The sequence below is a fragment of the Symphalangus syndactylus genome, chromosome 16 (assembly GCF_028878055.3).
Source record: "Symphalangus syndactylus isolate Jambi chromosome 16, NHGRI_mSymSyn1-v2.1_pri, whole genome shotgun sequence".
NCBI classification, from domain to species: Eukaryota; Metazoa; Chordata; class Mammalia; order Primates; family Hylobatidae; genus Symphalangus; species Symphalangus syndactylus.
Window position 1 is genome coordinate 59,483,096 of NC_072438.2, and position 72,089 is coordinate 59,555,184.

Genomic DNA, 72,089 nt, shown 5'->3' on the forward strand with positions numbered 1-72,089 from the left:
TGGACAAGGAGACTGTGTATGAATCGTGAGTGTAAAATTAGGTCTTATGTCCCAGAGACTGCTTTTTGAAGCACTTCATGTCAACTCATTTTAAATATAAAGGTCATGGCAAAACAAGGCAAAAGTATGTTGATGTCACGTTATTTAAGCTCTCTTGAATTTTAAATATATATGCACATATATACATAAATATAAACATAAATATATGCATATAATTATACATATACATATATACACATATATATATTTATATATATAACATATATATGTATATACAATTTTTGCCTCTGTGCTGGTTTTCCCCATGCTGACTAATGCTTTTTCAGGTGAACTGTCCTCTTGCCCTCTACTATTTCCCAATCTCCTCATTTTTTGATTTTCTTATAAGGAGCTATAATCTGTCACTCTTGCGATGCTTTTCTTAAATAGCTTATATATTTGTATATGTAAGGAGCTCATTATTTAACTTAAAGGAGACAGTGAAGCAAGTTAGAACGTTATTTTAATTGCAATTCATACCTTACAAAATTAATAGGATGACATAAAAATAGTAAGATGGAAAGGTATATAAATAGAAGAATAGATAGGTACATACGTGTGTGTTTGTGTGTGTGTGTATAGTTACAAGGGTGTGTGTATGTATAGGTACAGGTTTGTATGTGCATGTATGTGTGTATACATATGTGTGTGTGTGTATACACATATAATACATGATGAAACAAATATAGTAAACTATTCATTAAAGATTCTAGGTGGCTCACACCTATAATCCCAGCACTTTGGGAGGCCGAGGTGGGCAGATCACCTGAGGTCAGAAGTTCAAGAGCAGCCTGGCCAACATGATGAAATCCCGTCTCTAGGAAGAATACAAAATTTAGCTGGGTGTGGTGGCAGGCGTTTGTAATCCCAGCTACTCAGGAAGCTGAGGCAGGAGAATCACTTGAACCCGGGCAGGGGAGGTTGCAGTGAGCTGAGATTGCACCACTGCACTCCAACCTGCGCAGCAGAGAGAGACAGAGACACTCCAGCTCAAAAAAAAAAAAAAAAAAAGAATTCTATGTGGTAGTTATATCATGGTTCACCAAGCAATTCTTTCAACATGAGAATGTTGGAGCTAGAAAAAGCTTTGGAGTTCATACAACACAAATCCATCATTATATGGTAGATTATTGTACTCAGTACATTTTTAGAGGATGAGTGAATAGATGAATTTGACAACTAAAATCAAGACATAAGGAGGGTATAGGGACTGCTAAATCACATAGCTAGTCAGTGGCAAATCACAGGTTAATTAAGCTTTTGTGACTCTCAATCAGGTGATCTTTCTTTTATATAGTATATAGTCCAGTATATGTTTGGATAACTAGTCCTAGTCTCAAACACTGTGAAGGAATTCCAGCTGGAGACACACATCTGCAACTGCTTGGGATATGGCATAGTACCTAGCATATAGTAAGCAATTTTTTTTCCATTCTTATTAAGAAACATTAGGAAAGTTCTAGTGGATTTCAAAGGTTGAGCTCATCATCCTCAAACCGGTGACCAGTTCTCACTCTAAATCTTACATTTACCATTTATTTATCAAGATTCCCTTTGGTGTGTATGGATGTGTGTTTGTAGTGGTGTGTGTTGGGTAAAGTGGGGGAGAGTGGTCAGTGTGGAGGAAGGGAGGGCACCGTGCTGCCTCCTGCCCTACACAGCTCAAAAGTGTAAAGTAATTTCTATTTTGGCTCCCTTTCCTGCATCAACAAGTCACATCTCAATGTTCAAAAAGTTTGGAACTGGATTTTGTTTTAGAATTCAGAATATTTCAGACTTTTTAAAAAGAGGTATACTGTGTATTTGCCTTAACTAATGTGTCATAGGTAGTACCCTACAATCAAATATATATATGAAGTGGAATATATGCACCTTTACAACAGATGGGATAAACAAAGTCTATGAATAGCCTCACATCAATTCAGGTCAGCTTAAGTTTTTTACTCTTCACTGAGTAAGCAAAAGCATTTCTTTCAGTGCTTTTTGAATTTCAGACTGCAAGTGAGAGAATATCAGCCTAATATCTAATTCTAGGTATCTTAAAAGTTTGATGCTTAAGAAAATGAGGAGTGCTTAACAGCACTCCTGTCATCTCTTCAGGACTCAGAAGAAGTTTTGCATTTGTACTGAGGAGAGAACAAGAGGAGATTGACTTAGATGTAGAAGAATTGAGATTAATAGAATGTGTTTTTTATCTCTGGTTACTAGCAGTGGACTACGGACTCTGTAGTGTCAAGCAATATACTTGGTTCATAATACATACAAAAATAAATTGGCATAAAAATGGCATGAATGATTTACCTAAGGAAACTGGAATATAAAAATAGCATTGTAAACTACAGGGTGATATATAAATATTTACCATTGCTGTTTTGAAATAAAGAAAATCATTGGCAAATAATTTTTCTCAGAGTAGTTTCTGGGTGGAGGACTCTAGCATATGATTAATAGAGGATATTTTGTATTCACATATGCAGGGTCAGCAAACTTATTCAAAAAAAAAAGGTAAATATTTTCAACTTTGTGGGTCAAACATTCTCTGCCCCAACTTACTCAACTCACACCATTGTACTACAAAAGCAGCCACAAGTAACAAATGAATGGGTGTGACTATGTTAAAATAAAGCTTTATTTACAAAAATAGAATGGGTCAGATTTGCCCCTCCTGTTATAATGTGCCCACTGGCTTCTATGTTTCTATCTTGTCATCTATATATTATATAGTCATTCCCTCAGGTCTCTGTGCAGAGAATAATTTGAAAGGTCTTCAGGTTAAATGTCATGCCTTATGCCTTTTGGTAGAATTCATGATTGTGCTTTAATTTAATAAAGTGTACACTCAATCATGGCTTCAAAGTTGACAACAGGTAGGAGAATGAACTGGTGCACCCATTCTGGAGAGAAAAGCATCAGTAATCAGTTCACACCCCGTATGCATATACTTTTTGTCTCAACAATACCACATCCAGGAGAAAACCTATCACCCAGATCTACAGGTAACCTCACTGTAGCAAGAAGTAGTGACAACTTTGATATTTATCTTTAGGATAAAAGTTAAGTAATCTGGGATTTGTACATAATGGGAGCCCTCCATTATTATAACAAATACCTATCATCATATATTATATGAATATTATATGAAATATGTATTAAAGGAGGCAGTGAAGTAGTATGATACATGATAAAATTATAGTGGCAATCAAAAGTTAAGAATGAGAATGAATATGGAAGTGGGAGAAATGGGCATAGGGCTAAAGGAGAAACATATCAAAATAAACAAAGAGTGGAGGACCCTTGCACCAGTTGATGATAATAATGTGCCAAGGATTGAGGGGAAGATAACCTAATTCTGCACACTTGAGATACAAAGATATCAAAACAGTAAGATAAAAAATTAAGCAGAAGTTTTGTTTTCTTTTCTTTTCTTTTTTTTTTTTTTTTTTTTTGAGACAGTCTCACTCTTGTTGCCCAGGCTGGAGTGCAATGGCACAATCTCGGCTCACTGCAACCTCCACCTCTAGGGTTCAAGTGATTCTCCTGTCTCAGCCTCCCAAGTAGCTGGGATTAAAGGCATCTGCCTCCACACCCAGCTAATTGTTTGTATTTTTAGTAGAGATGGAGTCTCACCATGTTAGCCAGGCTGGTCTTGAACTCCTGATCTCAGGAGATCCACCTGCCTTGGCCTCCCAAAGTGCTAGGATTACAAGCATGAGCCACTGCGCCCAGCTGCAGGGGTTCTTAAGATTTGAGAACCCCTACTGAGTCATGGATGAGGTCAATGTTTTCACACAAATTAAATGCAAAAGGGCAAATCTAAGATTTCCTAGTAATCAGTGTCGCTGAAGAATCAAATGGGCTGCCTCTTGTGTAAGTGGATTCTAGAACATTTGAAGGGCTGTGAAAGATGAGGAGAAGATGGAATGTTGAATCCAGTCTGGTTCTTAGTTTTGCTGAGGGCAGTGAACACCAATGATATAATGAGCCCCCATAATGCACATCTTTGCCTACAAACTGTGCACACGTTGATGGATGGGTTCCCTGAAGCCAAATATAGGCCTTCTCTGGAATGATGGACCACTGTGAAACATTGCAGATCTAGATGCTTTGAATGATTGAAAAATGCTCTAATCTTAAGTATTTATAAATTTTGCATTCTTTAAAACATATTTTTTAACTAACAACTTATAAACATTTCCATTAGATTAAGTCAAATGTCTAATATTTTTCGCAAGATGGTGTAATCTTTCACAATATCTGCAAAACTTTGGCTTTAACTTGTTGCTAGTTAAGTTAGTAATGGCTTTTTCTTAATGCACAATGTAAAAAAGTGTTCCTATATACGAACCAATCCTTCTTGTGCTTCTTTCTGGTTTCTCATGAGGATGACATACGTGATTGTCATCCATGGCTCTTCACTGCCTATCAAGCCTTATTTCTTGCCATTCAAACTTTCTTGCATCTTTTTTTTTCCCAGCGGTAAAATTCCTTGCCATTTCTTAATCATGCCATGCTGTCATCTCTGTTATGTTCTACAGCAGTCTCTCTCCTTGAAATCATTTACTCTCCTTTTTCAACGGAGTGACCACTGTATGTCATTTAAAGGTAAGTTCAGTGTCCTCTGGTTCAGAAATGCTTCCATCACTCCTCAGAAGGGCTTGTGTCCCATTGCATGTATTCTCATAACAGTCTATGTCAACTTTCAACATACTACACTTTCCCATGGTATGTATCTATTTCCTTGTCTATGTTCTATACCTTAAGTACAAAAACTGAAACCTTTAACCTATATCTGCTTATGCCATTCAGTAGGCTTTTCATTATTGAGTGATTCAGTGGTTATAATTGAATGAGTGAGCAAATAGCTGTTCATTAAATAAGTATACAGAGTGATAGAATGGTACTTTATCACAGATCCAGTGCAGAAGTTTAACACTGTTAGATTAAATTAAATTTGGTTTTTATCATCAATTCTTTTTATTTATTTATCATTATTATTATTTATTATTATTTTTTGAGATGGAGTCTCGCCCCGTTGCCAGGCTGGAGAGCAGTGGCGCGATCTTGGCTCACTGCAATCTCTGTCTCCCAGTTTCAAGCAGTTCCCCTGTCTCAGCCTCCCAAGTAGCTGGGACTACAGGCACGTGCCACCATGCCTGGCTAATTTTTGTATTTTAGTAGAGACAGGGTTTCACCATGTTGGTCAAGATGATCTCCATCTTACCTCATGATCCGCCCACCTCTGCCTCTCAAAGTGCTGGGATTACAGGCGTGAGCCACCACACCCGGCCTTATCATTAATTCCTTAAGGTGACAGAGAAGAGAGGATCAGAGCACATGAAGTTAATGGATAAGAATATTTATGGAAGCAAAAGTATCACAGCAGTGGCTTCACTCCCACACTTCCCAGGTATGAAAGGCCATGTATCAGTACAGAATGTGCCTCAGCAGGTCTTTGCACTAACGCTCTGCTTTCATGGAGACACAATGACTCTTGTCTCTATGGTTTATACTCTTCCAGCCACTTCTAAATAACTTGTCTTACTTTCGCTCAGCTTAATATTTTTACTCATTCATGATTTCCAAAGCTTCATGATTTTTTGTATCTCTTTGCTAGGACACTCTTCTGCCTTGGTCTCACTGCTGTTTTTAATCACAAAAGGTGCAAAAGATAAATGACTTATTTGCTTCGTAGTTACCAATCGGTAGTGAAAACTTCCACTAAAAAAGTTTACTGTAAGAAGCCACGAGTCAGCCTGTATTTGGAGAAGGGAGTAGTGCTCAATCACACCAGTTATGGCTAGGATGGTAGGGATGTGTGGTACAAAGCAAAGCATAAAAAGCTGTTTCTGGAAGCTTTGATCAGACCCTCAAAGGATAATTGCTTCTTTAGAGTATATGTTCGTACTATGTGATTCATTTTTTCTACCTCAGTTGCACTAGTGCATTCCATTATCGTCTCCACCAGTTTATGCCCAGCTACTGATTAATACCTCTCATCAATCTGTCATCCCATTAGCACACATCAGCCATGCCAGAGTGCAAAATCTGGTCATGAACTCTTTGGGTAACTCTTTAAAAAATTACCATATTGCCATTTCAAGAACTTTAATCAGGGTAAAACAATATTCAAAAAATCAATGAAAATATCAGTCATCATGATTAATTTCAAAAGGTTAATAAAATAATAAAAGCTCTAGACATTGAGCAAGCTAAAGTGACTTCTCTGCCTCCAATATGGCTAAGTATATCAAATACCACAGTAAAAACAAGCAAACAATACTTGTTTTTTGAGATAAAGTAAACACTAACAAACTAACAACAACAAGAAACGGGACAACCTTGTCTTATAATAAACTCCCAAATTTATGAAGCCTTGAGCCTTTTTTCTGAAAGGTGTTAACTTGTTCCTTAAAAATAAATCTGTTCCTGACTTCTAAAATACGCTTTCTGAAGATATATGGTAACATTTGCAGATATATGAGCATGTGAAGAGACTAATATAGGTTTTCTTTTTTCCTTATGAACAGACTAGCTTACATCCTGGTAACCTTACGTTTTAGTTTTATTTTTTTTAATACTTGCTGTGGCTTTTTTTTTTTTTTTTTTTTTTCTGAGTGAAGGAGGAATGAGGATGTGAATAATTATTTTGAAAGCTAGACTTCTAAATTTTTTTTTGTCTCTCAGCTTCCTTTCATAAAATTTAGTCTAGAGACAAAGAACCAAGAGCTAGGTTTGTGAAACATTTGAAGAATTGTTGGGACTGAAATTAGCAATTGGAACTAGAAGCAAGCCACCTATAGAAGAAACAGCACAAACCAAATCATGGAAAGTAACATGCTCAGAACGTCTCAAGTCTCTGGTTTAGACAGACCACAGGTTTCATGTGGTAGCAGAGTTGCAATGAGGTAGGAAAGGTAATATGAGAATTGAATATAGAATAATCACCTCAAATATCATGTCACCGCTGCTGCTTTCTACCAAATTGAGCATTAATGTACAATATTGCTAATATTCAGCTGCACATGCTTATGTTGTGAAAGTAAACTTCGGTGTCCTTTATGATGAATGTCTTCAATGTTGAAAGCTTCCTTAAAAAAGTGTCTCAGACAGCTGGGCGCGGTGCCTCACGCCTGTAATCCCAGCACTTTGGGAGGCTGAGGTGGGCGGATCATGAGGTCAGGAGATCGAGACCATCCTGGCTAACACGGTGAAACTCCGTCTCTACTAAAAAATACAAAAAAAAATTAGCCGGGCGTGGTGGCGGACGCCTGTAGTCCCAGCTGCTCTGGTGGCTGAGGCAGGAGAATGGAGTGAACCCGGAGGCAGAGATTGCAGTGAGCCGAGATCGTGCCACTGCACATCAGCCTGGGTGACAGAGCAAGACTCTGTCTCAAAAAAAAAAAAAAAAAAAAAAAAAAGTGTCTCAGACTTCCAAAAAGCTACATTATATAAAACACAATCTGTACATTTTTATCCTTTGCTATCTTCCTCAGCGAAATAAGCAAAGAAATGCTTTTCCCAGAAACCAAGTAAACTTCAACAGAAATATGGTGATTAAAGATTATTTTTATTCACAATCTTTTAGTTTGTCTTGTTGTTTCCACAACATTTTATGGCTCCCTTTGAGATGAATATTCTGTATTCGTTTCAAAGTAAAAATGTAAAGTACATTTCTCTGTGTCTGTAGAGCGACTAAATATAAAAAAATCAATTACCACAGACATGCCAGGTAATAAATGCTTTTCAGTAATCACATACCAAAGTTACTTACCCACCTCCCAATTCTCCTGGGGAAATGGGTTTCCCTGGTATTCACTCCCTATATAGTTAAATTAAACTCAGTTGTGTTTCCTGATGTAGATAAGTATCCATCTGTGGCCCTAATGATCACTATCATTATGTGTTATTAACCAATGTGAAAATTATCAACTACGTAATGATAGCAGTCAGCACCATTTGCCTTCACATCCATACTACTTGAAAGTGTTCTCTGCAAATGAAAAAAATTTAAGATTAAAAATTTCCCTGTAAGCAAACTAGATATAGTTTTTTGTGTGGGTTTAAAATATTTGTATACTATTATTATTGTTATATGTAATCTATTACATATATTATTATATTATTTGTATTATTTCTCCAAAGCCTTCATCAAGTGTGAATAACGGTCATTGACTTACTATGGAATTAAGTACAATTGTCTAAAATGATAATGGCTCTAGAAACCAGACTTGGCGAGTCTTGCGATTAATTAAAAGAATAATCTTTTAAGAATTTCAATTTCAGTCTTTCTCACTGAGTAAATTATAAAGATGCACACCAAGGAGCTTTAAGGAAGTAATGAGGCTTTCATTTCCATATGTCAGATTAGTTTTTAGCTAGCGTAGTTATCAGAAAAGGTCATGAGCTAATTTCTTGGCTCATTCAAAGCAGCAAGAAGACCCTTTTTCAATAAAAGGCATAAAGAGAAACTCATTACTGATGGGAGATTGCTGCCAAAGCATTTTTTATGTTTGCCGTGATTCTAGAGAACCATCTGAGTGTGTTTGTGCAAATGGAAAACAGGCATGTGCAGAAGAGAATCCATCTTTAAAAGTGATATGACATTGTCCATCTAAACTATATATAATTCTTAACAATATCAAGGCCATTTGATACAACAAAGATTTGGGAAACAATTTGATTTAACTTGTTTTTTGATGTCATAGCCAAACTGCTCATTTAAGTTGAAATTCATTGGATGTCTCCAGCTGGATATCTTCACAAATTGCTATTTTAGAACAAGATTCTAAAATTAGAAGATCTTATTTTGAAATACTCTGTAACTGGACTACGCATATTACAGATCCAGATGGTGCAGCTGATCCCCAGTATAGGCGTATTGTAGATTTGAATGGTCTCGAAGGCCTGAGCTACACCATGCTTACTATTTCGTCTTTCTTTTTGTTAGTATGTGATGCTAATCATATGCTTTTAGCACCTTATAGGAGCCTATTCACTCAAATACTGGAATGTTTCAGAAATTAAACCATATCTTCATTCTAGCTCTGGGCACTGTTGTTAACTTATGTGCACTGGGATTTTAGGTCTTGAGGAGACAAGTCTTGCTGGTGGACTGTCCAAACATAACAGGGAGTCTTGCTTTTTTGCTTTTGTTTGTTTTGTTTTTTTGTTTTTTTTTGTTTTGTTTTTTTAGAAAGAATAAACTCTGATTAATATATTTCTTGGTAATACAGGCCAGAAAGCTCTCAGCATCTCTAAGTATGTCTGCAAAGTCCGCAAGTTAGTAAGGGCTGATCCAACCTTAGGCTTTGTAAATAGGCTTTTGAGCACACTGTGTGTATTCAGTGAAAAATTATGTTTACAACCGTTTTATTTCAGTTGAAATATTATATAAAAAAAGATGAAATTAAATGTGTACAGAGTGTGATTTCAGTTTAGTCTGTAGGATGGGCATGACAATGAAATCTGGGTAACTAGTTTAGAGAATAAATTTTCTTTTATTTGAGAGGAAGAATACATATAGGACTCTGAAATAAAGGTGTTTGCCATTTTTATTTCCAAGTTTATTTTACTTTTTATCAAGTTCAGAATAAGTGCATTTTAAAAGATAAGTAAAGCTTCCAGTCCTGATTGCACACAGTACCCAAGAAAATTCATAATTTGTGTTAATAAGTGGATTAAATGCCAGTTGAACAAATCTTCCATAGTCTATAATATTCCAGATGATGTACATATTCCATTACTTAAATCATAAAAGTCGTAAATTTGCCAAAATAAGCAGTGCGTTAGTTGATTTGAAAAGTTGAAACGGTCAGTATAGACTTCACCTTAAAAATATTTATAAAATATACTTGATTTCATTTTTCAAATAGTTTATGACTATACAGCTTCTTAATGTTGATAAAATGCTCCTCTTTTGGCATAAACCATATTCAGCAAATCATTTAAGAAGAATATTTTATGATCTGCCTTGTTATCTTTTTCTAATTTTAAGTATTTTGATCTGCTGTGATAAGTCATTGCTTCAGTAGATCCAAAGAAGCCAGAGAGACAAAAACCAGAAAAGCTGCAGCCAAGGAAAGGTTCGACTCTCTTGGTCAGTATCCAGCATTAAAACCCAAGTATAATCAGGACTTTTATACAACTATATCTCAATCAAATTGTATGTTAAAGGACGTCTTAATGAATTATGCATGTTACTCATCATTAGCAAAGACAGGAACAAAATCTAATTTTAAGTACTATACTTCATGTCTGTTGACTCATGTAATTCTCTCAACATTATCATAAGATAGCACCTCCATCTTTCCGACAACGAAAATAAGATGGTTACAGACCATATAGCGTATGTCGCTAGGTTGGAACTAGGAAGACAAATTCAGGCCATGTTCATCTAATGTTAAAATGTAATCTAAACATAGAAACTAAAAGACAGTTATCTACAAAAAAAGCAGAAGATATGGCCCCTAATCTTAAGACAATATTCTACCAAGTCAAATAAAACTATAGAAAATATCCAGAATATAATTTGGGGAATGAGATAAAACTGTATATGAAATAAGCACAATATAAACACAATATGTACACTGTGTGATGGAGCTATCCATAATGCTTCATGTCACTAAAGAAAAATTGAACCAAAATCTATACCAGACATTAGAAGAGTTTTGACAGCATAATTACCATATGAAACTGAATCTCAAATGTCAGTAAAGATAACAAATTTGGCAAGTAGACAAGGAAGAAAAGGAATTTGGGGAGAGCATATTCACAGTTATTTTGTGCTATGTAGGCAAGCTTAACTTTTCCTGTATCCACTGAAGAATTATTGATCTATGGTAAAGGCGGTAGTGACTTAAAAACATGGTTTTTTAGAATAAGAATTTGGCAATAATGCCAAGATTGACTTTGAAGGGCTTACAATAAAGACAGAACTACTGAAAAATTATAGATCAAAAAGAAAGAATCTTTTCTATGGAAGTGGAGATGAAAGGGAGTATGACAATTGAAAAGACAAGAGACTGAAGTAGCATTCAATATTCAGTCAACAGCCTTTACTGAATTCCTAATGTCAGGCATTACTTTAGGCACTGACTTATGACTTTGAACAAAATATGCCAGATTTTTAGTTCCAGGCAATTTAATTCTAGTTGAGAGAGGAAAAATATATGTTATATATTTTCTAATATAAGCATTTGGTTCTTACTGTAAAATCTTTTAAAATCAGCTTGAGGAGATGAGACATCAAGGTTACAAATCAGTGTCTTTGCTAAGTAGAATCTTCCAATCTACTGAATTTTTTAAATGAAATTTACTGCCACATAAGCAACACACTTTTTCCTTAAGGAGAACATAGTATGATGGTATTGATGTACTCTTCTACCAAAGAAATGTGGCTGACTGACAGCTTGTGATAATTTCTCTGATTGAATTATAACAGCATTTTGTGACAGTGACTGAGAAACAACTCTACATAATGTGGCCAAGAAGGGTTTCTGAAGTTTGAGTTAAAACTTGAATGACAAGGGAAGTATCATGTAATCAGCACAAGGAAGGAAATATGGGCCAGACCGTAGAAAGTCAGTTGAAGATTAGGAGCTGACATTTTATTTGAAGGTAGATGAGTAGTTTTAGGCAAGGCAGCAAATGATTTAATTTTCATTTTTAAGTGACTTTACCACCGTTTCTTTGTGGAGAATGTAGAAAGGTAATATTGGAAGCAGTGTGAAGAATTTAATTGCAGGTATGAAATGATAGTGATTGGATCTAGGTTAGTAGAAGTTAGACTAAAAGGAAGAGGGTAGACTTGGGGTAGGTTTTAGAAACTTTTCAGAATTGACAGGACTGGCTAATGGCTTAGATGTTGAGGTAGAGTAGGTAAAGAGAGAAACGATGATTCTCAGTCCATGATATGGTGCAGTTTCTCAATAAATAACTGTTGGATGAATGCTAAAACTGGATGTTGGGAGCTATCAAGGTATTTTCCAGGTTGAAAGAGAAAAGGGGCATTTAAAAGTAGCATGCACTAATATTATCAGCCTCCTATTGATATCCATCCTGTTAATAGATTAATTCTCTAGTCAACTGCAGTTTCACTCCAGAGTTGGATTATTATAGTTTCAGGAAACAAGTGTGGCAAAGAGTGCTATCTTGCTCTTCAAGAAGCTATAAAAGAGCAAGGTGTCTCTACAAGTAGAATTTTCCTATATGCTGAATATTTCTAATGAAATTTACTTACACATAAGCAGCAAACTTCTTCCTTAAGGAGAACATGGTATGATGGTACTGATGTACTCTTCTACCAAAAGAAATGTGGCTGATTGAAACTTTGAAAACGATTTTTACAAATGCCTGTCTTACAGATGTGAAAAAGGTGGGAGATTCTGGAAATTGAAACCTGACACTTCTAACTTTAAGATTGGGCTGGTGATTTCACAAACTCTGAATTTCCTAAAATTTCAAACAGAAAACCTGAGATAGGAGTGGTTGTAAAGAACACTTCCATTTAGCCCTCTTGACTTTTCTGCCATATTTAGAAAAATATGTGACTAATACCTCTTAATTTCAAAATAGGATCATAGAGTTCTAGTACATTGGAGATAGAAAGACTTTGAGATTCTCTAAACCAGTGCTGTCCAGATAGAGATATGATACGAACCACATATGATATTAACCACATATTTAATTTTGAATTTCCTGGCAGCCATATTAATACAAGTAAAAAGGCTGAAGATAAAATTAATTTTCATAATCTATTTTATTTAATTAAAATAGACAAAATATCATTTCAACATGCAACAAATATAAAAATATTAAGGAAGTGCTTTATGGAGGGCAGTGAGTCCTCAGAATCAGGTATGCATTTCATACTTGCGGCATACCACATTCAAAACAGCCGCACTGCAAGTGTTCAGTAGTCACATTTTGCTGTGACTATCATATTGGACAACACAGCTGTAATCCACCTTTAAGGGATGAAGAAGATAAGATCTTAGATAGATTAGTATATTTTTCCTAAGTTCCAGAATAAGAACTTTACAACCTGACTCATACAACTCACCTTTAGAACATGAGGCTTACGAATAATAGTTGTTAAACCTTTCTGGACAATCATTGTGTTCCAAGCACTGTTTCATGCGCTTCACATTTATCTCATTGAATCATCATAACAATGATGAAGGTGCTATTTTCTCTACCATATTGATGAAGACACCAAAGCATGGGAAAAGTAAGGCTTGACTAAAGGTACCAGATTCTAAGGACTAAAAAAGAATTGGAATCCAAGGAGTCTGCTCCAGTTTATGTTCTTAATCATGACAACTTTCTGGCAAAGAGTAAACAAATGACTTTATATTTTAAAATTAAAAGCAAAGTACAGAACAATACCGTCAGTCAAAGGCAGTATGTGCCTAATTTTTTTATCAATAATGTTTGTTGAACTCAACTGCACTCTTAAAATAAGGTTGTTCTGTAAGTTGAAGGCATCCTTTTCATTAAGTCCGCTGTCTTTCTGGCAAATATGTTGTTACTGACCAAGTATCCTACATCACTTACAGCCAAGTTTCAGGATACTTCACTTTCCCTTTCTGATTTTCCAATTTGGTGAATTTCCTTTTAACTATTGATTTTGTCTTTTTTTGTTTTTGTTTTTCTGTGTTTTTTAATATTATTATAGAGAAACAGTGGATTTGTTATATTTCTCTGTAGTTCAGAACATGTAGTTAGCACTGCAGTTAATATAATTTCTCTACATATTTACTTTCATTTCCTTGCACCTGTTACTGAATGCTAATATGCATAGAACTGTTTTTGTTATATGAGGAAATAATCAATTGATTAACTGTATAATGAAAGTAGCACTTTCAAACTACTTGTATTACTTTAAAAATATTTGACATCTCAGATATGCCCTAATAATTGATATATGTTTGATCAATTTATTTATTAAAGAAACTGATCTGACTTAATACATTTAAGTTGCTATATCATGAGTCACCTAGCCATGTTGGAAATTCCCAAGGTCAAAATATTATTGCCAAATATAGGGGTGCACTTTCTTGTGTGCTCCATTCACTTATATCAGAAACTGATATTAAGATTCTCACTCTCATTCCTTCTCTCTCTGAGAAATGACAAGATGCATCCATGTTTAAAAGTTACATCATACAACAAGCAAAGCACTTAGCCTGCCAATTTTCCTTTCCCTATTTAGATAAAAGCTTGTGCAGTTTGAACAAGCCATGATTAACCAGTTCTTCACTTTTCTTTTTTGTGGCTTTAGCGATAGAGATGGATACCTGACCTACTTAGTGCTAACAATTGAACCAGGCACTTCCCTCACCTTGAGAGTAATGGTTCTAATGGCAACTTTCCATCCCAAGGCACCACGCTAAGGGCACTGAAGACGTTTGCCGAAGGAACAACAGCTGTTGCAGATCATGTTCATTCTCATGCCATGATTCCACGTGATTAATATCATTCCTTTATTTTAGAGAGAATCTAGAGCTGTCCTCTCTCTTGACCACATTGTTTCAAATATGGCCTCAAAATACCACAATTAAAGAAAAGCATTTCCCCCCTCTAGTTTTAATTTGAAAATAAAGTAATAATAATTTTCTGCCTCAAATTTTCTCCTCAAGCTTTCCTGTTAAAAGTTAAGCAAATACTGATTTTTTAAAAGTAGCTGTGCAGATGGAAGTAATTTCTCAGATTATTTCACAGCACACCAGTGTGCTTTGTATGCACAAACACAACCCTAGCATCAGCAGACTCCTAATGTGCACTCTGGGCTTATAGTTCTGCAGGAAGCAGAACTATGTGGCCACTTCTGAATTTCATTTCCCTGCTATGGCCTCTGCAGTGCTTATCCCTGTAAGGCTATGTTTTATGGGAGCAAAAATGGCCTACATTTGTGGGGGAAATCAGTATATGCCCATTACAACTGCTACAAAGCAGAACAAAGCATCATTACTGAATAATACAACCATTTCTTTCAGCCTCAAAGTGATTCACATTTAACTTCTTCTTTTCCCTTTAGTGTAGGACTACTACTATTCTTCCTAAATAACTCGAGGCTTCGTATAAGAAAAATAAATCCTAATCTAAAACTGTGTGAAAAGTCAGAATATAGGGGAAAAAAACAGGCTATAGCATAGTTTTGATTATCTTAGAAGTACATTTTCCAACAGGTCTCTATAGCTTAGATGTTAGAGATCTTATTTGAAAACTTCAACTCTTCGTTACTGCCAGTAAGGCTATATTTAAATGATTGTAATTGAACTTCAGAAATATTTAATTATGATGGTTTCTTAGATGTTATTTAAAGAATTGTTTATTATAATAATCTGATAAATTATAGAAAATGAGATATTTGTTAATATTATTGTCTTAATAAAAATGATACAATTAAAGCACAGCTTCCATCATATCACATCCCTCATCAGAAACATTCATTCACTCCCCACTGACCTACAGAATAAAATATGAACCCTGTCAGCTTACTTTAACACAACCTCCCAACATTATGTCAGTGGACCTATGCAGTCTGTCTAATCTTCTGTCGCACTCTGTATGTATCAGCCAATCTGAAATATCAGCCAATTCAGAAATAAAGACTCAAGAGTCTCCCTTGATAACCTGTGTCCATGTCAAGCATTCTTATCTTACTCTCATTTATTTCTGCTATCTAATGTTCTAAGAACATTAGAATAAGAACAAGAGTACAGCTCACGCTTGTAATCCCAGCACTTTGGGAGGCCGAGGCGGGCGGATCACGAGGTCAGGAGATCGAGACCACGGTGAAACCCCGTCTCTACTAAAAATACAAAAAATTAGCCGGGCGTGGTGGCGGACGCCTGTAGTCCCAGCTACTCGGAGAGGCTGAGGCAGGAGAATGGCGTGAACCCGGGAGGCGGAGCTTGCAGTGAGCCGAGATTGCGCCACTGCACTCCAGCCTGGGCGACAGAGCAAGACTCTGTCTCAAAAAAAAAAAAAAAAAAAAAAAAAAGAACAAGAGTACAAAATAAGAATAAAACATGCTAAGTAAATATTCTGCTTTTATTCAAGACTGGGCAAGCTGTCTTGAGGAAAATAGACTACATCAATATAATTAATATGATAAATTTGCAAATAAAGTAATGCATTCTCGCTGTTCCATAGAGCATCCCTCACACATACACAATACTAATATTTTCATAATGAACTCCATTTTGAAAGTATTTCGACTTCTGAGGTGACATGCTCTTTCTCTCTTCAATCCAGTCCCCAACTAGCATGACACTTGTCAGGGTACACTTGTATTATTCCTTGTATCGTATGAAGGCCATCCTGCATGGGAAGTTAGGCTGACTGAGTTTTTAGTAGTGGAATTTTAGAATGATAAATTAAGTGCTTTAAAAATAGTATTCTGAAAGTGTGTGCCATAGCACCAACTAAAAACACCAGGATTACTTCTTTCCTATGTATAAAGATACAGTTTCCCTTAACTTGTTGAAGTTCCATTAAGTTCCATTATTTCAATCTAGTCTTGGAATACATTCCTTCACCTCATAATTATTGATTGTCACATAATTCGCTGATCAATTAAATCTCTTACCTTTCTGAATTAGCAATGAATTATGTTAAGACACAACCTGAGCATTATAAATCCCTTTCAAAATGGAATGACCCTGTTTACAATTGAATTAAAACTATACTCCAAAAAATCTTTAGAGGTGATGCAATAACTTATTTATGTATAGGACTTTGGAGTATTGGGCCCCTAACTCTGACACTTCTAAACCTATAACACTAAGAATAATAATGCTTAAGTCACCTTCTAAATCCAGCAGCTTTACCCCAGCTTTACAGCAGAGGAAAATTTTTGTTTGTGGGTAAAATTACCGAGTATCTGGGGACTAGCAATATTGAAGTACAAGTGACCTTGTGCCCCTAAAAATAACATGACTCATCTCTAGCTCTGCCTCCTCTGTGAATCTGTCCTTAAGCAACGCCACCATCACCACAACATAAAGAATCACTGTCTTCTCTGAATTCCCATGAAATATTTTTGATGTCATAGCATTATTGATTTCTTTAAATGCTTATCTTACACTAGCCTAAGAATTTCTAAAGATCAGGGACTTTGTCTTATTCATCTCTGATTCCCCAGAACTAGCCTCACAAATAGTAGGTACTCAATAATAATATACTAATAAATGAGTGTAATTTTTCTGTCCTTTTAAATTTTCTTTTTATCTGAACAGATGTAGCACTTTCCCTCAGTATTTTGATAAGTAACTGAATGCTACCGTTAGATGTTGCTTAATCATTTAATGTGGGTAGCTACCCCAAGGCCAAAACACTGGTCATAACAAACTTTTTTTCTTTGTATTTCACTTGATTTTTAAATAACCGGAAAAATGGTAGGCAAAACACTTGATGAGTAGCTAAATACAGCAATTTCTCTTTCATTAATTTATTTCAAACATTCATTCAACAACCACTGTGCCAAGGACTGAGAATACTGTGACTGAAAATCTCACGATGAGCAAATCTAAGACAGTTCTGGTCTTCATAATTTTAAGCTTCATTCCAAACCCACTGAACCAGAAATTCTAGGGAAAGAACTGGACAATGGATAGTTTGAAACTTTAAAAGTGATACTGATAATCAACTAGGTTTCAAGAGTCTTGAACTGAAGTTTGCCAAGAGAGAAAAAAGTATGAGATTGAGGATAAAGAAGACACAGTTCCCCGTCTCATTCTCCTGCATGTCTTCACGACATGAATAGTGCATCTGCACACACAAAGAACCCACTACTAAGACCTAAAAGTTGAAACAAATGCAAGGAATCAGAACCGTCTTTACAAATAACACATCAATTGCTTACGATAATACCGATTATATATACACATTTGAAGGTTTTAATCTGCAGAATGGTTTCTTGTGACTGATATAAAACTGAGAAACCCTTGATATTGAATATGGTCTGCAAGTGAACTAAATATTCAAGCCAATACATATGCAAATTGGGTAAGGAAATACAGAGGAAAAGTAGGAGATTAAATGATAAAATGATAGCTATATCTCTTATTTAGAAAGTGGTGTAGCAAGTTGAGGTGCACAGTGTGGTTGTGTGTGGTCCAACATTTCATGGGGTCGTAGAAAAATCTAATCTATTTTAGGTTCTCATTCTTGGATTGCCAGAAAATTCTGCCTTTTAAAATATTAGGAAGTGTCTATTGCTAAGCTCATAAGGCAACTCCGTGAGCCCAGTGAACTAATAGAAGTGTAAAACTAGGAGAATTCTGTTCTAACCAGGAAAAATAGTTTAGATAGAAATCATGATGGCCGGGCGCGGTGGCTCACGCTTGTAATCCCAGCACTTTGGGAGGCCGAGGTGGGCGGATCACGAGGTCAGGAGATGGAGACCACGGTGAAACCCTGTCTCTACTAAAAATACAAAACACTAGCCGGGCATGGTGGCGGGCGCCTGTAGTCCCAGCTACTCGGAGAGGCTGAGGCAGGAGAATGGCGTGAACCCGGGAGGCGGAGCTTGCAGTGAGCCGAGATGGCGCCACTGCACTCCAGCCTGGGGGGCAGAGCGAGACTCCGCTTCAAAAAAAAAAAAAAAAAAGAAATCATGAATCTTCCGTCAGATGTAATGTATAATTTCACATCCAGGCAGGCAAAAAACATTCTTGGGACAAAAAACATTCCTAGAGAAAAATCAAACTGGTTTGAAATTATGCACACAGAATTGACGAAAGTCTACACTAAACTGTAAGCAACTCTTGAGTAATAAAAGGGAGATGGGAATTTTGTATTGTTACATCCTCTCACTTCAAAATAAAAATATACATTATCTGTGGACTTGATTTCTTGAATTTTTAGCTTAAATAGAAGGCCCTCTAATATTACAGGAGTTATTAATGTGTTTATATTTGAAAATAATGTTTTTAAAAATATTTATCCTTGGGTGTTCATAAAAGCACTGCCAAGTATTCGTAAGACATTCTGAGCCATTAATTTAATTGATTTACAAATGGATGGCATTTTTTTTAAAAGTCTGGTCAGAGGCCTAACAGATAGTTTGATAAAACTTCATGTACATCTTCAGATGGCCAGTAATACAATTATAGTCTTGCCATTATAAACTCAGTATTGTGCTTTTACCTTCAGTAAGCTAAAGGAAAATTTGAAATTAGCTATTCTTCATTTTATCGCTTCCTACTCTAAAAATTAAAGCAACCTTGAAACTAATATATGAAATATGTATAAGCCATAATATATAGGTAGAATCATGGGAAACATTTCACAGCACAAAGAGACATCAGGCTAACTTGATTTACTTTCCACCACAATACATTTTTCTTCCTTCCTACTGTTTCTGTTGTTTGGAATATCTAGAGCCTGCAGAGAAACCCACTGCATTGTGTTTCACTCTGACTGTGTACAGTCGGCCTTCTGTATTTGTGGGTCCCCACATTCGGGACTTCAACCAATCATAGATCAAAAATACTTGGAAAAAAGCAATAAAAATTACAATACAAAAAGTGCAAATAAAAAGCAATATAACAATTATTTACATAGCCTTGATATTGTATTACTTGCATAAGTAACCTAGATATGATTTAAATTACATAAGAAGATGGACATAAAATGCAAATACTGTGAGATTTTATATAATAGACTGGAGCATCCATGGATTTTGGTATCTGCAGGTGTCCTGGAACCAGTCCTCCACAGATTCCAAGGCACAGCTGTGCTGCTATAAGCTTCTTACTTCATGAAGACCAAGAAGTACTTATAAGGACATGAGGTAGAAAAATAAATAGAAAATATTATATCCTTCACTCTGCTAAGTCCAGTTGATCCTCCATATTTTTCACTAGTCAATTAAACTATTTTTTTTTCTTTTTGAGACAGTTTTGCTGTTGTTGCCCGGGCTGGAGTGCAATGGCACGATCTCGGCTCACTGCAGTCACCACTTCCAGCTTCCCTCTTCCCGGGTTCAAGCAGTTCTCCTGCCTCAGCCTCTTGAGTAGCTGGGATTACAAGTGCCTGTCACCCCGCCTGGCTAATTTTTTGTATTTTTAGTAGAGACAGGGTTTCACCATGTTGGCCAGGCTGGTCTCAAATTCCTGACCTCAGGTGATCCACTCACCTCGGCCTCCCAAAGTGTGGGGATTACAGGCCTGAGCCACTGCACCCGGCCCAACACATATATTTCTTAATTACCTACACCATACCAGTACTATGAACAATATACCCTCCTCCCAATAAGCTGTAACACAAACAAAGCAATGAGATGTTTAGCCACGCATTAGGTAACTCTACACTCTGTAGGTTAAGTTCTGAACTGTTTCTTACTGACCCTCAATTCACATTAAGATTTTAAGAAAGTGGAAGAGATTGGAGGTTGATAGAGTGATAAAAACCTGCAGGAATAGATAGTCAATAAAATGTCATGCTTCATAATTATTAAATTTTCTCCATTTTACTCTGAACCTAAACACAGCTTAGCCTTGTAGGTAAGTACTAGTTCCAGGAATTTTCATAGTTAGAGGGAGAGCAAGTAAGAACTGGCAATAATTGTTTAAGTATTAACAGGACCACTTTGCTTTTCTATTCTTACTTCCCCTTGTATCATTCCGGCACCCGAGTTCTGTCAGAGAAATAACTAGATCCAGAAATCAGGAGTTCATGGAAAGATTCCAGGACAGTTGTTGGCCTAGTCTGGATTCTTCATTTTGGAGAAAGCAGAGTTTTTACAGGAACCTTTTGATATCTAAACAGGCAAGGGAGGAGATATTTTGAGAAAGACTTGAAAAAAGCAAAATTATAAGGTTGCTTAGTTATTTCCAGAATAATTGGGTTATGTATTCAAAAGTTAGTTTATATGACTTTTTAATGAATTGTTGTACATTTGCATGCCGTTTTCAGAAAGTGCTTACTCTGTATCAGATCAGATCAAATAATTAGTTCAACAATGTACAATTGCTGCCTAATTTACTGTTTTTTAAAGTGAAGCTTATGCCCATAGATACTAAAGATAAGAGGTGGACAAAGTAACTTTAAGGTCTCAATGGAGTATAAATCAAAAGAATGTATTTATCTCACAAATTCTTGATCATTTCTAGGACAAGCCCTTTTTGCAAAATTCTTTACAATTAATCTTGTAAACTTACCAATTAGGCTTATTCTGGGAGGAAGTAGTAACTGTTTTTCTCATTAGTGTGTCCAACTATAAGACAGGAAGGATTTGAAAATAGCCAGGAAGATGAGTAAATTAAGGACATGCTTGCAACTTTTAAATAAGTGTTATATCTCTTCCTGAGTAGTTCTTAAAGGATTATTTATTCACTTAATCAAAAGTCACAAGCATAAATGCTTTTGTTGGGGGTGAGGGCCAATGGGATGAAGTGGAGGAAAGAAAGGAGAATCAGTCCTATGATAGGATTTCTAAACTTGGCTGGACATCCATTATCTCAGAGTTGACTGCGTCATAATGACAGATCCCGAAGGGGGAGTACAAATGACAGGGTGGGGGAAGGTTTTTAAACACAGGCACAAGGTGCTCGTTAGTTCCATTAATCTGAACCTAATGGAAGTCTTGGCTTAGGAAAGTGGTATTTACACGAATGAGACTAATGTTCTAAACACAGGATGCTGGCAGAACAGAAAGTAAGTTGCCATAAGGTCATGGGCCATAATCTCAATATTTAGTTTATGGATTCTGAGAGATGAGTGATGAAAAATAACTATGGCGCAAATAAGGTAATGATAATTGGTAATGAGAATTGTTTCCAAAAGTCAAAACACACACACACACACACACACACACCCTTCCCTCAACAGGTTCACTCTATCTCTATGATAAAAGTGAGTTAAATTTTGAGAACGTACTAAACTCACCTGGTTGATCCCCTTGAAGATGTTATTATGTTTAGTCAAACACATTCTTCAAGTCATCTATGTATAATATTTTTAAAATATGAGACCTCTGGAAAGAAGCCCAAGTTGCAAGATTAAGAGTAAAATTGTACATGCTGACAATCTGTTATCAGTTAACTATATTTGGACTCACAAGAATTTAAAAATGACTAACAGCTGAACTGCAAGAGTATCAGAGCTTATAATTTACCATTTACCTTTTTTAAATTATAAAGTAAATTATAGCTGTTGTAGTCATGTTTCCCTCTGCTTTTTTCCTGACCTCCTTCCCTCCCTCCCTCCCTCCCTCCCTCCCTCCCTCCCTCCCTCCCTCCCTCCCTTCCTTCCTTCCTTCCTTCCTACCTTCCTTCCTTCCAAAAACTAGAATTGGAAAGGATCTATGATATCAATCTCTTGCCTTGTGTCCACTAGCAGAGAATAAGTAGACCATGCTTGAGTGAGTTTTGGTAATTAAAATTATACTGAAAAACTGGCTTACCTACAGACTGTCAGTGTCTGGTTCTCTGTGATCTAAGGCATAAACTATATCACTTTTCAGAAGCAAATCGATTTCCCTGACTCCTGAAAGGTTTATTTCAGGTAACAATAATATATTTATCTGTGGCCTGAAGTCCTGGTGGGAAGGTGGGGGCTGGAGGGCAGGAGGAAAAGATAAGGAAAGTAATCTTAAAATGAACTAGGACTTGAGTCACTTAGCTTGTGCGCATGACACTACAGAGTCCTCTGCATTACAGTAGAAAGACAGGGAACTAGACAAAAATAAACCCTTTTGCCTTGGCATACACTCTTATTTCAAGCTCTATATTTAAAGGTAAGGAAAGCTGAATCCAAGGAAAGATAAACCCAAGGAAAAGCATGCCAAGAAAAAGAACTCCTGTTTTACAGAATAAGCTTCTCTATAGCTTCCAGTTTTCTTAAACAACAAGTTTCTCAGGTTGGAGACGGGACTAAGTCCATTTTCACCACATCACTATATGATAAGTGATAGTAAGAATCCAAATAAAGGAATTATAAAATAAATTTTTCCCTAAGCACTTGGGTCCTGTCAGTGCCTTAGAAACCAGACCACTGGTTAAAATTATTCAACAAAATGGTTTAGGCACTTGGAATGTAATATCAAACAAAACAAAGATACCTCCTCCCTGAATCTTACATTCTATGGGGGAATGGCAAATGATTTCTTAAAATTATTTATTTATTAACAAACAAAGAGCACTTATGACAAGATGTGTCAGGTCATGTACAAAATGTCTTATAAGTATGAATGCATTTGATCTTTGCTATAGCCCTGAAGTATGTGAAGTGGGGCAATGCTTGAAGGCAGATTGTGGTAAGGTAATGTATATTACAAACTCTAAAGCAACGACTATTAGACAAGTAACACTGAGATACCAAAATTTGACAGAAACATTAGAAAATAAAAAGAAAATTACAGGTCAATATCTGTCGTGACTGTTACAGTAGGTAGCCAGTCAGACATAAGCAGGGCAGAGAGGGCTCCCCCACCACTGACACATACCAGCAATGTCACCATGAGGTGACAAGCAGGCAGCTATCTGTCTCTCTAAAATAATAATTGGTCTCAGCCGGCACCAGGGAAAGGCGGTCCCCCAACAGAAAAACCTGAAACTGATGATCAGCTTCCCAATAAGACGATGGGAGTTGGGTGAATGGGCTCAAGCATGCACACTAAGAGGTAAAATGGCAGAATTTAATGGTTATATGACCTTCCTCTAGGAACACTGAACTGGTAAGTGAAAAACATCTGAAGCGAGCATGCCTGCAACTTCAGTAAACACACTACACATATGAACCCCCGCCCCAAGTGCTAGTGGGCAACTGTGCATGCGGACAGCCCACCCCAAGCAAAGAATCAGGGGAGAAGGGACACAACCTTCCAGAAGCATGCCAACATATAAAATCGCAAGTCAAAGGTCAAACAGCACACTTGATCTTTCAAGTCACCCGCTTGACCCTCTTCCAAGTATACTTTACTTCTCTTTGTTCCTGCTCTAAACTTTTTAATGAAGTTTCACTCCTGCTCTAAAACTTGCCTTGATCTCTCATGCTGTCTCATGCCCCTTGGTGGAATTCTATCTTCTGATGAGGAAAGAATTGAGGTTGCTTCAAACCCATATGGCTTTGCCACAACTAACAATGACTATAGATGAAAAAATTTATAAAATTTTAGCAAAGGCTATCTAATAACATGTAAAAATGATAATATATCATGTACAAATGGAGTTTATCCCAGGAATGCAAGGTTGGCTTTCTTCCTCTTTCCCCCTCTCCCACTCCAGTATTATTTGCTAATTGATATTTATTTTACAAATATTGCCTTCTCTGGGAAGTTTACTTTGATTTCCAAGACTGATTAGTTGCCCTTGTCCATACTTTCACAACCTCTTGTATTTCTCTACTTTTTAGGACAATTTTTATGTTTGTTTATAGCTACTTTGTTCATTAAGTTACATGTTGCTGGAAGCCTATATAAGCTGTGTCTTATATATCTCTGAATGATCAAATGCTGTCACACATTTGTGGCTCAATACATGTCTGTTGAATTGGACAAAACTAGAGGGAAACCTAGACAGGTCCTAACTCCAAAAGTGTCCCTATTTCCCTATTACAAAATTCCTCCATTAAAATTTTACTCTTGGGGAGAAAGCTCTGTCCTTTATTAACATGCAAGTATTTCTGACTGCCTAACACATTTCAGCCTTTGTCAGAAATTTGCACTCAAGTGTTAATTGGTTTATCAGGGCTTTTCCACTGCTGTTTTGCTAATTGTTGGTTTTAATAAAGGGAATGTGTAAGGGGTGTTTGTGTGGGATTTAATACAATGAAGAGAGGAAGGGTAGAGAGGAAAGAAAAGAGAAAGGAGAAATAGCCTAATCTTATTTTGTGCCTGAAGGGCAAGATAATTAATGAAATTGAGCACTACAGGAGTTTGCTTAGAACCAGAGTGGAACAAAAGAAGTGAAAATTCCCAGTGAGAGTCATGATGTGGTGCCTAGTACGGTTAATAATTTGCAGTCATTAGCCAATATTCTTTAAATATTTGTTCAACCTCCGTTAAGAAAGAATGACAAGATTATCCCTTGATTCAAACTGGAAAGAGATATATTCATTTCTCATCTACTTCCACTGGTAGAAATATTGAATTAATGTTATGACAAAAAAATTCTGCAAATATTTCTTACTTCCTACTCACATTTTGATGTTTTTGATAGTTGGCGTGTGTGTGTGTGTGTGTGTGCGTGTGATTTTCTTATTCAAGTAATTTTTGGAGGCACAATGAAAGGTTTATACTGTAGATGGTTACAAAAATCGCTCTTTTCTGATAAGTAGATTCATGCAATGCAGTGTTGTTAGTTTTTTGAACTCAGTTGTGATTCTACATGAGTCACAGAAGGACACAGTTGTATGGAATCTGTCATATAGAATCCTGGTTAAATCATGAAGGGTCTAGTTCTTGAGTCTTGCATTCAAATCCCAACTCTATTTGTTTTCTTATCTTCATGGCACTGAGTAATTTCCTTAACCTTTAAACCACAGTTATTTTCTATTTTTTTAAGTGAACTCTTAATTTTTACAATAGTTTTAGATTTACAGAATTATTTCTAAATAGTACAGAGAGTTTCTTCTGTATATCTCACACCTCGTTTTTCCTATTAATCAAATACATCTGATTAGTATGATACATTTGTCATAATAAACAATGAACAGATATTGATGTATTCTTATTAATTCAAGTCCATGTTTTATTTCAATCTCTTGAGTTTTTATCTACTATCACTTTTCTGGTTCAGAATCCCATCCAGGAGACCACATTATATTTGATGTATATGTTTTCTTAGATTCCCATTGACTATAACAGTTTCACGGACTTCCCTTGTTTCTGAAGGCCATGACAGTATTGAAAGATACGAGTCACATATTTTATAGAAAGTTTCTCAATTTGAACTTACTGGGTATGTTTCTATGATCAGAACGGGGTAATGTGTTTTTGCTTGGAAGACCACAGAAGTAAAGTACCATTCCTATACGATGATAAATTGAACTTAGTCAAAAATTATTTTAAAATGTCTTCTTTGCAAAAATCTGGTTAAGAGGATTTAAAAAACAATCTACAGACTTGGAGAAAATATTTGCAAACATGTATCTGATAAAGAACTCATATTTAGAATCTATAGAAAACTATCAATGTTCAACAGTTAAAAATATAACATTTCAAATTGAAAATGATCAATAGGCAAGGAGATACACTTCACCAAAGAAAATGTACAGATGAAAAATCAGTACATGAAAAGATCTTCAGCATCACTGGCCATTAAGTAAATACAACTAAAACCATAACAAGATATTATTGCACACTATTAGAACAACAAAAATTTAAAAAGTGACAATACTGAATTCTGGTGAAGATGTAAAGAAATTGAATTTCTCACACATTGCCAATGTAAATGTAAAGTGATCTAGCTACTCTGGAAATTAGTTTGGTAGCTTATTATAGTAATAAACATATATTTACTGTAAGACCCATCAATCACACTACTGGACATTTGCCTCATAACAATGAAAACTTATGTCTACACAACAACTTATACAAAATAACAGTTTATTTGTAATAGCCAAAAATAGAAAGCTCACCAAATATGTCAGTACCATGAAAAGTTACTCAGTAATACTGAATTAAAAAAATACAAAAAGATCACATACTGTATGATTCCTATATAACATTCTCAGTAAGTCAGAGATAGAGAACCAATTGGTGGTTGCCAGAATTTGGGGATGTTGGGAGTGGGTAGGGCATAGAAGATTAGGTATGACTATAAAAGAGAAACAAAAGATAGATCTTTGTGATCACAGACTAGTTCTGCATCTTGATTGCTGTGAAGGTCACATGAATCTATATATGTTATAAAATACAATGTATTCCAATTTCAGCGTTCCATTTTGATATTGTACTATAGTTCCATAAGATGGAACCAATGGAGAAACTGTGTATGAAGGGTACATAGATCCTCTCTGTTCTATCTTGGCAACTTCTTGTGAATCTATATTATTTAAAAATAAAAATAAAAAAATTAATCTATAACAGGTCAAATATTTTATTTTTCTGATTGTTTTCCTTTCCAGTGCTTCTGGATCTATGCTTCTGAGTCTTTATCTTTGGCTATTGATGCTCATCAGAGACTCTGTCTTCATCTGTGTTTCACATGAAAACAACAGAGGAAAGACACAACTTATGGAATGGGATAAAACATTTGCAAACTATTCATCTGATAAGGAGTTAATATGCAAAATAGATGAGGAACTCAACTCCATTGCAAGAAATTAAGCCAATTTAAAAATGGGCAGAGGATCTGAATAGAAATTTATCAAAAGAAGACATCCAAATGGCCAACCAGTATATGAAAAAATGTTCAACATCACTAATCATCAGGGAAATACAAATTAAAATCACAATGAGAGATTACCTCACACCTGTTAGAATAGCTGTTGTCAAAAAGATAAAAGGTAAGTGTTGGAGAGGATGTAGAGAAAAGAAAACCACTATACATTATTGGTGGGAATATAAATTAGTACAGCCATTATGGAAAACAGTATGGGGTTCCTAAAAAAGTTGAAAATAGAACTACCATGAGCTACAGCAATCACACTTCTGGGTATATATTTTTAAAAATGAAATCTGGATGTGAAAGAGATATCGGTACGCCCATGTTCATTGCAGCATTATTAACCATAGCAAAGATATGGAAACAACGTAAATGCCCATACACAGAGGAACGGATTTAAAAAATGCTATATAGACACACAGTACAAAACTAATGAAGGAAACTAAAGTACAAAACTAATCAACAAAACTAAAGAAGGAAATCTTATCCTTTGAGACAATGTGAATCAACCTAGTGGATATTGTTACTAAGTGAAGTATGACAGGCACAGAAGGAAAAATACTGCATTATCTCACTTACATGTGGAAACTAAAAAGGCTGAACTTACAGAGGCAGAAAGTAGAATGGTGATTGCAAGGAGCTGGGGCAGGGGAAGGAGGAGGATATGAAAGATGTTAGTCAAAGAGTACAAAGTTTCAGTTCAACAGGATGAATATGTTCTAGGATTCTATTGTGAAGCATGATGACCATAGTTAATAAGAAGGTATTGTATACTTGAAAATTGCTGAGAGAATAGATGGTAAATGTCACTACCAAAATTAAAAGTATGTGAAGTGATGAACATGTTCATTCACTTTGATTTAATCAGTTCAAAATGTAGACATATAAAAAAAGATCATGTTGTATACTCCAAACATATATACTTTTTGTCAATTATAACAACACCAGGGGGAAAAGATCTGTTAAATAATAACATCATAATTATCGATTATAATAATCTTTAGTATAAATAGAAGAAATTTTTGGTGATATTTCAGCTTATAAATTAAAAAGGATAGTTACTTTAGCCCGCCATCCACATAAGTTTAAGGATATAAATCTAATCAATGTATGCATTCATGTTAACTTTTGGTAAATGAGAAAGTTTCAAAGAAACTAATAAAGCAGTATTTCTCAGCATCAGAAACAACAAAAACAGAACAAATACCATATCTCAAGAGACATAATATAAACAATATTTATGCACTTAAATATTGAAAATGTTTAATATTTAATTAACATTAATTAATGTTAATTTAGAATAACTGCTTTAGGTCATCTTCCAACACATGTACAACTTCAACACGCGGATTCTGCTGCTTTTTCAGATCAGAATTATTGTAACACAGCAGGATGTTAAAGTGAATTTTTTTCCGTCTTAGTTCTAGCTATGGTGACCGAAACACCATCAAAAAATAAAAAATACGTGGTGAATATTCTCACATTTCAGTGACAGGTGGTAGATATCTTATGCAGTATTTGTAAAACACAAGGCAGAACACTCTTTACGAGATCGTAAACCAAGCATTCATCTCAAAAAGAGTTAGTACTGAAAAGTCCGAAGAAGGCAATTAATTTGGGAAAAAATGTGTCGGGGCATTTTCTTCTTACCTCTCCACCATGGACAGAGCGAATAAAGGCCAACTAAGAGGATACTTGCAAGAACTTTGTGCCCTGAACTCTATTCCAGACCTTGAAAAGTCTCAATTGGAAAAGAGACTTGCTAGATGCTCTGAATGAGGATAGGTAGCTGCACTGGGAACGTTCTAGATTCTGAAATTTATCAGTTGCAAGGATGTATTCGTCTTTCTCCGGACCAAATCTGAGTCTCACAGAAGATCACATTGAACCTTGTCCTAGAGTACGGCTTGGAAGTGAGTTGTAACCGTAGTACATAGGTTGAAGTACTGAATTCCCAGAGACTGAAGAAAGAAATGGAATTAGCCAGCTAGATGAAAATGCATGGCTAGCATCTTGAGAAATACAATTAAATGGTCCCAAAGAAGGTTTCTAGTGAAGCAATAAAAGCACCGGTTCTCTGTTGAAACCACCAAGCCCAGAAAGCGCCAATGCAAATTACACAGGTACCAGTTAAGAAAAACTTTGTTGTCCCCTTAATTCTGTTCCTCTCATGCTTCATGTGTGGAAGAGACAGTGATAGCTTCTTAAGTGGAAGAGAATAAAAGAATGAGGAGAAGAAATAAAGAAAGGGACCATTCCCTATTTCCTAAGCCTAAGACAGAGCTTTTAATTCCTCAGTATTTCAGTGTATATTTCCAAAAACCAAGGACATTCTTTTACATGATAGTAAAATCAACAAAATCAGGATATCACATTGATACAATATTATTTCTAATCTACATACCTTATTCAAAAATTTCACCAATTGTCTCACTAATGTCCTTTATGGAAAAAGAATATAAATATATGTATATTTAATATTCAGAACAACATACAAATATACAAAATAATATATGTATGTATGTATATTCTTAATTAAATACTAAGCATCTGTAAGAACTAAAGATATGCATACACCTGGAAAATAGGAAGAATAGGAATTGTTGATTGAGAAAAAGGAAAAACAGTTTATATCCAAGTAAAATCTTGTGTGTTTGTGTGTCTATATATAGAGAGAACATATAGATACTAGATATTTTACATTATATGTTATATACTATATCATATATATTATGCTGTATAGTAATTATATACATATATTAGATATGATATATATATTTTATATACATTCCCCTGAAAGTTACTAAAATAGTATCAGAAAAGCATGTTAGCTAAAGCCATTAATTAAAATTCGTAAGCTGAGTGATGTCATCTATATTACTAAACTAAAAAAAAAACCCTCTCCAGTAATACAGGAGTGATTAAACAGGTAGAAGTTTATGGGATGGGGTTACCCCACAAACAGATGAAAAAGGATAAACCTTCACCCTGGGAACGCATCCTCTAATTAGGATGCTTAACTCAGTGTATAGTAAAGATGCATCATCTGCAAGTAACAGAGCAAGCATCACAAAATGTATTAAGCAACAAAAATTTTATTGACTCATACAACTAAATAGTCAGAAGTTTGCATGTAGGAGAAAGGCTTAACCAGACTAACCTTGTCACCAAGAATTGTATTTCTTTCTGCCTCCCTTCTTCACTGTTAATAGCATCCGTTTTTTACCAAGATGTTTGTAAGATGCCTCCAAGTAGCAAGTGTGACCCACTCTTCACCTTGCTATTCTTGCTTATTCACCTCCAGTAGGTGAGAGTGCATCCCTTACACTAATTTTCAAATCTTATATTTCACTGTAGACCAACTTTGGTTACCTTTCCACACAGAATCAAACAATATAGCCAGGAGATTGCATGGATTTAGTATCTTAGACCTATTTGAAATATCAATCGCTAGAGCTTGCAGTAGGTTCAATTGCACCCAAATGGTAGGCTGACTATACAGTGGGAAATGAACTCAGTGTTGCAAAAATTTCCAACAATTTGCAGAACACCGGGTTCTTCAGATGTCTCATTAGATCTATGTGAAAACTGGGAGGTAGGGATACGTTACCCAATTCTTGTTGCTTCACAGACCACTTCCAACGTAGAATTCCACAAGAAATTTATTTTCCTTAATTTGTGATGCTCAGACTTACAATAATGTAGGGCTGTCATACTTTGAGCCAAAAATTTAAAACCATGTTTTAGATCCTTTTCCGTTCTATATGTTTTGTTATCATTCACTGGATAAAAAGAGATGGACGAGGTGAGAAAAAAATTGTAAAGGTGTTCTCCATGTTTCTCCTTTATTTCCCAAACTCAAAGAAACCTTAAGACTATCTGTTAGAAAGTATATTTGGTATGAAACTTGTTTAATATATTTTAAGTTATAGACAAACAGAATCCTTTCTTTCCATTTTGTCAATAAAGTACAGATGTCATCACTAGTTTAATAATCAAACAGTTCCGGCAGGGAGCCGTGGCTCACGCCTATAATCCCAGCACTTTGGGAGGCCGAGGCAGGCAGATCACGAGGTCAGGAGATCGAGACCATCCTGGCTAACACAGTGAAACCCCATCTCTACTAAAAATAGGAAAAATTAGCCGGGCGTGGTGGCGAGTGCCTGTGGTCCCAGCTACTCTGGAGGCTGAGGCGGGAGAATGGAGTGAACCCGGGAGGCAGAGCTTGCAGTGAGCCAAGATCGCGCCGCTGCACTCCATCCAGCTTGGGCGACAGAGCGAGACTCCGTCTCAAAAATTAAATAAATAAATAAATAAATAGATAAATAAATAAACAAATAAAATAAAACAGTTCCAAGTGTCCTTGTATTGTGACGCAGTAGTTTCAACGTTTCTATTTTCTCTTCAAGACATGTTATTTGACTTTGCAGTGTGGGGAAATTGTTTGTATAAATGAAAGCATTTAATTGGACACTTTTTTTCTCTAATTTCTTCTTGCTAAATGTGTGTTCTTGTGTCTTTAAAAAACAGCTAGGAGAACTGCTAAATGTAATATATATCTGCCAAGAAAAGAAAAACCTCATTCTTGAGAAAATAGGCAATCACATTAGAGTAGTTTGATAAAATGAAAATTAATTATTTGTAAGCCTTAGGGGGAATCATTAGTCTAAGCAGGAATGCTAAAAGAGTGTACTGTTTAAGGAAAAAGGAGGCTCTTTTCTCATTAGAGAAGTAATTTATGCAGAAACTAAGCATAAATATAATGATCGTGTGTATTTGTTTCCACTGCATTGTTTAAATTAATGTCTCCAAGGAATAGATAATCAAGAGAAATCAGAATTAAAAACACCTTTAATGAATTTCAAAGTCCCAAATTAGCATTAACTAATTTTTATTCAGAATATCAATCTTCAAAACTATCTTAATACAATTATCTATGTTATTGGATTATATTTCTTATTGTTTCTTCAGCATTCTGAATATAGCAAAACCTCTCCAAAGAGAAAAATTATGGGGATGAATTTGCAAATCAAATGCCTTGGAGGACACAGACTAAAATTCCATCCAGAGTTAATGAGCAGTCTTCATGAGGCTCTATCCACTGCACAATGAAGAGGGAGACGAAAGACTTTACTTCTTGATGTGGTGATAGGCAGTTCTGTGATAAATAAGAGTAATGCCCCCATGAAGTTTAAGACTAGCATGGAATCCACCACAATAATGGGGAAGATAGAACCTCCGGAGTTGGGAGAGGCAAAGAGAAGGAGTCTGAAGCCTATGGGGAGGGAGGGAGGAAACAGTGAGCTCTCCCTAGCCGCCCTATTGCCTCCGGTGGAGACAGAGTGGACATTGTTTGGACAACAGTGTGAACGTCTGGCTAGAAAGTAGTACTTGCAATATTTATACACTGCCTTTGGATACTAAAAGCCTAGATTCCTGCTGGGATCTGAAATAATTGATTTGGTGACTCATTCTAGGATCTTCCTCTTTCTCTCTCCCCATCCTTGGAGGGCAGAGGAAACAATTTGAAAATTTAGGTAGAGCTTCACTACTTGTAATTCTAGAGGATGGGGATGACCCAAAGAAACATTGTTTTATTGCTGGGGATTTTTCTGTTTGTTTGTTTGGTCTGCGGGTAACCACAGTGTACTCATGACTGATGGCTTAAGACATGTGTGTCAAACACAAATATTCTTTTACATTTTTTCCTTCACTTTTATAAAGGGAGGAATCATTCAATATATCCAGAGTCTGAAACTGTGACCATTAATATATAACTTATAAATCCTTAAATTTGCAGGTACTAAGGTGAAGCATCAACTTTTAAAAACTAAAATTTTGTCCTAAATAAAGAGATATATATTAACTAATTTTTCAAGAACTTAAAACACTTAAAAAAATCTTTTTTTGAGATGGAGTTTTGCTCTTGTTGCCCAGGCTTAGAATGACAAAGATGTGCTGATTCAATTTTTTTGGAAAAAATGATATCATGGAATAAACTTGGTCTCATATCATTTATTTAGTCAGACAAATGGAAATTACATGCTCAAAGGTTGATAATTAACAATTGGTAATCTTTTTAATGGGAACAACACATAAGGTTTCTCCAAAACTTGCCAGTTTATTCAGACACTCCTTAAACAGGGCATCAGGACAAAGAACCAACTGATAATCTGTGTCTCTTCAAGAATTATACAATACTCTGGCTCTCTCTTTTTCTCTTTCGTCACTCTGAATCCAATTAAATTCACTTTAGTATTTCTCAGGAGTTGCTTATTTCTTCTTTCTCTCTTCATCTATTTTATAAATCTAAAGTAGGTCCTGATTTTGGCAGATACACCTAAAAATAGTGCTAAGTAAGACTAAGTCAAAGAAAAGAAAAACACTTGTTTGAAAGTGAAATGAGGACAAATCTCCATTTCCCCCTTCCCTCAGCCCCTAATAACCACCATTCTAATCTCTGTTTCTATGAGTTTGACTACATCTACATTAGGTACCTCATATACATGGAATCATGCAGTATTTGTCCTTCCATGACTGGCTTACTTCACTTAACACACTGTCCTCCAGGTTCGTCTGTATTGTCCTATAGAGTAGGATTTCCTTTTATTTTAAAGGCAGAATAATGTTCTATTGTATATATGTACCACATTTTCTTTATCCATTCATCTGTCATTGGACATTTGGGTTGTTTCTGTAATGCAGTTATTGTGGGTAATGCTACAATAAATATGGGAGTGCAGATATCTCTTTGGGATCCCAATTTCCATCCTTCTGGGTAGATATACCCAGAAATAGGTTGCTGGATCATATGATAGTTTTTAAATTTTTCAAGGAACCTCCGTATTGTTTTCCATAATAGCTATATTAATTTATATTCCCACCAACATTGTACAAGAGTTCCAGTTGTTCCACATCCTTGCCAACACTTGTTATCTCTTAAAAGTTTTCATAACATAAAAAGAGGGTGACGATTTTATTCTTTTGCATGTGGCTATACAGTTTTCCCAGTATCATTTGTTGAAGAAACTATATTTTCCTTACTGTGTATTCTTGGCACCCTTGTTGAAACTCAGTTGACTTTATATGTGTGAATTCATTTATGTACACTTTACTCTGATCCACTGGTCTGTAATTGGTGTAAAGTTTCAGTTATGCAAGATAAATTACTTCTAGAGGTCTGCTATACAGCATAGTGCTTATCATCGGCAATACTGTATTATGCACTTAAAATTTTGTTTCAGGTAGATCTCATATTAAGCGTTCTTACCACACACACATGTGCACACCACACACAGGGATATACAAAAATTTGGGGAGGTAATGAATATGTTTATTACCTGGGTTGTGGTGATGGTTTAATGAGTGGATGCATATATCCAAACTAATCAAATTATACACATTAAATATGTGCAATTTTTGGTACCTCAATTAATACTCCAGTAAAACTATGTTTAGAACATTAAAATTAAGGAATGAGAGAATACAAAAATCTTAATATACCTAAAACACAAAAAATATGGGGAATTAAAACCCCTGAAAGTGGCAAGGATTCATTTCTTAAGTCACAAGTTTTCTTATTACTTTCTCTCTATAAACATGTAGCTGTTTACCTTTTTGGAGAAACTCTTCCAAAAATTTTTTTATTTTTGCCTGTCTGGTTCAATATCAAGGACTGTATTTCAGTGTTTTCTTCATTTTGCATTGTTAAACAAATCAAAATTCCCAATCTAAAAAGCCTTCCATGAGTCTAATTTATAAATGTGTGACATCCAATGAATATAAATTATTTTTATTAAGGACCAAGAAAACTTAAGCCCTAAAGGAACATAGCCACCCCAGAAAAATAGCAAGTGTAGGCTGAAAACAAAATATCTATCTCAAAAAATAAAAGATATCAATAACTCTAGCCAGTAGAAATTACTTCTACCCCCTGACATTTGGCTATTCTAACTCACCACGCTGATTCTCAAGCCTTAGTTGACACAATGGCAGCTGCCCAATGGCCAGCTTTTCTTCATTTATAAAACTCTGGCAAAATACAAAAGAAGAAATTAGTGCATTCAGTTAATACAAAATTAATACTGGTTTTTAGCAGTTGATTTCTTCCCTCAACACTGTGTATGTTGCTTGTATCAAGGAAGTGGCAAGCTGGCACTGTGAAGAGCCACACTGTTGTCCAAGTGTCCAGGTGAGGGTGCCGTTGGCAGCAATCTGGTAATATAACAAGTGGATTGTGTCTCCATACACAGAGGAGACCCTGCAGATGCAGGTTTAGATGCCTCAGCTTATTGTGATGCAGCATAGTGGCTTCTGCCCTGGATTCCCTGGCGCAATTAACTCTCCAGTTCTACTTTCCCTACCATGACTTTTGTATAGAAATAAGGTAAGGGGTTGAGGAAACAGCGAGAGGCACAGATTACGGATAAATATTTGGGATGAAAGGTTTAGAAGACCCCCAACATAGGTGAAGGAAAGGAGGCAGGCATTGAGTAAACATTCCTCTGTAGCACCAGCTGGAAGCACCTTTTGTTCCTGTTATCAATGAGCTAATTATTCTACTGAAACTCTCAGTTATGCCAAACTGAATTCTGTTTGGATAATACTTCCGTCAGATGACAGTAGACCCTTTATTCCCTCATTCTCTAGATTTCCAGCCTGGTTTGTTGATTAGCTTCCTATATGAATAGTTTTCCAGTGTAGACTCTCTCCAAATATTTTTTAATCCTCTATGTCTGAGATTAATTGGCACAGATTACATATTACAATTTCTAACCAAAAGCCTTGACTGAGTCCAGATTAAGATGGGTTCTTTGTTTTATGCAAATGTGTTAGGTTCCTAAAACTAAGTGAATGGATATGTACCAGACTTCATTTTCAGAATGGATGGACGTCCTTGTCTTTTGATAGAATAGTCAGGAGCAGTGGATGGGAGTGAAACCAAAGTCGTAAGAGCCTGAGAAAGAAGGTAACTTATAGAAGCAACATAAGAAGAAAAGTAACCATAGGGGTATCTGACAGCAATAAAGTTCATCTTACAGAGAAGGAAGCCAGAAATGTTGAAGAAGAACCATTGAAAAATAGTTCTTCTTCAAAAATAGGAATGGCAGAGGTTAAAAATCTGCTTTTTCACCAGGATTTGGGACTAAGTTTACCCTCTTATTGCTTTGATTTTCTCATAAGAAATGAGGCCAGTATGCTTCACTACCTATTTTTAAGGTTGTTATAACAATTCCAAGGGCAATCGTTAGTAAGTGTTTAAATATTTTACCAAAAATATTTTATTTAATAAACCATTATGAGTCTGAGATTAGGTCTCTAAAAACATGCCACAATAATTTTGTTTTGATACTGATCTCTTTAATGACAATTAGTGTCAAGTAATCAATTACTTATGCAAGAGTGTATCAGTATACTTATAAATAGTACCTTGGATATAAGGGAAATAGAAACTATTTTAGCTGAAAGCAATTGTATATGTGTGTGTGTGTGTGTGTGTGTGTGTGTGTGTGTGTGTGTGTGTTTAGATGAAGTCTTGCTCTGTCACCCAGGCTGGATTGTAGTGGTGTGATCTCGGCTCACTGCAACCTCCATCTCCTGGCTTCAAGCAATTCTCCTGCCTCAGCCTCTGGAGTAGCTGGGATTACAGGTGCACAACACCATGTCCGGCTAATTTTTGTATTTTTAGTAGAGATGGGGGGTTTTACCATATTGGCCAGGCTGGTCTTGAACTCCTCACCTCAGGTGATCTGGCCATCTCGGCGTCCCAAACTGCTGGGATTACATGCATAAGTCACCACACCTGGCCCAGCAATGACATATTAACATAATTTGCTACCTGATGATGTGGAGTGATCTAACAAATTAATATTTAATAATTATAAACAATTATAATGCCTTAATTATGATTGAAAAGCCAATTGCTTAGCACAGCTTTGGGGGTGTGGGGTGGATAGCTTAGTCCAGTAGGTATAAATAAAATGCAAGGGTCTAGGTCTACTGGAACTTTAACATAAAGCACCTTGGTGAAACAAATGTTAGAAAAAATTACTGTTATCTTATGCTACCCTGATAGATTTTCTAAGTAAGTAACACCATAGCTCTTCATTCAGGATTAGGCATCACAGAAAAGCTGTTTCTCACTCAGTAGTGACTGGCCAGGATGTGGAAGGAAATGAATAATGTGGCAGAAGGCAGGGTAGGTGGAGATGAAAATCCTAACCCTCCAGAAAAGAAGACAGAGGAAACTTGAAAAAACAATAAAAAAGAGAATTCTCTTCACATATCTAAATGGCCTAGCTTTCAATTACAGAATTAGTTGTAGACCTAAGAATTTGAACTTGAAGCATCAGAAATAAGTCCATTGAAAAGCAATTTGAATAACTATATGAAAAAATTTTATTGTTTTTAATATAAAGTTTATAAATAATACAACCAATAGATATTTATAGCAGACATTTTATAAAATCCAGACAATTTGAACGCAAAAAGAATTGCACACAATTCCTGGTATGTAAAAAAAAAAGAAAAAAAAAAAAACACACACACACACTTGATTAATGGAAGCAACCGAATAAAAATGATTTATTAGGATTGATGTCTCTGTTAGAAACCCTACAAATTAATTATTTCTGATACACAGTTTCTCATCGAATTGGGGAACAAATTAGACATATATTCAAGCAATCAGAAAATTAAGCAAAATCACAGGGAAATTAGAGAATTCCACAATAGGTGTAACCACCCTTATCAGCTTGTCTTCTGGGATAGGGTCTGTTTTGTTAGGGTGAGAATTATTTTGTTTCTGTACATCATGAAATATGCAATTATTCTCCCTCAATCTCATCAAAGAAAATAAAACTATAATTTTATATCCTCTAGAGAGCAGTCACCAATGTTATGTAAAATGTATCTTGTATAAAATACTTGATAGAGTAGAACACTGATTATTATCTGTTATTAAGAGCCTTTTCTATTTTTTCATAGTAAAGATTATGATTGTGTAAATGCAGGCACCTCCAAGCTAATCACTAAGCAAAAAAAGTAGGTCACTTGAAACTCTCATTTCCTCAATTCGTTGTATCCACTCCTCAACCCTTCTAAGCTGTTAATTGTATGTTGTTTCTGCCAATATCTCACCAGAATCCTTACCTAGGTAAAGTTAATAAATCATTTCATAAATGTTGAATTACAATTTTAGTTGCCTTTTCTATGCTTGACTGACTCTCCTTTCTTTGTGACAATACTTAGAATCGTTCAGGAAGAGGTTTCCTGTTTTTTGTCATTTTACACCCATTATCTTGTTCCATTGCTATCTTGACATGTTCCCTTGTCACAGCTTTGAATAAGGAAACTGAGATAATAAATGAGTTTAAGTTGTGTTTGGAAGAGACTAGAAATTCTCCAGAATGATACTCTCCTCTGGAAAGTGTGCACAGCCTCACTCTGCCCCCATTTGACTCTGCAGACTGCCAGGGCCTGTTTCCTCTGGTTAGCACATTATTTCTTCCCCAAACAGACTTTACATTCAACTCTTGAGTGGAAGAACTGACCGCTGTGCTGATTTTTTTTTTTTTTTTTCTGAGACAGAGTCTCACTCTGTCACCCAGGTTGGAGTACAGTGGCAGGAACTTGGCTCACTGCAACCTCCGCCTCCTGATTTCAAGTGTTTCTCCTGTCTCAGCCTCCCAAGTAGCTGGGACTATAGGCGTCCACCACCATGCCTGGCTAATTTTTGTATTTTTAGTAGAGACGGTGTTTTGCTATGTTGGCCAGGCTGGTATCGAACTCCTGACCTCAGGTGATCCACCCACCTCAGCCTCCCAAAGTGCTGGGATTACAGGCGTAGCCACCGCGCCCAGCCTGTGCTGAATATTGATGTGCACCAGTTGAATCCATTGCTCAAATGAACCCTTTAAAAACTCAGACAAAGGTGTTGCCATGCCATGCATAACCCTGCTAACCATCTCCTCAGGGGTAATTTCTGAGGATGGACAAGGAGTCTTCCATTCAACACTTCATTCTATGTCACCTTCTCTGGACAGTCATTCTAAAATTGGGTTTCTTCCATCATCTTTTCTTTTTATTCTGCTTTAATTTTCTTCTTAGCACTTTCACCGTCTGATTTATTATGCTGTATTTTGTAATTCGGTTATTGTTTTTCTACCTCCTCCCCTCTCCTGGAGTGTATGCACCAAGAGGGCAAGGACTTTGCTTTTGCTTCAGCCCCAGTGACTTAAACAGTGCCTAGAACATCACAGAAGTTCAACAATATTTGTGGAATAAATGGCCTTGCTGGAGAGAGAGATTACAGAAACACCAAAGAATGTGATGGTTTGCTTCTATCATTCCGGCCCTGCATAAGGGCACACATACACGTAAACACACAGGAGAGAGTGACCTGTGTGATTATCTTCTCCTGTTCTCAAGGGTATGTACTCTGTAAATATTTGTTGACTAAATGAATGCATTCATGAAAGCATGAGTTTGACAATCAGTCAAATTTTTTTTTTCTAATTAGGGCTCTAAAAGAATAACTGGGAAGAAAAGAGAATAAATATGCCAATAGGGTGATCCTATTATATTTTCTTCTATAATTGTGGAGCTGTTATGAGGAGGACACTGAGATTTTCCCTACTCATTTTTAATTAGAAATTATGACAGAAACTTAGATGACAAAAAAAACTCAATGTGTTCCATTAGATAATAAAGAATTTGAAATATAATCAAATAGTCAAAGAAAATCTTCAATGTGGTCTCCATTTCACTGGAGGCACAATTTTAACTTTTTGGTGAGAGGTGATGACAATTTTCTCATCACAAAGGCTCATCTAAAGGGAACAATAAGGTCTGCCAGAATGTCTTCCTTGTCAAGGTCTAATTTAAAATTCACTTTCTATCTTCTCTAAAGATACAGAAACTGTGTGAGGAGTGCCCTAGCAGGCTCCAGTAGATAGAGGGCTTTTCAGTTCATTAATAAACATTGACATGACTTGCCCTTTAAAGACTGACCAAACTGGTCCCCAGCACATTTTCAAACTTGCTGTGTATCCTTGGGACTGCAAGGAGGACCTGGAACAGAGGCTCAGCTTCCAAGATCCCAAGGATCTAGTCACATTACATTACCTTCCTGCTCATGGAAACGGCTTTTTGGTTTATGCCCGCACAATAATGTACAAATGCTCTCTGCAGCCTGGCAGGGAGCCCAGTACAGGAAAAATGTTCTGTTTCTTTTTGCAAAGTGCCATTAAAAGCCATGGGCCATCCCCAGACTGAGCTGTGAGATGCTCCTTAGCTTTTTGCCTCACTTAATATGTCTTTCATGGAAGTGCAAGATTCCCTTAGCCATTTCTCAGTTCCTAAATTCTAACCAGTAGAATTTGGAAAAGGATTCGCCGTCATGCTTTACAACTAATAAAATATAAGAAAAACTGGATTCCAAATACTTATTTTAAAAAAACAAAAACAAAACTTGCATGCAGTACTGTGTGTGCAGTGTTACCTCTATCTGGACCTCTTTAAAGAAAAACACTGGAATTTTTTTTTTTTTTTTTGAGACGGAGTCTCACTGTCTTCCAGGCTGGAGTGCAGTGGTGCGATCTCTGCTCACTGCAAGCTCCGCCTCCCGGGTTCACCCCATTCTCCTGCCTCAGCCTCCCGAGTAGCTGGGACTACAGGCGCCCGCCAACACGCCCGGCTAATTTTTTGTATTTTTGGTAGAGACGGGGTTTCACCGTGTTAGCCAGGATGGTCTCGATCTCCTGACCTCGTGATCTGCCCGCCTCGGCCTCCCAAAGTGCTGGGATTACAGGCGTGAGCCACCGCACCCGGCCAACACTCGAATTTTTGACAGGCTTTAGTGGATAGTCCCTAACAATTTTCTTTCTTTCCCACCCCAAAAAAGAAAATTTTAACTTCCTTTTTCCTCAAAATTTTATCTTTGTTTTCTTCTTAACAGCCCTTCTTGCTCAGAAAGCAAATCCTTCAAACCATCTATTTTTCCCTGGCCAAAAATAAGCACTACTGAACCGCAGTACTTATTGCACTATTGGTTTGTCATTAGTTTTGATGAATTATAAGCCCCAAACTGATATGGACCATGTTTTACTCAGATCTTAGGATCAAAGGAGCAATCATAATGATATTAACCACTGCATTTATTGAGAGTTTGTGCCGGGTACAATTTTAGACACTTTGTGTACGTTAGATCATTTAATCTTCATGATAACTCCAGGAGAAAATTATTTTTGTGTAACTGAAGAAACAGAATCATAAAGAAGTCACACACCTGGTAAGTTGTAGAGCTCAGATTCAAAACCATACAAAGATCACCAGATATTCTTAACTGGAATGTGTGTAGTAGGCCCTCAAATATTTGCGAATGAATCGTTATTTATGTCTTGAGTATAGAACTATTGGGAGTGCTTAGTGTAGCTAATAACATGATCACATGCCTTCCAAAGTAATTTTAGAAACATTCATGGTCCATTTTTAAATAATTCCATTGTAAGCCTGTCCCCCAAGTCTCCCAGAAGCTACATTTACGCTTCAACCCTTGTGTCTTATGATTACATCCCAGTCCAGTCTGGCTTATGCCATTGCATGTAGAAGGAAAGGTCCTGTTTGGAGTGGCTTTGAGTTATACTTTGGTGCACGTTTGTGTGTCTCCTGTGCTCATCTCTCTTGCAGTTTAGCTACTAATACTTATTAAATCTTAATTTAATGTCCTGTTATTGTGTTGCTAAGAGGTGCATACCCTTATTCTAGACCTTCTCTCCACTGGGGCTATGTTATTTTTCATGCATTCTGTACCTTTTTCCTGGCAGAACTGCCTCTTCCAAGTTCCCAACCCAATCTTTAAAAGCCCAAGTTCCCAATCTAATTTTTAAAATCAACCAGAGGGCTCTGTTGCATGGAAAAGGTCAACTCGTCATGAGCTAAAAGAGACAGTTTATGGTTCGCAGCATTAGAATCAAGTGAAAACACACTTAACCCATGAGGAGAACTGACAGAAGCCTCTAAAATGTAGCATGTTCCACCTTAATGAGAGTTGGCTGCAAAGGGCTTGAAGCTAAGAGCCACCACTGTTAACAGTGTCACCCTGTAATGGTTTGGAAAGTCGCTACAATTACAAATACCAGATTTTGTGGGTTTTTTTCAAATAAAAATCATCACAGAGTCCTTCAAGTGAAGCTGTTGGTAGCTTATTTTGCAGTACAGTATTTTAGATAAGTTGTCGTATGACCCACTGTCACCTCTGACCACAGTACCACATGCAAGGTGACCAGAAGACAGTGGGTAGCTAAGCTATTCTTTATATGAAGGCAGTAATTGCTAGTATTTTCTTGAGTGTTTGCTGTGCACAGGCAAAGTACTAAGTACCTTATATGTATTATATTTAACACTCATAATTACTCAGACAGATATTAATATAATCACCTTTATTTTGCATATGTGGAAACTGAGGCATAATAAAAATAAGTTATTCACTCAAGGTGACAGAACTAGTGAATGGAAATCAATGGAATTAAAATCTAAACCATGGCAATAGAATTGTTGCAATGTCTTTTTGCTAGTAGGCACACACAAAAAATACCTCTGGGAATGTTTTTAAGGGGTACTTGATTAAAGGGGTACAATATAAGACTGGATAGTCAAGAATTCACTGTCTTGGGAATGCCTTCTCAGGATACAATATTTAAAATTCTGGCAAGAACCCCAGGGAATGGGGCAAACTCACTGTTAAAGTGGTTTTTGGAGGCCTGAAGAAAGTGATGGCCAATGCTGAAAAATTAGAATGTCAGAGTTGCCCTGAAGGATGATAGAATAATGAATAAAAAGATTGAGGGAAGGGGGCATGCAAGAATAGACATATTACTTCCACTGCTCAGAAAATCTCTTAGATGGAATGTTAATAGAAGAGCTCAGAGAATCCACTGTTTACCAAATTTATCAAGAATGAGCTGGCAAGAAGGTCACTAACATCATTAAGAAGCTCAGTGGTGGCTCTCGTCTGCAAGTCAAGACTGATGGTAGAGGAAGTAACTACAGACCTGGGCTCATTAATGTCCATGGAGATGATGACTCACCAAAGTAACAGAGGTCAAGAAGTGGTTCTCAGCTGCCCAACAGTTACAGTAATGGCCCATAAGGTGGAAGGGATATCCAGAGGGTGTGGCTTGACTTGCATTGAGTTGTGGAGATGGTTAGTGAAACATTACATCCTGTAGAAAAGCAGAGTTCTGGTCAGGGCAATGAAACAAGAGAAAGAGATAAAGGGCATCCAAATAGGAAGAAAGGAAGTCAAACTATTCCTGTTTGCAGATGACAGGATCCTATATCTAGAAAACCCCACAGTCTCATCCCCAAAACTTCTTAAGCTCATAAACAACTTCATCAAAGTCTCGGTATGGAAAATCAAAGTGCAAAAATCACTAGCATTTCTATACACCAACAACATTCAAGCTGAGAACCAAATCAGGATAGAACTCCTATTCACGATTGCAACAAAAAGAATAAAATACCTAGGAATACAACTAACTAGGGAGGTGAAAGATGTCTACAAGGAGAACTACAAAACACTGCTCAAAGAAATCAGAGATGACACAAACAAATTGAAAAACATCTCATGATTATGGATGGGAAGAATCAGTGTCGCTAAAATGGTCATATTGCCCAAAGTCACTTATAGATTCAGTGTTATTGCTATTAAACTACTATTGACATTCTTCGCAGAACTAGAAAAAGGTATTTTAAAATTCATATGGAACCAAAAAAAGAGCTTGAATAGCCAAAGCAATCCTAAACAAAAAGACCAAAGCCGGAGGCATCACTCTACCCCACTTTATACTACAGGGCTACAGTAACCAAAACACCACGGTACTGGTACAAAAACCAGCACATCAACCAATGGAACAGAATAAAGAACCCAGAAATAAAACCACACACCTACAACTATATGATCTTCCCAAAACCTGACAAAAACAAGCAATAAATTGTTTGAATAAAGCACCCTATTCAATAAATGGTGCTGGGATAACTGGCTAGCCATATGCAGAAGATTGACATTGGACCACTCTCTTACACCATACACAAAAATTAACTCAAGATGGATTAGAAACTTAAATGTAAAACCCCAAACTACCAAAGCCCTGGAAGACAACCTAGGCAATACATTCGGGACACAGACATGGGCAAAGATTTCATGACAAAGACACCAAAAGCAATTGCAACAAAAGCAAAAATTGACACATGGGATCTAATTAAACTAAAGAGCTTCTGCACAGCAAGAGAACCTATCAACAGAGTAAACAGACAACCTACAGTATAGGAGGAAATTTTTGCAAACTATGTATCTGACAAAAATCTAATATCCAGCATTTATCAGGAACTTAAACAAGTTTACAAGAATAAAACAAACAACCCCATTAAAAAGTGGGCAAAGGACATGAATAGACACTTTTCAAAAGAAGACATACATGCAGCCAACAATCATATGGAGAAAAGCTCAACATCACTGATTATTAGAGAAATGCAAATCAAAACCACAATGAGATACCATCTTACACCAGTCAGATACTATCTCACACCACTGTTATTTTTTATTAAAAAGTCAAAAAATAACAGATGTTGACAATGTTGTGGAGAAAAATGCTTATATGCTGTTGGTGGTAGTGTAAATAAGTTCAGCCATTGTGGAAGACAGTGTGGCAATTCCTCAAAGATCTGAAGACAGAAATACCATTCGACCCAGCAATCCCATTACTGGGTATATACCCAAAGGAATATAAATCATTGTATTTTAAAGACATATTCACACATATGTTCATTGGAGCACTATTCACAATAGCAAAGACATGGAATCAACCTAAATGCCCATCAGTGAAAGACTAGATAAAGAAAATGTGGTATATATACACCATGGAAAAGAATAGAGCCATGAAAAAGAATGAAATCATGTTCTTTGCAGGGATATGGATGGAGCTGGAGGTCATTATCCTCAGCAAATGAACACAGGAACAGAAAACCAAATACCACATGTTCCCACTTATACATGGGAGCTAAATGATGACGACACATGGACACGTAGAGGGGAACAACACACACTGGGGTCTTTCAGAGGGTGGAGGGTGGGAGGAGAGAGAGGGTCAGGAAAAATAATTAATGGGTAGTAGGTTTAATACCTGGATGATGAAATAATCTGCACTACAAACCCCCACGACACAAGTTTACCTATGTAACAAACCTTCACTTGTACTCCTGAACTTAAAATAAAAGTTTACACACACACCACAAACACACACACACACACCACACACACCACACACACACACACACACACACACACATAACACTTTAAAAACAAAGAAAATTAAGCAGTATTTTTTAAGGAGCTTTGAATAAAAAGCCACAGTTCCTTGCCTAGATCCCAAACCTAAGCCTATTTCAAATCCAGAACCCATTGACAGAAGAGATTATTTCCCTGGGCTAACAAACAAAACAAAACAAAAAACCATGGAAAATAATTACTATGATGATTTCCCCAGTCATTTTTCAAAGAAAACTTGATTATTTACTTAGGTGTGTCTACCCTGGGGGAAAAAAGAGTACTCAGACATTCTAAGGACTGTTGTATGTAGTGTCTGGGTAGACAACGATGCCCGAAGAACTAAAGCATCATCATGGCCATTGTTGTAGGAGGGGCTAATGGGAGCCAGGTGATAAATGAAGCTCTGGCTAAAGCCTGCCCCACAAGGTCAATGCTAGGTCTGAAGACACATTGACTGGCCATATTTTCAAGTCTTAAGTGTATAACTGGAATTAATATACTTGGTTAGCATGACCCTCACATTAGGTCCATGGCCTGTGAGTTAAAATCTATCCTAGTAAAGAAGTGGAAACCTCTGAAATTGTTCCGCAGCCAAGATAGTAAATTGAGAAAAATATCATATCCTAGGGTGAATAATGGATATTAGTGTAACCACAAAAGACCTAAAAGATACAGGGGTAATAGGCCTTATCATCTCTCGATTTAATTTGCCAGCCTTCACCCGTAGAATTCAGGTGGATGTGTGAGAATGACTGTAGACTGCAGACTACTGTAGGTTTAACTAAACAGAGGCCCCGATTGCATCTGTTGTGGCAGATATGGGATTATGTCAAGAGTATACACTTCCTGAGAGACAGTTCTTTGTGTATAAATAGGCCCTGGTATTAATGTGTCAAGACAGAGTACTTGTTGGGGCATCATGTAACCATGTATCAGGGGCTGCCCATTATGTTGTTCCCACCAAGTCACAAATTTGGACAGGACTAGCAATAGTTTACAGTGAAATATAAATGATACAGCCAGGATTTATCCCAAAGAGGACCAGAGGGGACATGTAAACTGCATACAGTGGGATCTCAGGTTCCCCAGTGTTATATGTGGAATTGTGTCCCTCCAAAATTCATATGCTGAGATCCTAACCTCCAATATGTCAGCATGTGACCTTATTTGGAAATAAGGTCATTGTAGATAGAATTAGATGAAGTCATTAGGATAGGCCATAATCTAATTTAACTGGTGTTCTAATAAAAAGGGAAACATTTGGACACAGGGACAGACAAGCACAGAAGAAAGATAATGTGGAGAACACCATGTATGAGTCAAAGAATGCCTAGGGCTACTGGAAGCTAGAAGAAAGTCATAGAACAGATTCTTCTTTACAGATCTCAGAAGAAACCAACATTGCCAATATCTTGATTTCAGACTTCTAGCCCCTAGAACTGTGAAAAAATACATTTCTATTGTGTAAGCCACTTAGTTTGTGGTACTTTGTTAAAGCTCCCCTAGCAAGCTAACGTAGCATGTCACCCATGAGAGGTGGAACAGCAACTTCTCCTCTTCTGCACCCTGTGCAGACCTGGCACAATTGGTGCACACATGAAGTAGGCCTGGTAGCAGAGACAGATACCTTTGAAAGTTCAATCTTTCATGTCCCTGCAATGGACATGATCTTGTTCCTTTTTATGGCTGCATAGTATTCCATAGTGTATATATACCACATTTTCTTTATCTAGTCTATCACTGATGGGCATTTGGGTTGATTCCATGTCTTTGCTATTGTGAATAGTGCTGCAGTGAATATACACATGCACATATCTTTGAAACAGAATGATTTATATTTATTTGGGTATATACCCAGTAATGGGATCACTGGGTCAAATGGTACTTTTGGTTCTAGGCCTTTGAGGAATCTCCACACCAACTCCCACAATGGTTGAATGAATTTACATTCCCACCAACAGTGTAAAAGCATTCCTATTTCTCCACAGCCTTGCCAGCATCTGTTGTTTCTTGACTTTTTAATAATGGCCATTCAGACTGGTGTGAAATGGTATCTCATTGTGGTTTTAATTTGCATTTCTCTAATGATCAGTGATGTTGAACTTTTTTCATATGCTTGTTGGCCCCATAAACATCTTCTTTTGAGAAGTGTCTGTTCATGTCCTTTGCTCACTTTTTAATGAGGTTGTTTGCTTTTTCTTGTAAACTTGTTTAAGATCCCTGTAGATTCTGGATATTAGACCTTTGTCAGATTATCCTCAGCAAACTAATGCAGGAACAGAAACCAAACACCAAACACCATATGTTCTCACTTATAAGTGGGAGCTGAACAATAAGAACACATGAACACAGGGAAGGGAACAACACACACTGGGGCCTGCCGGAGGAGTGGCGAGGGGAAGGAGAGCATCGGGGTAAATAGCTAATGCAGGCGGGACTTAATACCTAGGTGATGGGTTGATAGGTGCAGAAACCCACAATGGCACACATTTACCTATGTAACAAACCTGCACTTCCTGCCCAAGTAACCCATAACTTAAAATCAAATAACATTTTTTAAAAACTTCAGTCTTGCAGAAACAGAACCCAATATTGATCCCCATGTGTGGCACTATTCCTTGTGGCTACCAATTAGCCATTTGGTGGCAAGTCAACTAAATTGAAGCTCTGCCATTCTGAGAAGATAAGTGGTTTATTCCACAGGAATGGATACCTATCCATTCCTGGTATGGGTCCATTTCCTGCTGACAAAGTTTCAACTAGCATCATAATCTAGGAGCTTATAGAGTAACTTATCTGTAGGAATGAAACCTCACATAATAAATTGCAAATAGAAACTCATTTCACAGGGAAGAAGGTACAGGAGTGATCCATTAACATGGGATACACAGAATGTATCATATTTTACAATCCACAAGCAGTGATTTTCACAGAATGTTGGAACGGCTTCTTAAGGTGCAACTAAACACTATCTCAGTGGCAAAACATGGGAGAGGCTGCAATGCCATCCTTTAAGACGAAGTATTAGAGACCTCTGTGCCATGATGTGCCTTCCACAGGAAAAACACATGAGCCTAGAAACCAAGGGATGTCAGCAGGCTTAGCTCCACTTGCCGTCATTACCAATGACTCACTGGGCAAGTTTGTGTTTCCTATCTGTCTCCACACCTCTAAGAGTAGTAGGTCCTTGTTCCCAAAGGCTCATACTCATGCTAGGGAACACATTGAACAAGCAACTATAGCTGCTGGCAGGGCACTTGGGACTCCTTCTCTCCAGAAAATAGAGGTAGGGTGAGGAGTCACCAAACAGGTCAGGGTAGTTGTCCCTGATTAGTGAAAGGAGGTAGGAATGCTTTTACACCATGGGGGCAGGGGAAATACGTGTAGAAAGCAAGTGATCCACCAGAATGCCAGTAGGGACTCCTTTACTCCATAACTGTTATTGTTGGACTCATGCAGCAAACCTGGCCTGAGACAAGAATGATTATGAAGGGTGTACTCTCCTCTGGAAGGAAGGATTGGGTCATACTATTATGATCTGTAGAGATAATAGCTGAATATGCTGGAAATTGAGAATGGATGTGCAGGAGGGAGAGGACAAGGATCAGAGGTTGGCCTTAGAATAACTGCAGTGACCAGGGCTGCAGTTCATCCTACTAACCTTCCTCCTCTAAGTTTTCCCTCAGGAAGAGAGGCTCATGGATTTGTTGATATGTGTCTCCCTAATCCTGTCAGGAGCACACAAAAGTGTTCCCAATGTTCCTTTCACACCTCCAAGTGCAGGAAGTGTAATTGATTGAGGGCCCCAGATGCTTTGTTTGAAATTCATAAGTGCATTTACATCAAGGCTACACTTCCCATGGCCTGCTCCTAGTCAGTGAGTAGCAGGAAGAAATTGTAAGTCAGGCCCATTCCTGGCAGACGTGGGGCTCCTTCAAATGGCAGCCTTGGCTCAAGGACTTCCTATTGGCTTTATCAAAATGCTCTTAGGACTGCACATCTGTTTAAGATTTCTCTGACCTAATTTTCCTCACAGGAGTTAGGCTTGCACCATGATCTCTTGGCTCTCTCAGCTCCCTACATTACAGGTGTTCCCTGTGCCCCAAATTTCTTGTATGTCTAATCGTGTCTAGGTGTCTTCATCTTAGAGGAGCTGAATGGAAGAAGAGAGCCTTATCTTCCAATTCTGTCTTGGTTTGGGTTCTTCCTAGAGCAGCCCTTGAGGGAAATTCTTGGGCTCTTCAGCTTGTTTGGGAAGTGATCCCAGGAAGCTGGAGTGATGGACCAGAGGATTGAGACAGGGAAGGAGGAAGTCAGGATAAGGATATGTTATAGAGATTACTGTAGTGGACAGTGGGGGCCGGTTTCTGGCACGACCTCCTGAAACAGGCATAAAATGCCTACCAGAATTTTCCTACTGAATGACTGGAGCTGGAGCATTTACCTATGAGCCGTGTTGTTCCTCATTGTTTGAGGATTGCCCCAATGTTCCAGCTGTGCTGAGCTGGCTTCTACACATCAGAGAATACCCTAAAGCAGAGTGCAGTAATATGCATAGTACACATGAGAACAGGGAAGTTGTCGATCTTTTCATCATGGATTTTCCAGCACCTTACACATACTTGTTTCTCAATAAATAATAAATGAATAAATGAATATATTGACCTTTAAAGATCATGCACTTTAGTGGTCTCCTAGTACTAATCTATGGATGGGAAGTATCAGACTTGTCTTTGAAGATTAAAAAATGTAAGTATTATAGAGTACTTTTTTTTTTTTTTGAGGTGGAGTCTTGCTCTGTTGCCCAGGCTGGAGTGCAGTGATACCATCTCGGCTCACTGTAATCTCCACCTCCTGGGTTCAAGAAATTCCCCTGCCTCAGCCTCCCAAGCAGCTGGAATTACAGGCAAGCACCATGCCCAGCAACTTTTTGTATTTTTAGTAGAGACAGGGTTTCATGATGTTGGTCAGGCTGGTCTCAATCCCCTGACCTCAAGTGATCCACCTGCCTTGGCCTCCCAAAGTGCTGAAATTACAGGTGTGAGCCACCCCGATATTTCACGTAGGTTCTTTTCTATTTTCCCTAAGTGTCAGCTGGTCTGAGAAATAAAGGGAAAGACTACAAAGAGAGAAATTTTAAAGCTGGGTATCAGGGGGAGACATCACATGTCAGCAGGTTTCGTGACGCCCCCCAAGCAGCAAAACCAGCACGTTTTTATTAGTGATTTTCAAAAGGGGTGGGAGTGTACAAATAGGGTGTGGGTCACAGAGATCACATGCTTCACAAGGTAATAAAATATCACAAGGCAAGTAGAGGCAGGGCGAGATCACAGGATCACAGGACCGGAGCAAAATTAAAATTGCTCATGAAGTTGCGGGCACACATTGTCATTGATAGCATCTTATTAGGAGACAGGGTTTGAGAGCAGACAACTGGTCTGATCAAAATTTATTAGGCGGGAATTTCTTCGTCCTAATAAGCCTGGGAGCGCTACGGGAGACCAGGGCTTATTTCATCCCTTATCTATGACTGTAAAAGACAGCCATCCCCAAAGCAGCCATTTCAGAGGCCTCCCCTTAGCGATGCATTCTCTTTCTCAGGGATGTTCCTTGCTGAGAAAAAGAATTCAGCAATATTTCTCCTATTTGCTTTTGAAAGAAGAGAAATATGGCTCTGTTCTGCCTGGCCCACAGGCAGCCAGACTTTAAGGTTATCTTTCTTGTTCACTGAACATTGCTGTTATCCTGTTCTAAAGGTGCCCAGATTTGATATTGTTCAAACACACATGCTCTACAAACAATTTGTGCAGTTAATGCAATCATCACAGGGTCCTGAGGTGACATACATCCTCCTCAGCTTAAGAAGAGGGATTAAGAGATTAAAGTAAAGACAGGCATAGGAAATCACAAGAGTATTGACTGGGGAAGTGATAAATGTCCATGAAATCTTCACAGTTTATGTTCAGAGATTGCAGTAAAGACAGGTGTAAGAAATTATAAAAGTATTAATTTGGGGAACTAATAAATGTCCATGAACTCTTCACAATTTATGTTCTTCTGCCATGGCTTCAGCCGGTCCTTCCTTTTGGGGTCCCTGACTTCCCACAACAGCTCCTCATTGCTTGCATTACTGCTTGAGCTCCAACTCCTGTCAGATCAGCAGATCAGCAGTGACATGAGATTCTCATAGGAACGCGAACTCTATTGTGAACTCTACATGTGAGAGATCCAGGTTGCACACACCTTATGAGAATTTAATGCCAGATGATCTGTCACTGTGTTCCATCACACCCAGATGGGACCATCTAGTTGCAGGAAAACAAGCTCAGGGCTCCCGTTGATTCTACATTATGGTGAGTTGTATAATTATTTCATTATATATTGCAATGTAACAATAGCAGAAATAAAGTGCACAATAAATGTAATATGCTTGAATCACCCCAAACCACCCCCACCCCCGGCATGGAAAAATTGTCTACCATGAAACTGGTCTTTGGTGTCAAAAAGCTTGGGGACTGCTGGACTAAAGGACAGAAAATGATATCTACAATTTTAGGAACTGAAGTCTTAAAGAGGAAGGGAAACAGGCATGAGTAAAATGGGTTAGGAACTTTGGGATATAAAAGCATGGATCATATTTGTCCTAGAATCTCTTGGGCACACTTTTTAGACTAATCTACTCAATGAAGCAGCTCCTTTGACGTTATGTTTTGGCCACTCCAGAGCCCCTCTTCAGCTGGCATTCTTCCTCACAAGTCCCATCCAAATAATCTCATGCGTCAATTACTATGTAAAATAAGGACTTCTATTGTCTCTCTTAGGCCACAGCATCTCAGAACAAGATGACAGTAATAATGGATCAGGGAAAAGGAGGTGACCCATAAACATCTCAGTACTGCCCCTGATTTAAATATATTTTCACATTATAAAATAATGTAGACTCATAGGAAAATTCAAAAGATTCTAAAAAGGAGCAAGTAGAAGCCAAAGCATCTATATTTCTACCAAACATAACCAGAATTTTGGTGTTATTTCCTTGTATTTTTAAATTTTAGATGTGGTTACTGTTTTGAGTAGCCTGTTGGGCTCAAATGAAAACATGATATAGATAGATAATGAACAGAGCCATAGATTTGATAATGTCATTCTCCTGTATATAAAATTTTTGTATACTTATTTTATTCAATAATATAACACAACAAACTTTTATTCATTGAAAATATTTTATAAAAATACTGTTAATGGCTGCCTAATATAGTTATGTACCTATTCCTCATTGTCATTTAGTTTAATTTGTTCTTAATTTCTGGTATCAGTCACATAACCTTTATCATCTATGTACAAAATGTCTTTTCTCTGTTAAGAATTCTTTAGTTTCACAAAAAGGAATCATGATGTTGAAGAGTTGGAATGCTTTTATATTTCTTGATATGGTATTTTAAAACCTCTGAGGAAAAGCAAGATTAAAGAGAGAAAATTCACATAAAGATATATGTGGATTCCACATGTTTATATTTTTAGTATGTAATTGTTTGGACTTATGCTGGAGTAAAGGGCAAAAAAAGAGCGGGTCTAAAAGGGTGTTTCCCCTGGAAAGGATGATGGCAGCAGGATTTCTCCTCCTCTCCTCGCACACTGAAACAGCCTTCTCAGATTATCGTGTTGTAAGTCTAGGAAGCTGGCTGTGAACTGCGGGGCACTAATCAGCAGATATCATCTATTCATTCACTCAACAAATATTGATTGAGTACCTACCATGTGTTAGGAAATAGCCTAGGTAAAGGAGGTAGGTGAAAGAGAAGGAGAAAACCTACTGAGGAATAAAGAAATAAGTGCAAGGCAGAGGATTTAAAGAAGGTCAAGTCTAGAGAGTGACTGATTTGCTGCTGCGGTTTGGGAGGTCAAAAAAAAACCTTTCCATGGAAGACAAATTGAAGCTGGGATGTAAAAAGCAAGTAAGAATCAGTTTTATTTTAGAGAAAGATCATTCTAGGCAGGACAAACAATGAGTGCAAATTTTCTCAGCAGGAGTTATTATCTCATAGGAAACATAAAAAAGGGCAGTGTAAATGAAATCTATTATTTTCTTCAGTTCTGAATATAGGCAAAAATAATACAATATAGTATTTGAAGTATCTGTCATTTTGTTGTTGTTAGAAACCTCATATGCTTTCATAGTGAATTACAGTTTTTACAGATATATTTTAATAATATTTATGCTCATCATTACTTTAAAATTATAGTAGCTATTATATCTGTGGCTATGTATTATTTAATTTTTAATAAAATAGCATATATTACTGCAACACCTTTGAGTAATATTTTTATATCTATGTCAATGCAATTGGTTTTCCTTTCTTACTTTATGCTTTTATAACATTATTCTGAGAAAAAAGTCCATAGCTTTTTCAGAGATTGAAAATGTCCTTGGCACCAAAAGGGTGATGGACTCCTATCTACAGGAAAGTGGATGGTAGGCGGAATTTTTTCCAGTTATGTCAATATGTCAATTAACCCAAATAGCAACAGTAACAATTTGGGTTGTGAGCTTTGTTTACTTTTTAGTTCATGAAAATGCAGAGTTCCTTCATGGCAAAGGACCTTCCATTAGAAGGTGGCTGGTACGTTTTTTTTTAGGTAATTGGATTTGGCTGCAAAGAATGTGGAACCCATCTTACAGGTGACTTCCCAACCCAACAGTTAGCTGCTAGTCACTGAACATCTGTTTTAAATATTTAAATGACAATCACAATAAACATTTTCTTTTAGAAACTAGTGAATAGAATGGACTTATAGGGAACAGCTTCAGCAAACATGCTTTATTCTAGGGACATAAAATGTATCAGTAAATTAAAAGGATAGTTTATCAACCTTCCCATTGCCTTTTTGTGGTGGCTCAAAAATCATTGAGAGGGCTTCACCCCTTCATTAGATGAAATCCCAACTGGATCATTATGATGTGGCAAGTACTTTGGCATCTTCAACCCTGTCCACACAGGTAGAAAACTGAATGAATTAATTTAATTATTGAATATCAACCTGTGTATCTGTTATTTCCCATGAGCAAAGAACAATAAGTATTTTCTATTTACTCTTAGTGAAAAATATTCCTTTGAATTGATTGAGTCTTTACTAATTAAGTGATCTCCAGAGTCATCATTTTAAATGTCTTAAGTTAATTTGGTACAACATTTGGCATTTCCCGAGAAAGTGAAATAAACTTATTTGATAACTGAAGTGCTTGAATTGTGTATGCTTTAATCAGAAAGCCATGACATTTGCATTTAAATTTGACACTCAGAGGTAGGAAAGAAGAAATGGTTATAAACATGCATAACTAGAGATTTAAAATGTCGTTATTTATCTAGTAATCTTGAAAAAAAGTTTGATTCTCTGTGGAGATTTCCAGTACATTCCTATTGCCTCAAAAATAGTTGAGACTTTTGTCATATATAGCAGATCTTTTTAAAAATATCAAGTCTATTTTCATAAATTTCTGGATAATTTCTGGATTAGAAATGCTATTTCCAGTAATTCTAGAGTTTTACTCTGTGTTTCTTAACAGTTTCATAGAGATATAGTTGATAAGTTAATTTATTAATAAATATTTTTGTTGAAGAGTAGTTTTAGGACTATGGAAAAGTTACAAAGATGCTCATAGATGTCCCTTACACATCACACCTATTTTCCCCTATTATTGACTTCTTTTATTACTATGATATATTTATCACAACTAATAAGACCATAATGATATATTATTATTAATTAAATCCCATGCTTTCATCAGATTTCCTTAGTTTTTACCTAATGTCTTTTTCCTGTACAAGATCCCATCCAGGACATCATGATACATTTAGTCAGCAAATTTCCCGTATGCATCTCTTGGGCCTGACAGTTTCTAATAGTGTTCTAGTTTTTAATGACCTTGACCGTTTTGAGGAGTACTTCTCAAGTATTTTGTAGAAAGCCCTTAAATCGGAATTTGTCTGACGTTTTCCCCATGATGAGAGACTGTTTTTGTATGGATGACTACAGTGTCTTTCATACTATCCCATATCCAGGGTACATACTATCAACATAACATGACTGTTGATGTTAGTCTTGATCACGTGGCTTGAGTTGTGTCTGTCAAGTTTCTGCAGTGTTTCTTTTCCCCCTTTCCATACTGCACTCTTTGCAATGAAGTTGCTCCGAGCAGCCCACACTTAAGGGGCAATTATGTTCCCTCTCCATGAGGACAAGGTATTTACAAAATTAACTGGAATTCTTTAACAAATATTTGCCTATTCTCCTTATTCATTCATTCACTCACTCATTTCTTTATAGAAGGATGAACTCATATATTATTTATATTATACTTCAGGTTGTAATCCATGATTATTTATTTTTGTTAGCTCAAATTTTCTGTTTTTGGCCATTGAAAGCTCTTTCAGTTGATTCCTGTATCCCTTTCACATACTCCATCAGTATAACTTAGTGAGTACTTTTTATTTTCAGACAGTAGATTTCAAGGTTATCTTGTATAGTCCTTGCTCCAGCATGAGAATCTGCCATTTTTCCATGAAGACTTGACTTACTTTATTGAAGACTGATGTTAGAAACCAAGATTTGTGTGCTAGGTGTGCTCATTGGTATTGGGGTATTACTGTTTCAAGACTCTTAACTGGCAGAGCAAAAAAATATACATGTGTATAACTAGCCCATGTCTGTACATATATTGATAATTATGTGTATATTCATCTGAATAAGCTTAAAATGAGTTCACACCTGTGTTTCCAACTTTAATTCATTATCATGCATCATTCTATCCTCTCCTCTTTTTATCTGCAATCTTGCCTCCTAACAATGAAAACCATGACTCCCACTACATGCTATTTACTTAATTGTTCAAATCCGATATACATGTACAGTGACTTCAGAATTCTTATTCTTTCTCCCTACAGAAAAAACTTCAGCATCTAACTAATGGCAAGCACAGATACTTTGCCACTTAGTTTTACAGTCTCCACTAATTTTCAAAGTTACTTAGGTCAATACATTTCTGACATACCCCTCAGGATATGTCGTACATCTGTAATATAAGTTAGATTCTTTTGTCATAATCTGCATTCTATTTTAGGATCCTCCAAACTTCTAAATTATATTATCTTTAATTTGTGTATTCTAGATTTTACTTTTTGTACTGTAGAGTCCTATGGGTTTTTGACAAATGGATAGTGTTATGTATCTATTACTATATTACACTTTGTAAATGAATTTGAAATAGGCTTAGATCTAGGATCTAGGCATGGAACTGTGACTTTTTATTCAATATCTCCTTAAAAAATACCACCTAATTTTCTTTGTTTTTTAAGTAGTATACATTATACATATATATGTAAATATATATGCAAACTTTTAAGTTCAGGAGTACAAGTGCAGTTTTGTTACATAGGTGAACTTGTGTCATGGTTGGTTGTTGTACAGATTATTTCATCACCCCGGTATTAAACCTACTACCCATTAGTTATTTTTCCTGATCCTCTCCCTCCTCCCACCCTCCATCCTCTGAAAGGCCCCAGTGTGTGTCGTTCCCCTCTATGTGTCCACATGTTGTCATCGTTTAGCTCCAACTTATAAGTGGGAACATGTGGTATACAGTTTTCTGTTCCTGTGCTACTTTGTTAAGGATAATGGCTTCCCCCTACATCCATGTCCCTGCAAAGAACACGTGATCTCATTCTTTTTCATGGCTCCATTCTTTTCCATATCCAGTCTATCACTGATGGGCATTTAGGTTGATTCCATGTCTTTGCTATTGTGAATAGTTCTGCAATAAACATACATGTGAATGTATCTTTATAATGGAATGATTTACATTCCTTTGGGTTTATACCCAGTAATCTTATTACTGGGTCTAATGGTATTTATGTCTCTGAGTCTTTGAGTTACTGCCACACTGTCTTCCACAAAAAACCTATTGTAGACAAACTAAAAATGAAAAGCAACAAATTAAAATACGCTACGAGATACAATCACTTAACCACAAAGGAAGACATTAAAAAGGGAGGAACAATGTGTCAATAAACAGTAAATAAGCAACAAAATAGCAGTAGTAAGTTCTTACTTAATAATAACACTGAATGTAAGTGCTGCCATCTATGACAAAACCACAGCCAATTATCATACTGAATGGGTAAAAGCTTAAAGCATTCCTCTTGAAAACCAGGAGAAAAGAATGCCCACTCTCACCATTCATATTCGAGATAGTAACAGAAATCCTAGCAAGAGCACTCAGGCAAGAGAGAGAAATAAACATCCAAGTAGGAAGACAGGAAGTCAACCTACCTCTCTTTGCAGATAATATGATTCTATGCCTAGCACACCACATAATCTCAGCCCCAAAATTCCTTGATTTGATAAACAACTTAAAGTTTCAAGATACAAAATCAATGCACAAAAATCAGTAGGATTTCTTTACATCAATAATGTCCAAGCTGATAGCCAAAACAGGAATGCCATCTCATTCATAGTAAGCACAAAATGAATGAAATACCTAAGAATGCAGCTAACCAGTCAGGTGAAGGATTTCTGTGATGAGAATTGGAAAACACTGGTGAAAGAAATCAGAGACAGCACAAATGAAAAAAAAATTCTATGCTCATGGATAGAAAAAATCAATACTGCTAAATTGGCCACACTGCCCAAAGCAATGTACAGATTCAATACTATTTCTATTCATCCACCAATGACATTCTTCACAGAATTAGAAAAAATTAATTTTAAAATTCATATGGATCCAAAAAAGAGCCTGAATAGCCAAAGCAATCCTAAGCAAAAAGAACAAAGCTGGAGGCATCGTATTACCCCCATTTCAAACTATATTGCAAGTGTATAGTAACCAAAACAGCTGGGTACTGGTAAAAAAAACAGACACATAGGCCTATGAAACAGAATAGAGAGCCCAGAAATAATGCCACACACCTAAATTATCTAATCTTCAACAAAGTCAACATAGCAAACAATGGGGAAAGAACTCCCTATTCAATAAATGGTGCTGGGATAAATGGCTAGCCATATGCAGAAGATTGAAACTGAAGCACTTATTTATACCATATTAAAAAAATCAACTCAAGATGGATTAAAAACCTAAATTAAGATCCAAAACTATAAAAACCCTGGAAGAAAACCTAGGAACCATTTTGGACATAGGCACGGGCAAAGATTTTATGATGAAGATGCCAAAAGCAATTGCAACCAAAGCAAAAATTGATAAATGGGAATTAATTAAAGAGCTTCTGCACAGCAAAAGAATCTACAACAGAGTAAACAGACAATCTAAGGAATGGGAGAAAATAATGTGCAAACTATGCGTCTGACAAAGGTCTAGTAACCAGAATCTGTAAGAACCTTAAACAAATTAACAAGCAAAAAATAAGCAACCTCATTTAACACTGGGCCAGGCTGGGCATGGTGGCTCACACCTGTAATCCCAGCACTTTGGGAGGCCTAGGTGGGTGGATCACGAGTTCAGGAGATTGAGACCATCCTGGCTAACTGAAACCCCATCTCTACTGAAAATACAAAACATTAGCCGAGTGTGGTGGTGGGCGCCTGCAGTCTTAGCTACTTGGGAGGCTGAGGGAGGAGGATGGCATGAACCCAGGCGGCGGAGGTTGCAGTGAGCCGAGATCTCGCCACTGTACTCCAGCCTGGGCGACAGAGTGAGACTCCGCCTCAAGAAAAAAAAAAAAAAAAGACCAATGATATGAACATTTTTTAAGAAGAGATACATGCAGCCAAAAAACATATGAGAAGATACTCAACATTACTAATCAGTAGAGAAATGCGAATCAAAACCACAATAAGATACCATCTCATACCAGTCAGAATGATTATTATTAAAAGGTCAAAAAATAACAGATGCTGGTGAGGTTACAGAGGAAACGGAATGCACATATACTGCTGGCGAGAATGTAAATTAATTTAGCCATCATGTAAAGCAGTTTGGCAATTTCTCAAAGGACTTAAAACAGAATTACCGTTTAACCCTGCAATCTCATTATTAGATATATACCCAAAGGAATATAAATCATTCTACCACAAAGACACATGCACATGGATGTTCACTGCAGCAATATTTACAATAGCAAAGACATGGAATCAACTTAAATGCCCATTGACAATAGCCTGGATAAAAAAAAAGGTGGTACCTGTACACCATGGAATATACACAGACACACACACAAACAAAAATCATATCCTTTGCAGCAACGCATATGAAGCTGGAGGCCATTATACTAAGAGAATTAACACAGGGACGGAAAACCAAATACTTGTTCTCTTTTATAAGTGGGAGCTAAACACTGAGTACCCATGAACACAAAGAAGGAAACAACAGACACTGGGTCCCACTTGAGGGTGAAGGGTGAGAGGAGGATGAGAATTGAAAAACTACCTATCAAGTACTATGCTCGTTACTTGGGTGATGAAAATAATCTGTACACTAAACCCCTGTGACATGTTATTTACCTACATAACAAATCTACACATGTACCCCTGAACCTGCAATAAAATTTTTAAAAATACATTAAAAAAACATTTAAAAAGTCAGTTCAGATTCAACAGAAAGTACATAACCTCCACCTGCCAATGACAGGAGCCTTAAAGAATTTGTGTATATATTTTAAAACCACTGTAGTATTATACTATTTGTCACAACAATTACTAATTGCCTATTTTTATTACTTCAATTTTGCAGGTGTGAAAACTGAGGATGAAAAAGGAAATTTTTCATGCATAAGTTCACACAGTCAGAAAGTGGCAGAAAGTGGTGGAAATAGGACCCAAATCTAGGTCTGTTTGGCTTAAACTCCAGAGTTTTAATCCATATGCAATAATTCTTCACAAAACTCTGTTGGGGAAAGAACTCCAAGGGCCGGAAACATCATGGGAGAGTTTTAAAAGTAAAAAAAAATCTGAATTCCATAGTAATAATCAATAGGCCAGGCACGGTGGCTCACGCCTGTAATCCCAGCACTTTGGGAGGCGGAGGCGGGCGGATCACGAGGTCAGGAGATCGAGACCATCCTGGCTAACACAGTGAAACCCCGTCTCTACTAAAAATACAAAAAATTAGCCGGGCGAGGTGGCGGGCGGCTGTAGTCCCAGCTACTGGGGAGGCTGAGGCAGGAGAATGGTGTGAACCTGGGAGGCGGAGCCTGCAGTGAGCCGAGATCGCGCCACTGCACTCCAGTCTGGGCGACAGCGAGACTCTGTCTAAAAAAAAAAAAAAAAAAAAAAAAAAAAAAAAAAATCAGTAAAAATTCACTTCCCTCAGAGACTGGTCTCGAATGAATTTGTGAAGACACAGAGTTTTATGTATCGCACCCAGCTAGTTTAGAGACTATGACAACCGCTAGAAGGATAAAATTGATTTCAATCTAAGCAAATAGGAATTTCATTCAATCTGAAATGAAACAACATGCCTAAGGGATAAAGCCACTCAGGTCTAAAAGTTTAAAGACTTAGCAGCTGCACTCTATGAAACAGCTTTCTATGGAGATTATCCTGGCTTTAATTGAAACTGGTCTTTTTCTTCAGCCTGTCTGACTTCTCTGGTTTCCATTTTTTGTACCTTTTGCTGTGTTATTTTTGTGACTTTGCTGGTTCCCAGCTAATATTTTGCATCTGATTTTGTAGTTGGTCTGATGTTGGGTACTACCCGGTCACTATTCTGGTTCTGAAAATCAATCCTGCCTTTTAGCATGAGTTACAAGTTTGTCTAGCTCATAAAACCAAACTTAAGGCCAGGCGCGGTGGTTCATTCCTGTAATCCCAGCACTTTGGGAGGCCGAGGCGGGTGGATCACGAGGTCAAGAGATCGATACCATCCTGGCAAACGTGGTGAAACCCTATCTCTACTAAAAATACAAAAATTAACTGGGGGTGGTGGTGTGTGCCTGTAGTCCCAGCTACTCAGGAGGTTGAGGCAGGAGAATCACTTGAACCCGGGAGGCGGAGGTTGCAGTGAACTGAGATTGCACCACTGCACTCCAGCTTGGTGACAGAGCAAGACTCCGTCAAAACAAAAACAAAAACAAAAACAAAAAAAACCTTAAAAGCTCAACAATTAGAAACAAGACAAATATGAAGTGAAAGAAGATAAAAGTATTCTAGAAACGAACATAATCGATTTATTTGTTTTGATTTTGATTAGTAAGTACTGCATATGGAATTGGCCTGCAAGCTTACTAAACATGTACAGAAAGCAAATGCAGGCAGATGTCAGGATATATGACAACTGGGTAAAGAAAAGAGAAAGGATGAGAGGAGGTTATTCATTTTTTGCAAATATTTACTGAATTCCCACAGTAGGTCAGATACTTCTGTAGTCACTGAGTGCCCTGACTTTGTGAAGCTTATCTTCTAGTGGGTATAATTAGATCATAAACAAGTAGACAAACAAATAAGATACTTTCAGCTAGCATCTGCTGTGAAGAAAGTAAGAAAGGATAATAGAGTAGAGAAAAAAATCTTAAGATTTTGTTATTGGATGACTTTTGAACTAAAAACTGAATGGAGAGAAGAACCATCCATATGGTATTTGGTAGAAGACTATTTCAGGCAAAGGAAATAACAAATGCAAAATCTATAGACTAATAAAGCAAATTTAGCTCTGCCATAGCAAAGTGTATTAGTCCACTCTTGCACTGCTATAATGAACTACCTGAGACTTGGTGATTTATAAAGAAAAGAAGTTTAATTGGCTCACAGATCTGCAAGCTGTGTAAGAAGCATGGCTGGGGAGGCCTCAGGAAACTTACAATCATGGTGGAAGGCAAAGAGGAAGGAGGCACATCTCACATGGCCAAAGCAAGAGGAAGAGAGGAAAGGGGGAGGTGCTACACAGTTTTAAACAACCAGATCCCATGTGAACTTACCCACTATCATGAGAAAAAGTAAGGGGAAAACCTGCTCCCATGATCTAATCACCCTACCAGGTCCCTCCTCTAATATTGAGGTCTAATATTGAGGATTACAATTTGATGTGAGATTTGGGCAAGGATACAAATCCAAACCACATTATTCCATCCCTGTCCCCTCCCAAATCTCATGTCTTTCTCACACCAAAAACACAATCATCCCTTCTCAACAGTCTTCCAAGTCTTAACTCATTTCACCATTAACTCAAAAGTCCATAGTCTAAAGTCTCATCTGAGACAAGGCAAGTTCTTTCCCCCTACTATGAACCCGTAAAATAAAAAAACAAGTTAGTCACTCCCAAGATACAACATGGGGGTACAGGCTTTGGGTAAAAACACCCATTCCAAAAGGGAGAAATCAGTCAAAACAAAGGCGCTACAGGTCCCATGCAAGTTTGAGGCCCAACAGGGCAATCTTTCAATCTTAAAGCTCCAAAATACCCTCTTTTGACTTGAGGTCTCACATCCAGACCACACTGATGCAAGTGGTGGGATCCCAAGGCCTTGGGCACAAAGGTTATTTTTATGTAAATGGCATTTGGTATCAACTTACATTTTCTAAAAAGGAAAGTGAAAGAATTCTTGAAAACTCTGTTCATAACAGATTTGTAGGTCTGTATCTGGTATAGGTTTTAGAAGGCCTATTTATCTGTTCTACAAAAGGCCATTTTATAAAATGATCCAGGAACTCTTACCTTCTTTCAGTTCCTACAAATGCACATGTTCGTTCCATCTTGAGGGTCTTTACATGTATGCTTCTTCTTCTTGGAAAGCCTTCATCTTTCTTCACTTAGTTATGTCCTACTTAACAATCAGCTCTCAACTCAAATGCACATCATTTTTAGTCCTTATCTCTGCTTGCAAATGACTTATGTGTATAACTAATAGGCCCCATGAGGATAGGAGCAGTGTCTGTCTAGCTCAGTGGTTTTCCCAGCACCTAGCAGAGTACTAGGGGCCATTTCCATGGAAGCCAGCTTTAAAAATCACAGGAGAGCGTGATTTTTAAATATTTTGTGGAGCGTTTTTTTTCTTATGTTCAACATGCCTTGTTGATTTTAATGGAAGTAGACTGGTGCACAAATTTGAAATAAACCAGCTCTGAAAATGGTTTACAAATGAAATACAGAATACCATACACAGCATTTTGTGCTTCCTGGAATTAGTTAATTGAATTTTATTTTTTTTGATAAAAGAATACCAAAAAACCCTTAAATGTAAAGGTCTGCATATCGAAGTGGGGGCCTATCTCAAAAAAAAATCTATCACAGAGATGCATATCATCAACAGTTTTTTGGAATGTATTCCAGATGACTCTTTAGAAACAACTCCCCAAGAACACATCTGAATATGGAGGGGAGGAAAAGTAAGAGTCTTAGATATCATTTGCTACTCCTGAATGTTTTTATGTATTCTGAAAAGTCTTTCTTTTTGTAAAATATGTTGCCTATGATGGGGACTGCATATACTGCCTATTATGGTAATAGATGAAGAATAACATGCTTGATTTAAGTAGAGAGCCTTAGAAAGTCTTAGAACATCATTTAAAAAAAACTCTTCAGGCTCTGTTTTCTTAAGAACTTATGTAGAAAAAAAAGTAAAATGCATCTGCATTCAGCATTCGAATGTTTCATTATTTAGAAGTCATTTAAATTCAATGCATTATTTGGACCATAAAAAGACTTTTATTCTACAAAATTGACCACCCCCCCACCCCCACACACACACACACCGTATAAAGATGTATGTGTCTCTGCATTGTTAATATAAAACTTTGGAACATTTGGGTTTTCTTACTTGCCAGCAATTGAGCTGAGCAAGTCAAGGCAGGTTAATATTGTCTTCTCTTAGTATATATCATGTCAAAAGACAAAAGGACAATTTTCTTTGGAGGAATCATCCCATGTATGATCACTTATGGCTCAATAAACTGCCCAATATAGGTTAGTATTTATTCCATCACTAAAAATTACTTAACACTGTCTATTTATAATCACCCCGTTTGCCTGTGTTTGTAATTAATAAGGACAATAAGGAACAATAGGAAATGTTTAATACCAGAAAGAAGAACTCAAGCTCAAGCAAGAGCAGGTGTTAGGAAGTGCAGGGGAGGGGAATGATGCTGATGTTAGGGTGACGACATGTCCCATAGTACAAAGTGTACTTTTGACAATTGGGTGATGAAAGGGAAATACATGAAATTGCTTTTACATTGTTTATTGACCTTTAAATTACCTAGATGTTGAGTTATGGCTCAAAGAATAAAGAATTGTCACTATACAAGTTCTTAGAATTAGAGAAAGAAAAAAATGTATCTGAGGCACAGAGGTTTGTTAAATTTCAAAAGTCAGGTTAATATGAACATATTTTTAAAATTTTAATACTCAGGAACTAAAAATAAATTTAAGTGCAAAAGAACATTATCTTGAGCCTACTTGAAGCCAACAAATTTTTCCAAATAGTTATCTAAAAATTCCTTCTAATAGCCAGTCTAAATGGTAAATATGGAATCAAAATCTTGGAAGAAAGTAATAAAAGATGCTTTTCCCCCTCAGTAACTATTTGTAACATTTTGTTCTTAATGATGGCCTAAATGTCATGCTCCCATTCCATTGGATTCTGGAGTTCATGTGCATTCGACACATATTGATTCTGTTTCTTTAATGCAGAACTGGGGTACACTAATCAGATATTTAAAGTATGTGAGTGCCTTTATATATGGCTGATGCTTTTAATAGGGGAAATAAATCAATGCAAAAAAAACTATAAATGAATGCAGGCCTATGTGTTTAAGTGGCCCAAACAATGTGAGTTTAAAAAAGAGACTCTGCATACTGAGATTGATCTCTTTGCTGATTCTTAAATGCACTATGCTCTTGTCTTAGTTAGATGTTAAATCCAGGGAGATGCTTTCCCTGAATTTAGCAGCAGAAAATTGTGTCAGGACATAAGACAAACACAACAGTTTAGCAAAACTGTCAGTCATACCAATGGACCATTGTGTTAGCATATTTCTAAGCCTCTGGTTAGAAGTGGAACTTTTACTGCCTGAAAGAAAAGGTATCTTTAAACTCCATATAAGATCTAGCCTGGAGACAAGGGAAAAATTTCTAAGATTTTGCTGTATATTTGAGGCTAACTCCTGAGAAGCCCACCTGCTATTATTTCAAACCAGTCACTTCCCTGAAGAGTATATTTATTAAGATAAGTGTCATTGGTTGAATGAAGGCCTCACAAAAAAAAATCCTGTATATTAACACCAGGAGCCTAGGATTATAACCCTATCTGGAAAAGGGTGTTTGCAGGTGTCATTAAGTTAAGGATTCTGAGATGACATCATTATGGATTACATGGGTGAGCCCTAAATTCAATGAGAAGTGTTCATATTAGAGAGAAAAGAGGAGAAGATTCAGACACAGAGAAGACCTCATTAAGTGAGTGGCAGAGATTGGAATAACATAGTCATAACCCAAGGAATTCTGGGAGCCACTAGAAGCCAGAAAGGCAAGGAAATATTCATTTCTAGTGGCTTTGAGACAGAGCAGAGACCCCTTTTAGGGGCCTGCTGTCCCTGCCTTAAGCATGGAAATAAAGGAAAAATTTTGAGTCCCATCAAGGGCAATTCCAGGCATCTAGCTAGCCTTAAAAAATAAATGAGCAACCTGATAAACAGAAAAGTAATGATAGCTTAAGCAATATTCACCCAAATCAGTTACAGTCACAAGATGTTTGCTTCCCTATAGAAACTAGAAATAACATCTTAACACATGTCCCTGAGCTGTCTTTCGGAAACCTGGACCCCCACCAGATAAAAATTGCCAATGGATAGATTAGGAAAAAACAAACAAACAAACAAACAAAAACAACCTCTGCCATATAAACCTCACGTAAGTGTGAACGGAAGTCTGAACTCTCACTCTTGCTTTTTGTTCTAAATTTCTTCCTGATGGGCCTGGAGAAGTCATGCCCGCAGACCAAACGTTAACATTTCTTTCTGCTGGCCCTAACTTTTTAGATAAAGCTTATCTTCCTTAACCAATTGCAAATCTAAAATTCTCTGAACCCACCTATGACCTGTAAGCTGTCTCCCCCCACCCCCCAACCCTGGGTGCCCACTTCAAGATGTCACACTTTTTTAGGTCAAACCAATGTAAATCCCTATGTCTTGATTTATGACTTTCCCTGTAATTTCTGCCTCCCCGCCCTTAAAAAACCTTATATGTAAGCCATCACGGAGGTTGGGTCTTAAGCATCAGTGTGGCACCCTGCAAATAAATGCCCTTCTTTCCCTTGCTGCAAACTTTGGTGTGGGTGTTCGGCTTTACTGTGCTGGATGAACAGATCCAGGTTTAGTGCAGCAATATCTTCGGAGGGAGCATAGCCTTGTGAAAATCTTGATTTCAGATTTCTAGCCTCTAGAAGTACGAGAATAAATTTTTGTTGTTTTAAACCACCAAGTTTTTGTTAATTTTTTGCAGCAGCCACAGGAAACTAATACAATGAGCTTCGAGGAAAACTTGGCCTCTTTGCTGATCCCTAAATGCATAATGCTCTGGTCTTAGTTGGGATTTGTTATTCCCTCTGCCTGAACACTCTTCTCCAATTATGTGGAGGACTCCCCCATTCACTATATTTGAGTCTCTAGTCAAATACCACTTGGCAAAAAGCACTCCTATAACCTAATTTAAATTAGTAGCCCTATCCCACGTTTCCCTGCTTTATTTACCTTATCAGCTCTGACTATCTCCTATCCCTGCCACCATGAATGGTGATCCTGTCTTGTTCACTTCTGTATGCTTTAAGAACTTTCCTTGCACATAGGAGGTATTTAATAAATACCTGTTGAAATACAGGCCAAGTCATTTTTTGTTGTTTTTGTTTGGTTTGTTGTTTTTTGAGAGAATGGGGAAGAGATAGGGATGAGAACATCAAATTGGTGGAAATCCAATATGCTAGTGACAATAATTCATGGCACCAGCAACATTATGGAAGTGGCAACCTCTAGTTACCTACAATAAGCTCATTAACCATTGGGGGAGACCAGCATCTGGCTCTACACAATATGAAGGATTGTTGAGCTGAAGACAAGAAGAAGTGGATGCAGGAAAGCTCTTTGTCCTCCCTCTGTTTCACTAAAAGCAATACATAGATTTTCAAAGACAAAAGGTATCCTGCCCACCTCTGTAACAGGAGGAACAAAAGTTAACCACTGAAGACAGCGTTAGCCCCTTATCGTCTGGTATCACAGGATATGATACCAAAGTAATCTATATTAACAAGCTTTACTAACTTTTATCTGCCTGTTATTTGCTTTCTCCCAATTTGCCCCCTGTAGAGATTGAAAATCCTTTTCCTCTATCCTGCCACTACTCTAAAAATTTACTGCTGTTTGTTTAATATGCTATATAAACTGAAATTTAAAGCCAACTCTTGGAGAACTACTCATTCTCTGGGTGCCTCCAATGTACATATGAAATATACCTGTTAAGAAACTTGTTTTTCTCTTTTTAGTCTGTCCTTTGTAACAAGAGTCTGTTGTAAGATCCTATGTGAGTTACCTTTCCCCTACACATAAAAGAAAAAGCCCCAAAAGTAATTGCTGATGTCAGAATATTGGAAACGTGTGTCTATAAAGTTAGGTGTAAATGGGCTATCTGTAAATTTAATCATTTTAATACTGAGATGCTTTATATGACTAATGTTTCACCTTTATCTCTGATATTCATATACGGTGGCTCTTAATTCTTAGGCATTAAGTTTCTGTATCCCTAATTCTCATTCAAGTAGTTAACAATGTGTAAACACATTTTAAATGCAATGGGAGAATATGCTGTTAAAAGAATCACTGCTGGCTTAGATGATTCCTTTTTAATATAATAAGATGGTCAATATTCAGTCCTTTCAAATTAATTGATTTAAATAACACATTTGCAATGTGGGTGACAGATGAGCTCAGTTCTTTAAATAAAGCTATTTCTCCCCATGAACTGGAGAAGAATTAAAGGGGGTAATGTATATATTTGCTGCTGGGAGAAAGGAATGGCAGGACAAGAGTTAAGCAATTTCATTTTTATGCAATGCTATTGTGGAGTCCATTAATATTCATAATAATGAATCATTGAATCATGAACACATTTCTTCAGAGATCACCTTTGCTTCCAAACATTTTGGAATATCATAAAAATTACACACATTCTCTCACCTTTCAAGGATGAAACTTTATTAATTTATAATCTTTAGCTAATTGCAAATTAAATAGGCTTTCAATTGTCTGATGAGTCTTTAAACAGAGAAGATGCTACCTTTAAAGATCTTTGCTAAAATTGATCAAGTGAAAAATTTATTGTACTTTGTGTTAAAATTACATAAAAGTATATTTTTTCGCAAATCTGTTTATTTCAGTTTGATTCTGTTTAAAGAGTCAACTGGGTCAAATAAACCATCAACTTTTGCCTTTCCTTTCATTCAGAGTTAGAATATCAAAGAGTTGTCTTCAGAAATTATTTTTTTCAAGTGATAAGTGTCAAAATATTGACCCATCTAATCAATTGAATTTTATTTTCTGCTAATAAAAGGGTAAGGGAAAATGTTGATTTAATATTTTACTCTGGTGTGTGGTATACAGAAATTAAGACAAAAAACTACAAGACAATTTTAGAAATATGTTACATGGGGAATGAGTTAGTCATTATAGAAAATGCTGTCAAAGCAAAAATTTCACCAAAGTTAGATGAGCAGGGAAGACCTTATTGTACAAGGCTGTTTCTATAACGTGAGAGGGCAGAACTCAATCTGAATTGAACTCCTCTGAAACAAAGGATGAGATGGTCTTTAAAGGCTGGGATGAGCTCTTGGAAAAGTACTAGAGGACTTTAGGAAGGTTGATCAATGGACTTTGAGCAGATTGAGTTATTCCTGAGTTTACAAATGTTTTCCTCTATGATTGGGCCATCTGTGCTTGCTAATCAGCATCTATTGAAGTTAGGCTCCTACCCTTTCAAAGAGACTGGGAGATATGGACTGTATCTTGCTGGATGATTGCATTTCAGTGGGATGGCTCTCAGGTCCTTGAGAAAGACGTTTGTTGGGTTATAACACTGGCAAGAGGGTTTTAAAAGAATTTACATCTCATAGGGAGAGAGAAATAACTTTCAATTATAAGTTTTCTAAAGAAAATAAGAAAAGGGAAGGCAGAGACTTCTGTGATTAGGCCATCTGAATTCTGTAATAACCAGCTTGAAAGGGAGGCAGGTCAAGGATTTAGAGGCAGGAAGAAACCTGGCTTAAGTTCAGTCAAACCTTGGAGAATGTCAAGGCCATCTTGGTCAATGGTATCTTAAATTTTTTTAATGTGCTACACTAAATGGTAGAATTTTTCATAAAGATCTACTTTCAATGCCTTAGAGAACTACATTCAATTGTTATAAAGCAGTAAACCAGAGGTGCATATATCTATAATTCTTAATAGTTATTATAACCTACTAAGTATTATTTTCAATCAGGGACTCACTATTTAGAATATGAAGGAAGAATATTTAGATCTCACAGTTCTACCTGTAACCATGGCTGATCCATTTATTTCAAAATTAATCAAATATAATTATAAGTTAATGGCAATTTCTTTAGTGCTAACAATAAGATTTGGGCCTAACAGAAAGGGTAAAACAAAAATCATTTCAATACTGTCTTTTTGCTCTGTCATTTTGGCCACACCTTTCTTGGGTTACATGGACAAGCATATTAATAAATATATATTCCAAAATAAGACATAAGACAAAGTTGATTGTTTAAGCATTTAATGTAATCTTACAATATTATTCAACAGGCCCACCTGAGGTCATCTTACTCCCTAGGTACTTGTAAGTTTGTTAAACATACTATTTATTATTGCTTAGGTCTAGACATTTCTTACCTCTATAAAGTCAGCAGCTAACTTATAGAAAGCTGATAAGATGCAGTGATTTTCTTATTGGTCTACTGGAGAAGATAACATCAAAAATTATGATATTTTTATACCCTGTAGATAATCATCCAATTTTGTAACTAATATCATGTATTTAAGAATTTATTTTCTTTTTTATACATTACAGAATGCCAGTTTTCAAAATGTCTTTGGAAATAGCTTTGTCATCTTTCTGGTTCCATAAATCATGACATATGCTTACTATTGTGTGATTATTATTTTTTTTTTGAGATTTATACTTCGACAAGGAGCTGTAAAGAAAAACCTTACATTTCTTTAGTTTAGGCATATGATGAAACCTATTCTTGATTATTTTCTTTTTCTTTTTTTATTTCTTCTCTTTTCCAATACTGATTATTTCTCATTGCCACTTCTCAACCTCTAGATCCAGAAATTTATTCAACTACCAGTTGAACCAAAGAGGTAAGGTGTATGAATGTGTGTGAAAGTGTGCATATGTGTGTGTATATGAAGCGTGTGTTACTGTGTGGGCAAAACACATTGATGAAGCAGTAAAGCAAAGGAAAACAATCTTCATTCTTACTATTTTGCTTGAGGGGCTCAGAATTTGTACTTGTAAGTGAGAGAATTACCAATATGTATAGAAGACTCTCTAATCTAGGGAAAATAAACCCATGGGAATAACCTCATTGGTATAGACAAAATTGTACCCTCCCTGCACACCAAATACATATCTTGTAGCCCTAGCCTCCAAAGTTACTGTATTTGGAAATAGGGACCTTAAAGATATAATTAAGTTTAACTGAGGTAAAATGGGTTGGGACCTAAGGAGTTGGGCCCAATCCTTATAGGAAATAGAAAAGATACCAGTGATGTGTGAGCACAGAGAAAAGACTGTGTGAGAACACAACAAAAAGGTGGCCATCTGCAAGCCAAAGAGAGAGGTCTCAGAAGAAACTAAACCTACTGAAACTCTGATCTTGGAATTTCAGCCTGCAGAACTGTGACAAAATAAATTTCTGTTGTTTAAACCACCCAGACTAGGGTACTTGGTTATGGCAGTGCTAGCAAAGTACTAAGCTCATTTTTTTTTTTTTTATTATTACTTAGAGTCAATTTATCTTGAATTTTTCAAAGCATGCCCTGCATGCATATTTAATATTTGTCATTACACGTAACATTCAACTTGTTCTTAAGTAGACGTGATAAGCCAAACTAATTGCCACAAAAGCATAATTTCAGTGGTTACATGATAGTTGCTAAATTAGTTTTATTCACATACAGGTTTTTGTAATTGGTAAAGAGAATCTGTTCAAAAAAGAATTGCTAGCTAATAGTTATGCATACCAAAATGAGTTAAATAATATGGCTGTCTTTGCTGTCTTGGAGCTTCAGTTCTCAAGGTATTTTGTTTCCCAAGCACAATCACTTTCAAAAAAATCTCCAAATAATTTATTCTCTGTTAAAAATATCCTCCTCAATGAGTGTCATCTCTT